At 37.1% G+C, this 72089-nt stretch overlaps 1 protein-coding gene across 1 annotated transcript; it reads right to left on the reverse strand.

Annotated features, from left to right (window-relative positions):
* Nucleotides 1-46860: 46860 nt before the first annotated feature.
* LOC123834492 (large ribosomal subunit protein eL33-like) lies at nucleotides 46861-47289 on the reverse strand. The gene has a single exon (XM_045863622.3). It carries the CDS (start codon nucleotides 47225-47227, stop codon nucleotides 46895-46897), a length of 333 nt encoding a protein of 110 aa, XP_045719578.1. The 5' UTR covers nucleotides 47228-47289; the 3' UTR covers nucleotides 46861-46894.
* Nucleotides 47290-72089: the final 24800 nt, after the last annotated feature.

Here is a 72089-nt window from a genome sequence, read left to right on the forward strand (position 1 = left end):
GTGATCCAAATGAACTCATGAAATGGAAAAACAAAATGGCCAGCTCTGTTCTCAGGAATCAGTCTACTCCACACAATACAAAATTGGAATTTACTCCCCAAGAATTTTGGATAATTGAAAAGTTTACTAGTGACACCTAATGATTAATGTGAGACACATGAAGTTAAGAGGTTCATTGTCTTTTTCTTGACTAGAAAGTATGCTCCATGAGGGTAGTAGCTATGTCTGATTTGCTCAATGATTTATCACTAGAACAGTGCCTGGTACTTAGTAGATAAGAGATAAATAACTGTTTAGTGAATCAGTCAGTGAAGGAACCAATTAAACAATCAATCAAATAAATAAATAACAAGATACGAGGAGAGATGCAAGTTTGAAATTGTACCAGAAAGAACATGTAAAAATGAAGAAAAAAAAAAAAAAGTAGAGACAAATTTAGAAACAATGAAAATTTAAAAAAGGAAAACCTAACAGAAAGAGAAGATTGGGCATCACTGAGAAAAAGAATTGGTAACCTGGTAGCTAAGCCTGAGGGAATGATGTTATATCACAGAGCAATGGACAGATGAAAACATAGAGGTGAGGATGAGAAGCAAAAGAATTGAAATTTTCAAATCACATAAAACAGATATTTTAGAGGAAGAACACAGAATGAAAGAGATACAATATCTAAATATACAATGTTTAAGTTTTTCCCAAATTGGTGAAAGATAAATATTTAGATTTAGAAAGTAGACTGAATCTTGAACAGTATAGTAAAATATATTCCATGATCTAGCCACACGGTAATGGGATTGCAAAATACTGAAAGAAAAAAGAGTAAATTTTAAAAGAAACCAGAGAGGGAGAAAATAAGCCCCAAATCATTATCTACAAAGAAAAGATAACTATAATGACCACAGATGTGTCAAAAGCAACAATAGAAGTAAAGAAACAAAAGATTTATAACTAAGATTTTCTAAGAATCAGGGAAATACAAATTAAAACAAGATGCCATTTCACACCCACACATGGGAAAATTAAAGTGTGACAATTTCAAGTTAAAAGCAGAATGGGGGCATCTGGGTGGCTCAGTTGCTTAACTAGCCAACTCCTGATTTTGGCTCAGATCATGATCTCAGGGTCCTGGGCTCGAGCCCCACATTGGGCTCCGCGCTCAGCAGGGAGTCTGCTGGAGGATTCTGTCTCTCCTTCTCTTTCTGCCCCTCCCACCCTCCTGCTCACTCTCTCTCTCTTTCAAATAAATAAATAAATAAATCTTTAAAAAAAAATAGAATGTGGAGAGGGGTGCCTGGATGGCTCAGTCGGTTAAACATCTGACACTTGATTTTGGCTCAGGTCAAGATCTCCGGTTGGGAGATCAAGGCCCCCTTAGGGCTCCATGCTTCTCTCTCGCGCGCTCTTTTTCACTCTGCCCCTCCCTCCTACTCACTCACATGCTCTCTCTCTGTAAAATAAATAAATGAATCTTAAAAAAAAACAGAATGTGGAGAAAAAATATAGAGTGAGGAGAAACTGAAATTATAAAAATATAAATTAACTGTATTAATAATTATATTACTCAGTAATTTGAGATTAACTTGACTTTACAACTCATCTAGGTATATACTGTATAGAAATTCATGTACATGTACACAAAGATTTGTGGACAAAAATCTTTTTGCATGACCACTGTATTAAGGAAAAGCTAGAAACAACCTAAATGTCCACTAACATGCAACAGGATAAATTAACATAAGGATATTCATACAATGGAATTACATGATACAGTTAAAATGCATGAACTAGAGCTATATGTATCAAAACAAAAATTCAGAAATATCATGTGTAGATATGTGCAGGATTAGATCATTTACATAAAGTATTAAAATACAGAAAAGACTACATATTTTTTGCAAATGTACACATAGTATGTAGTATATGCATACAGGAAGAGCCTACGAACATTCATAAGAATGACTCAGAATATTAGTTACCTGAAGAGGTAGAGAGGACAGAAGGAGGAGGGGACACACAGGAAATTTTCACTCTGCTTGTAAAGATTTTTGTGGAGGAAAAAATCTGAAGCAAGTATGACAAAATAGTAAGTCAGCAAAACAGGCTGGTGAAAGATTTACATGGTGGTTATATCACTTCCTATATTTTCTTAGTGCTTGAAAATGTTTATTACTTTTGCTTAAGGTCTTCATTATGACAATAATGTCACAACTATTTTAGGGAATTGTATGCATCAATTTTTTTTACCTTTTATTGCTTCTCTATTTGTAGTTCCTAGACTATGAAAAATGGGTTTTTTGTTTGTTTTTATCTGTTGGCTATGAAATTTCAATTAGATTAGATGCTTCTAGATAGTAAAAATTACTCTTTTATCACTTCACCAACTATGGCCCATTTTTTCTTCATTTTTTAGGAAGTGATGTAGTTTAATAAACACAAGTAAGTTAACTGACTAATTTTTGTGTTGGGTCAATCAATATATCATAGAGTCCAGAAACTCCAATGACTTGCAATGCTGGATTCCTCTTTGAAAGTATCTACTTTAAATAAGGATGTTTGGGGCAGAATACATAATAAGGGTAAGGGATCATTGAGTTACATGCCTAAAGGCAAGAGATTATTATGGCATGTGACAATTTAGAAGTTATTTGGTGCAAAGGTTTGATGGCTCAAACTTCATCTCTATGACACACAACATGCTTTTCATTTGGGTTGGATAAAGCTTAGCAGTGTCAGCAACAGGATCTTTGCCATATTTCTTGAAAAACAAAAGAAAAGAAACAGAAATATTTAAGAAAAAAAAGTGTTTGAGTTCCAAGCTCATAGATCTCAGATAGAAGGGGAATCTCTAGAACTGCTTCCAGAAGGATGACTCTTGAGACAAAGCAGGTGACAATAAAGCATTAATTAGCTTCATTACAATTGTGACAGTTAAAATGACCTTCCCAGGGAGACCTGTCATCTCTCCAGTACTGAGTCACATTACTTACTTATTGTTACCAATAATTTATAAACAAAACAGAACTCTTTTTCCACTATTTTATTTTCCTATTTTTCCTCTGCTTTCTCTCCAAATAATTTTCATTTCTTTTGTCTTTCTATCTCCTTAAAACAAGTTATGTAATTTATGTTATGTTATTACATAAGTTTTTATAGACATTGACATATTTATTCTAAAATCTATATGGGAATGTATATGCCCTTGATAAAGAAGAATAAAATGGGAGAAATCAGTCAACCTTATATATTAAGGCCTACTATAAAACTAAACTAATCAATAACAAGACGATATTGGCAGGAGGATAGACATACAGATCAATGAAACGAAATAGAGACTCTATAAATAGACACACAAATATGACCAACTGATTTTTTACAAATATGCACAAAACCTATTCAATGGAGGAAGGATAGTGTTTTAACAAATTATGCTGGAATAATTGGACTTACTTATATGCAAAAAAATGAATATTAACCTGAACTTTACACTTCATACAAAAATGAATTTAAATTAATCATGAACTTAAATATAAAATAAAGCTATAAAACTATTAGGAAAAAAAGAAAAAAATAGTCTTGAGACTCTAGGGCTAGCCAAAATGTTTTAAACTTGAAACCAAAGCACAATGAAATAAAAAAATGACAAATTAGATCTTATTAAAATTATTTTTGCTCTTAAAAAAAACATTTAAAAGCATGAAAAGACAAGCTACAGACTGAGAGATGATATTTGTAAACTATAACATCCAACAAAGGACTATTATATAGAAAACTCAAGATTCTCCATAAAAAAAAAAAAAAAAAAAAAAAGGCAATTCAAATAGAAAATAGGCAAGGGAAAGAGACACAAGTAGATATTTCACCAAAGAGGATATAAGATGGCAAATAAGCATGAGAAAAAAGGTTCAAGACCATTAGCCATTAGGAAAATGCAAATTCAAATTACAATGAGCTATCTATCACTAGATACCTCTCAAATGGCTCAGATGAAGAACAGAGACAAAACAAAATTCCTATGAAGATGCAGAGTAACTGGATCATCCATACAATTCTGGTGGGAATGTAAAATGGTACAGTCACCAAGGAAATCAGTATGTCTGTTTCTTACAGAACCAAATATGCAATTACCATATGACCTATCATATTCTTGGGCATTTATACTAGAGAAATGGAAATTTATGTTCACACATAAAGCTGTAATAGCCCCAAGCTGGAAAGATTCCATATTTCTTTCAGTGGGTGAATGGTTAAACTGTGGTACACCCATGCCCTTGTATATTACTCAGTTATAAAAAGAAACAAACTACTGGTACATGAAAAAAACTTGGATATATCACCAGGGAATTATGCTAAGCAAAGAAAGAGAAACCTATAGGCTTACATACTCTATGATTTCATTTATATTATAGTTTTGAAATGACTATTTGAAATGAAAATCTAGTAATGCAGACCGATTAAGTGATTGCCAAGGGTTAAGGATTGGGGTGAGTAACATAAGTAATCTTTGTGATGATAAACTGTTCTGTATCTTCACTGTGGTGATGGATACAAACATACATATGTGATAAAACTGCATAGAACCAAATACACAGAAGAACACAAATGCGTACGTACGTTGACCCTTGAACAATGTAGGGGTTAGAAGCACCAATCCCTCTGCAGTCAAAAATCTGCATATAACTTTTTACTCCCACAAAACTTAACTACTGATAGCATACTGTTGACCAACAGCCTTATCTAAAACATATACAGTTGATTAACATATTTTGTATATATTTTATATACTGTATTTGTATCAGAAAGAGAAAAGAAAATATTAAGAAAATCATAAGGATGAGAAAATACATTCACAGTACTATACTTACATTACCTGTACATGTATTTATTGAAAAATATCTGTGAGAGACGATGTACTCTGAAAAACAAACTGAGGGTTCTAGAGGGGAGGGGGGTGGGAGCATGGGTTAGCCTGGTGGTGGGTATTGAGGAGGGCACATTCTGCATGGAGCACTGGGTGTTATGCACAAAAAATGAATCATGGAACACTACATCTAAAACTAATGATGTAATGTATGGGGATTAACATAAGAATAAAAAAATAATAATAATAAAAAAAAAAAAGAAAAATACCTGTGTATAAGTGAACCCATGCAGTTCAAAGCCATATTATCCAAGGGTCAACTGTACAAGTAAAATTGGGGGAATCCTACAAAGACAGATGGATTTTATCAATACCAATATTCTGGTTGTGATATTGTACTATAGTTTTATAAGATGTTATTATTGAGGGAAACTGGATAAGGGTTACACAGAATCTCTCTGTATTTGTCCTCACAACTGCATGTGAATTTACAATGATCTCAAAAAAAGTTTTTTTAAAAAAGTGTCTAGTGGTGCCTGGGTGGCTTAGTCAGTTAAGAGACCAACTCTTGGGGCGCCTGGGTGGCTCAGTTGGTTAAGCGACTGCCTTCGGCTCAGGTCATGATCCTGGAGTCCCGGGATCGAGTCCCGCATCGGGCTCCCTGCTCAGCAGGGAGTCTGCTTCTCCCTCTGACCCTCCTCCCTCTCATGCTCTCTGTCTCTCATTCTGTCTCAAATAAATAAATAAAAAATCTTTAAAAAAAAAAAAGAGAGAGACCAACTCTTGATTTAGGCTCTGGTCATGATCTCAGGGTCATGAGATTGAGCCTGGAATCGGAGTGGGCTCTGTGCTCAGCGGGGAGTTTTCTGGAGATTCTTTCTCTCTCTCTCTCCCTCCCCCACCCCCGACACTCACAAGCTCTCTCTCTCTCTCTCAAATAAATAAATCTTAAATAAAATAAAATAAAATAAAATAAATGTCTAATGCCATAATAATAACAAAGTCATTTTTCTTTCATAATCAAGTTGCCAACTCTGGGGATAATATTATGATGACTACTTAAGATGTTTAGGAACACTTCTATGCCACTCACTTCTATGAGGTCAAATATAAAAACAGTAGAATTATTGTAAATGTTTTCAGTAAAAGAGCCAGAATCTGACTGTGTTGACAAGACTGAAATAAACTTGAGGCATAATACTGTGGTTCCTTTGAGAAGACAATCTATGCAAATCCAGGCGATAACATCTTCAAATTTAGGAGTGCTACCAGCAACTTTTGATACTAAAGGGAGGTGATGAAAGGGAAATTAGAATTGATGAAAGTTACCAGAGGCTGTCCAAAAGTCAAGACTATTTTATTAGTTATCAACTACTGAGACTTCTCCTTCCTCGTTTCCAATTCACGAAGGAATTAAAGTGGTTCCAAAGACAAAGTTGCTTTTGTGATTACCAAGGATCACTCCAAAGCTAGGGGTCATCTATCCTCAAAATGAGCAGATATCTTCCACAAGCAGCCAAGAATCGCATATTTGTGTGATTGCAGTCAACTTTCATGGAAAAGGATCTGAAGATCATTGTCCAAATAAATTCGGATGCTAATTGTGAGACTGACAAGGGCACTGGGTTTAGTTTGAATATCCAGTGTTGGCTTTCCCAGGTATGCTAAGGATAGTCCCACTGATTTCAAGGCATTCACAGGCATGCCAAAATGCCTGCTGTATAGTAATGTCTGGCTTCAATTATGATAACAAAGAGACATTTACATGTAATCACACATACGATTTCATGTCAGCGTCTCTAGGTCATATACAGTGGGTGGAGACTGGAATTCATAGTGAGCTTGGACTTACTCTTATAAAGTTATTTCACGACAGGGAGCTGCAGTTAATTTGTAATTGTTTCCTACATTTTATTTTATTTTTTATTTTATTTTTTTAAAGGTTTTATTTATTTATTTGAGAGAGAGAGACTGAGAGAGAGAGCACATGAGAGGGGGGAGGGTCGGGAGGGTCAGAGGGAGAAGCAGACTCCCTGCCGAGCAGGGAGCCCGATGCGGGACTCGATCCTGGGACTCCAGGATCATGACCTGAGCCGAAGGCAGTCGCTTAACCAACAGAACCTCCCAGGCGCCCTGTTTCCTACATTTTAAAAAAGAATTGTTCTTTGCTCTGATTTTATTTATAAATGAAACAGCTTATAGGTTCTTTTTTAAAAATTATTTATTTATTTTGGGAGGGGAGGGTTAGAGGGAGAGAATCTTCAAGCAGATTCCCCACAGAACGTGGATCCCAACATGGGGCTCAATCCTATAACCCATGAGATCATGACCAGAGCTGAAGCCAAGAGTGGGTCGCTTAACTGACTGAGCCACCCATGCACCCCTTATAGGTCCATTTCAAATAAAGAAAATGTCATCACTTTCTATTTTCTTACATGATCACTTAATAACTTTCCATCCAATAAGTCAGTGTACTCTTATTATAAAAACTGTATTTCTGCCTTTAGCATACACATTTCCAAATAATCAATTAATACTTGAATGTAATTTAATGAGAACTAAATAAGTGGAACCTTTATTTTAAAATATCTTTGCTATAGTCTGGGTATGCCACATGAACTATATTTTTTTTTCTTTGAAATCTGAAATCATGTAAATGCCTTTCTTTAAAATACCAGAGATTTTACTCTCCTGTAAAATTTGCATTGTTAGGAATATATAGCACAAAAAGAATCCAAATGCTATTAAGGTTTTTAAGCTGTCAACTGAATTCTGCACACTACACTTATTCTGTTCCCATTTGCTACCAAGGAAAAGTGCAAAGTCAAACATGTTCTTACAAAAAGCACTATGAGCTGCATGTAAATGAGCCCACTTTTCCTGAGGGTCTATCTTCAATTTGATAGTGCATTTAAGTGCTTGCTTTCACTTAGAATAGACTGAAATATACAAATAGAAATTGAGAGCAGTGAAAATGCCATTTATCCAAGATTTTCCCCAGGAATAAAAGAATCAAAACAGATTATGCCATCTCTTTACAGCAGCTACTTGATTAATTAAACAATTACTTTCTACCAAGAAATACAAATATTAAATGTAAAAACAAATCCTGCAGGCAGTAAATGACCAAAGGGAAATACTAAATTGGTAATTTTATTGAATAATTTCGCTGTTAAGTGATTCAATGTCCTGTCTTGTCTTTTCTTTTTTTTCTTTATTGGTCAAAATATGATACTGATAACTGCAGATGGGTTAGATTTATAGCTATGCTTACTTACCATAGATTTGCAATTTTCCAAATAGTAAGAGCTCTGTAGATATATAAGCCTACTAATTTGAACCCAAAAATTCCACTCATTTTTTCTTCTTCATTTCATAATTTGTAGACACATTCTAGGATTGTAATATTAGTTGTCATGGCCCATTTTATCAACATTACCCATATCATAGTTATTTCTGCAGTGGTTTTCCAACTGAAACCCATTTTGTATGAGAGTGACTTTGACAGACGTGGTTACATAATGGTTAAAACACACAATTTCTGTTGTCAAAACACACCTACGCTTAGATCCTAAGTCTCCCCCTAACTAGCTATGCCACAGAGAGTAAGTCATTAAACCACTCTGAGCTTGTTTCCTTTTCTATACAACAGGTATACTTTCATTTTATTTATTTATTTATTTTTATAAAAGATTTTATTTATTTATTTGAGAGAGAGAGGATGAGAGAGAGCACATGAGAGGGGGGAGGGTCAGAGGGAGAAGCAGACTCCCTGCTGAGCAGGGAGCCCGATGCGGGACTCGATCTAGGGACTCTAGGATCATGACCTGAGCCAAAGGCAGTCTCTTAACCAACTGAGCCACCCAGGCGCCCCTACTTTTACCTAACTCATTAGTGAATTAATATTTACAAATTTCTCAAAATAGTCCTTAAATTTAGAAAACATAATAGATGTTAGCTCTTTTTTATTTTAAAATTTTATTTATTTATTTGACAGAGAGACACAGCGAGAGAGGGAACACAAGGAGGGGGAGTGCGAGAGGGAGAAGCAGGCTCCACACGGAGCAGGGAGCCTGATGTGGGGCTCGATCCCAGGACCCTGGGATCATGACCTGAGCCGAAGGCAGACACTTAACGACTGAGCCACCCAGGCGCCCCAATGTTAGCTCTTCTTATTTTAATTTGCCTCAACTGTCTATGGCATTGAATAATCTCTGTAGAGCAACTCTGTCTATGATGGAAATAATTTTAAGTGATATTAAACAGAGCAGTTCAACTTAGTTTGTTTATCAGATTGTACATAGCTTGAAAAAATTCACTTGCCTCTTCTCTTTAGGAGAATATGTCCTCACCCCGTTGAATTTGGGTTAGGTCACTTGACATAGTTAGGCCAATGAACATGAACAGAAATGATTTAAACTACTTTCCCGCAGAAGCTAGAAGAGGGGTCAAAGTTACCACAAGCTCTCTTGATCTTTCCTTCAGACATGAGAACTGGCTTGTCCCCCATACAGGGACTCCTTCTGCCTGAGTCCTGAAGCTGAGCTGAGCAAAGCAGAGCCCGAGATAAGCAGCAATCAAAATGCAGCAGTCAGCACATAATTTATGTGAATGAAAAATAAATGTTTGCATTATAAGCCACTGAGATTGGGGGTTTATCTCTTATTTCGGGATAACTGACTACTACAGAAACATACCTAAAAGTAAGGGACATATCAAAACTCTAAACTGTGTGGCTTTGGCTTCGGGTGTCTGTATTGAGAAAACTGTTATTGGGGTCTGGAAAAATAGTAACTCGGAATATGCATGGCAAAACAACTTTGATAGCACATGATATATGTAAAATATCTGTGGCTTTAGGCAAGGAGTTTGCAATATTGCTAATATCTCTTGGTCCCTATTGGTTGCATTTCAGAAAGCCTGACAATAAAAAGGTATTCTTGGGGCGCCTGGGTAGTTCAGTCAGTTAAGTGTCTGCCTTCAGCTAAGGTCATGATTCCAGGGTCCCGGATTGAGCCCCTTGTCAAGCTCCCTGCTCAGCGGGGAGTCTGTTTCTCCCTTCCCCTCACCCCCACACATTCATATGCCCTCTTGCTTACTTTCTCTTTCAAATAAATAAATAAAATCTTTTAAAAAAGGGGAAAAAAAAGGAAATGGTATTCATCCATCCATCATTTTTGAGGAAGGAGTAAAAGGAAAGAAAAAGAATCTAGGTTATTTCAGAACCTGTTAAAAGATGCAAATATTCATCTTCTGAGCAATAAAGGCTAGTTTAGATTCAGTCTTTGGACAAAGACTAAATCAAGGGTGAAATCTTCAGGGCCTTTGTTAAAGCCTCTGATTGGATTAAGTGGCATCCAGGAAATTCTTTCAGATAGGTAGAATGGTTGAGCAAAAAGAGACAAAATATGTGGCCCTACAGAAGCAGAACAAATTCAAAGTACCTGTAATTACCTTTAAAAAGAAGAATGTTCCAGAGAGGCTGTGAATTGGCCATTGGTCGTGAAACTGACCGGAATCAGATAAATAAAACAAAGAGAGGCAGTAACTGCTTGAAATGTAAAATGATCTTCAGTTTCTAGATTTCCTTAGGCAAGAAGTAGCCTTGGACAATTGCTCATCCTGTAAAGAGAGCATATTCTACTACACCCTCTTATGATGTGGCCAAGGACAATCATATTAGAAACTGCTACAGGGTAGAACCAGGCCATATGGAAATCAATGGACTAGGAGCCTACTCCCAGCTGAGAGAATCAGGACCCACTCAAGAAATATCATACACTTCCACAGTAAATGGTCCCTACAAGTTTTCCTGGGGGGGATTTTCTACAATGGCCATGCCTCAGTGATTGCATCTTCCTTTCTTCCTCTACAAAAGGGAGTACTTGATGTAGTTAACCTCTCTGTTCCACCACTGGATATGATGCTGGAATAGGAGGAGGGAAATAACTTGTCTTTTTGGGTCATGGGATTCTAGATTGTGATACTAGATGTAGAGGATGTCATGAGATCCAAGAACTGGAGTTTGAGTTTGGAATTAGATGAAACTTCTGGGAATTTTTCTTTGGGAAAAGTGTGGGTGTGTTTGGAGTGCAGAAGGGAGAAAAGTGAATACTTGTGACTCAGAAGACGGATTACAATGGGCTTCAAATGTTCAGTACCGGGGCGCCTGGGTGGCTCAGTAGTTAAGCGTCTGCCTTCGGCTCGGGTCATGATCCCAGAGTCCTGGGATCGAGCCCCGCATCAGGCTCCCTGCTCAGCAGGAGGCCTGCTTCTCCCTCTCCCACTCCCCCTGCTTGTGTTCCCTCTCTCACTGTCTCTCTCTCTATCAAATAAATAAATAAAATCTTTAAAAAAAAAAAAATGTTCAGTACCTTCCTCCATGTGAGAGAAGAATGTCCTGATCCTACACATGTGTACTTGGACATGGGATTTGCTTTAGCCACTGAAATGTGAGTAGACATGATGTTTATCACATCAACACTTTAAAGTATGAGCCTGGGTTTTAAGAGAAAATACATGGAGCAGAGTTGCACAGTCTGGATCACCACCTCAGCCTGCGTGCAACATGAATACAAAATAAAATTTGCTCTTAAAAACCAGAGATTTAGAGTCATTTGCTACTACAGCAAAGTGAATATGGTTTACCTGAAAACACTTATTTTCAAATTTTGCTTTATTTTCACAGACCAAGGAAACCATAAAATGTTTGTTTCTTTCCCCACCAAAAAAAGTATAACCTTTCTTCCAAAGAAAGAATTTGTTATGCATCCATCAATATAGGGAAATGGGGAAAAACTGCCGGCCATCTTTACAAAGCTTAACTGTTGATCTATGCTTCTAGTCATAAAAGTTTTAGAAATTGTAGAGCCTAGTTGAAGAGCAATTTCAGTACCTATAACGAGTCTGGTATTTTAATAATATGTTAGGTCCTTTACATATATCTTTTCTAATCTTTACAGCAATGATAGAATATAAAGATGACTGTCCACATTTTACATATGAGAAAACAAATACTCACACAGGTAAGAACTGTCCCTGAAATCTGTGTTGAGAGTTTAGCTTAAGCAACTCCATTTTATTGCTACCTTGGCATCCATTTTGTTTGGCCAAGCAACTCGTGGGACCTTAAACTGACACCAGTCTGTCATGCAAGTACATGACCTAGGAAGTAGCCACAGAGCCACAAGCAAATGTTTGGCCCTGATATAACTCCCCAACAGCCCTTGTGATCAAGTCTCCACTACCATCCAATGCCTGCTTTCTCTATGTGCCTCTTAGTTAAGATATGAGGCTGACCAAAACCCTGCTCTTTTGGTTTGAACTGACCCATCTGGCCTTAGCTCAGGAACCCCAAAGCACTCTACCCACTGGACCCTAATAAAAACATGTGCACGAGGTTCTGCCTCTCTTTGTCTGTATTCTGACTTGACCTCCCCATGTGGCCCCTCAAGGCATGCTGTGTACTTCCTCCAGGACTTATGAGCAAACTTCTTTATTTCAAGGTCTCTTGTGGTCTGCCCCTGAACTGGCTTACCATGCAGCACCCTGTGCTCCACCTAACAAATGTGAATTTACCTAAGTGGTAACACAGAGCCAATAATCGGGAAAACCAGAAGTTCATCCTAGCCTTGTCTCATCTTAGTACAGCCAACGCTCTTTCCGTTAATCTAAAATAATTGACTATTACATTTTTCCATGTGCCATCGCATTGTGACAAAAATCACAGAAACGCTTCAAAGGTCCCATTTTGGCTTATTTATTTATATCTTGCATAACTGCAAAAGTAGTAAAGCTGGAGCAGTCGATGCAATATTGTCTCTCTTCATTACTGGTTGAGCCAATCAAAGTTATGTAAAGTGGAATTAGGGAAGTCATAAAATGGACCTTAAGAGAAATCTAGAAAGATTATTAGATCTGAAAAGTGCTCTCTAATATATGCCTGGTAGAATACTCATGAATTTACAAAAAATTTACACCCCTGAAAAAAATTCATCCAAAGCCTTCCCATTTTACTTACAATAAAATTGAAACTTCTCACATCACCTGGAGTCCTACACTATTTTGCTCTTTTCTCTCTTTCTGATGTCAAATTTTTCCATTCTGCCACATTTTTTTCCTGGGCTAGACACACTGAGATTGCTTGTTTGCTTGCTTGCTTTTCCTTCAAACCTACTGAATTCATTCTCCTCTTAGGGCCCTTGCACTTCTGCATGTAACACTTCCCCTCAAAACTCCACATTGCTCACTCAGTTAACATTAAGGTCTGAAAATTAATGTCACTGTCTCAGAAAGGCCTTTCCCAACAGCCTCCCAGCCATGATTTGTTATGTTATCCTTTCTTATCCTCTTTGTAGAATGCAAGTATTTGTCTACATGTATAGTGTTTTTTCCTCCATCAACTAGAATGGAAAGTTTATGAAGACCAGGTCCTTGTCTCACTGACTTTCGTATCTGCAGTGCATAAAACAGTGCTTGGCATATAAGAGACACTCAAATATCTGTGATGGAAATTTCTCCATCACAAATGCATCCTGTGTTAAATTTACAAATTCCCTAAGTGCAAATAATGAGGAAACAATTACTCATTCCCTAAACCTCTGAGTTTATTAATCTTGACATAGTATTCACAGCACCATTGGCTATAAATACACCTGCTGGGGGATAGAATGGTTCAAAATAATAGGGAAACTGCTGTCTATGTTAGTTTCTTTTTTTTTTTTAAGATTTTATTTATTTATTTGACAGAGAGAGAGAGACACAGCGAGAGAGGGAACACAAGCAGGAGGAGTGGGAGAGGGAGAAGCAGGCTTCCCGCTGAGCAGGGAGCCCGATGCAGGGCTGGATTCCAGGACCTCAGGATCATGACCTGAGCCGAAGGCAGACGCTGAACAACTGAGCCACTCAGGCGCCCCATATGTTAGTTTCTTCAGTTAGTTTCTTTCAAGATATATATTTAATGACTAACAATTTTATTAATTCTCAATTTCAGTTAGTATTCAATAAGTATTCCAAGAGATGAAAATATAGTAGCAACAGATTTTATTTTATTTAATCCATGCAAATAGAATGTTTTACCATACTATTTTAATATTCTTTTAATGGAAGATAAAGGCAGAAAAACTCTACTAAATGCCAAATTTATTAATATATATCTTTAACAAAAACTATTCAAATATCTCATCAAAACAGAAACAGACAACAAGTTAGGGGTAGAACAGGTAGTTAAAAACTACATGAAATTATATAATTTTCCTGAAACTACAAATTATATATGCAAAGAAATGCTGAAAATATTTTGTTTAATGTAAGATCTTATACGAAAATCTTTTAAAGTATGATGATACCATGATTCTATTAGGTTTAATCCATTAATCTCTATGGCTGGACAGAAGGAAATTTTTAGTGTTTCTTATATTTGACCTCTGAAAAAGGCCCAAGGTCATGGTTGAATGGGAAAAATTATGGTGAAATCAATCTTGACTTTCCCATCATACAGCATCAAATACATGCCTTCCCTATATATCATAGCTGCTCAATAAATACTTGTTCAATGAAGGGTAAGTGAATGACTAATGAATTATCTAAAAGCTCATTTCAGGAATTCATTTTACCCTCTTCGTCTGTGAAATTGTTGAACTAGACAGTTAACAAATAGCACAGAGGGTGTTTTTCCTCTCACAACAATGTTAAGAGTGGGAAAATAAATCCAAATGTAGTATCACTTACAGATTCAGGTTCAAAGTCTCTCCTATGAGTTTAATCTGACATTAAATAGGTCTTGATTCCATCATTCCATCTTTTCTCCCCAATGACTCCTGTGCATAAGTCTTTCTTTCTTTCTTTCTTTCTTTTTTTTCTGATTACTTTTTCAACTTGCAGTACACAAAACATATTTCTTTGGGGTTTAGGCCATCTGTAGAGACCCTTTCTCACTGCTAGTAACCAACAAAACTTCTGTTCTCTCCTTTTCATTCATTGAAGACTTCGGAACCAGCTCACAGCCTGCTAAATCCTTTCTACTATCTCTCATAGAGATTTCTATTTCCATGTATACAAAATCTGATAAACTCACCTTGATATTTCTGGACCTTATTAAATTCAGTGACCTCATCTGCCCTCTCCATCAATCACATCAATCCCCTGGGCCGCCTTCATGTAAGAAGCTGTTCTAATACAAAATCTGAAACTCTAGTAGCTGACTCCCTGGCTGCTATTCATTTGTCTTTCTGTTCTCCATCTGAGTTCCTCCACCCAAGCTTTGACCTCAAAGGGACCTTTAGTGTTTTGACCCCTCCATCTTATCCTCTTCTGTGATCCCCCTATAAGTCTATGATTCTCATGTTTATTTTAGCCCTTCTTCCATCCCTATTCAGTTTGAACCTCAATTTGATCATATAAACTATGAACCAAGCTATATATAAGCATGTCTATTGTTTGGGTGGTGGTGGTGGTGTTGGTTTAGTTTGATTTTTTATTCCTTCCTACATCATTTTAATTTTTCTTTCATCCTCTTAGAAAAACTACAACCAAGGTGACTAACACTGCTGAGAAATCACACAGCTTTGGAAATACGGACCTATATATATTCTTGGCCTCCAATTCAACCTCAGTGGGGCCCTAACAGGGTTTTTTAATTGTTAATCCAAGACATATTGTACCAATCTTATCTTCCTGGGTCTTTCTGCTTCTTTTGACTCTTCAAATTTTCTATTCTATGGACGTTTGATATTTTATTCTTCAGATTTTCTTTGTAGTCTCAGCACTTAGCATTAAATCTGGAAAAAGTAGAAGGTTTTAAAAATATTTATTGAACTATTTTATACTTCTAAACATTCCAGTATTTTATCTGGACAGTCTAACTTTTCTCTCTCAATGAATATCCTACACATTTTGGTAAATTTTGGACTGTTTGGCATGTTTTATCCCCCATCTTAACTCTTTTGTTCCCAAGGTTGAAGATGATTCCAGCCTGGCTAGTCATGGAGCCCACTGCTTTGGACACAATGTTTAGTTCAGAGACAGATACTTGAGCAAATCAAGGCCAATCTGAACTTTTTCCCTAGGCTTGAGATATGAAATAAGAGTGAGGCATTCTTTTCCATATGGGTTGCTAAGTTGGAGGAATGTCAATTTGTGCCTGATGGTAGTAGCTTATCACCACTAGCCACACAGAGGAAATCTGTTTGTAGAAGGAGATATGAAAGGCAGAAGCTGAGAAGTGATGAGAGTCCTGATGATCTTGTATGAACCCTAAAACCAGATGTGTCTGAAATTGTATCCTACTGTCGAACGTGTCTGCTATATAAGCCAATACAATTCCTTAAGCTGAGTCTGTTGCTGATACTTTAAAGTAAGAGTGACATCTAGAACATCATTCAAAGCATGCGTTGATCCCTAGCTCTTCTCTAAACTTACTAGCCCACAATACATAACATACTCTGGCTTCTCTCAATGTATTTTTTTTTCTTTTTGACATTCATACATAATAACTAAAGTTCTCTCTCTGTTTCTCTCTCTTCTTTCTTCCAAATACAACCCATAGTATATATTAAATACATATGTTTATACTTCACCTCAGTTGGGTTACATTCTTTTTAAAGACATGCTTTACTCTTTTGGCCTGTCCCAAAGAACTAGTTTATGTAGTTGTTGAAAAGTCAAAAGACTGTTTACTTCTATTCAGTTAGCAACATTTATTGAATATCTACTACGCTTACATCAGTGTTAGAGTTGCTAACGATCTGAGGTAGATTTTCTATGTTTAATGTTTTTATGTCCAACATCCCTTCCTTTGGGGAACCACAGCCCCTATTTCATCATTCAGAGTCAATCTGCCCAGAATACATGGTTAACCTGGAAGCAACCCTAGTGGAAGTGAACCTAGCCCAAAGGGTAGGCAAGTCATGACTTAGGGAATAGGCAATGACACGAAACGTCCTTCCAAACTATCAGAATGCCATCTTTTTGTCTGACTGGTATTCCTAGGTGTATGTTCATCACATAGAGGTACCTGTATGAAAGTGAACTCAGGTAGAGGCAGAGTCAAGTTAGGAAAATACAGAATCTTGTAATCTCTCAAACATTTTATTCTATCTATAGCAGAAACAGTTCATACACCTTGGTCTTCACCTTAAGTGAGGCAAAACTTGCTTATTTCTTCTACGCTTCTTTCTTAAAATAATTTGAATTGCATTTTGGCTTTTCCCTTCCAACTGAACAAGCCCTGATTAATATGCATGGATCTCAAAAGCTAGAGCCCTGCTCTCAAGGCAATTTTAGACCACAGGCAATGGAACAGAAGGTCATGCACAATGTACTGTAGTGGGCTATACAAAGCAGCACATAAAATGCATTGAGAGCCCAGAAGAAGAATTGATTATTTAGAATAGAGGGACTATAGATCTATGGATAAAAGTTAAAGTTTAAACATGAAGAAACACATGAAATATATAATTAATAGTTATTGAATTAATAAATGAAACCTGAAAACTTTATTTAAGAGCAAATTATCTGGTTTTCTTTCAAAATCATTAAACTGTTTTCATAGAGAGAAAAGAAATCCAGAGATAAACCTTCCATCATATAAGTGCTATTCACAATTTCACGTGAGCTTGTTTAGGCCAGTGTTGTAGGTGCTAAGGAAATGTGCTACAAAGATATCAAAGTCAAGTAAATATCTCTTCATGAGTTATTGTTTTAGGAGTGACCATTCTTGCCCGATAAAGTTCTTTTGGGAAAATAAAAGGCATAATGAATAGTTTATCTTGGATAACCTTACTATATTTCTAAGTTCAAGGAACACACAGCTTCATAAAATGCACATAAGCAGATTACCTCAAAGAACAAAGCTCTGGGCATAGAGTGGGTCAAGGAGTCTTCCCCAGTGAGTTTCTTTTGCCATTTTTTCTATCTTAAGAAATAAAAATGCTCCTGCAGAAAATACATAGTTCTTAGTACATTCAGTGACAGGGACAGTTGTAGCTGAGGTGGGAGACTATGCAAGCCTATCTATTCTCATAGGTCAAACCTAAACTAACCATCTTCCCCCTCCTAAATCTGCTCTTTCTTCCGTATTCTCAGAAATAGGCACCGTGGTGTAGTAGGCACTGGAGCTAGAATCCTGGAAGCTATTTTAAATCCTTCCATTTCCCTCCTTCCTCATGCCCATTTTCTAAGTGTGGTTTATCAATTTCAGCACATTATCTTGGAAGCAGCAGCATCTTCACTAACCATTTTTTTCCATTCTAGATCTATTGCCTTAATTCAGCCGTCATCATCTCTCTTCTTTGTCTAATTCTACCACTAGAGACAGAGGCTTGCAGGAGCAAACATGGATGTTTGTGAGCTAGACTAGAGGGTAAATGACAAAACAAACAAACAAAAAACAAAAAACAACAACAAAAACAAAAAAAAACCCAAAAGCATTTGTTTAGAAAGAAAACGCCTGGATCAAGTTGGAAAAACAAAACAGAACAAATTTTCCACATTACTGAAAGTCTTTTTCCTCAGTGATCTGCTTAAGACCTTCCAGTGGCTTTCTAATGGCATGCTCAGCATGACAGCCATACTAATGGCCATCAGCTGATCTTGATACTTTGGTGCCAGTGAAATAGAAAGAAGGCATCAGCAATGTCCAAGACGGTAAGTATATGAAACACTATCACAGTATGCAGCAGTTTCAGTTACAATCACTATGTTTAGAAGTCTATGGGAGAAACAACTGAATTCAACTGACCATAATCCTGCTTCTTTTCACTGGCCATGCAGGGTGTTTGTGTTAACACACTGCATCTCTTATTACCCCTACTACCTCCCCTCCTCTTCCCTCCCCTGTCCTGCCCTCCGATCTCCTCTCCTTTCCTTCCCATTTCTTTCTTTTCTTCCCTTCCCTTCTTTCTTCCTTTCATTCCCCCCCCTTCCCTCTTTCCTTTCCTTCCATACCCACTAGTAGATGCAAAACCTCTGCTACTTTTATGTCCTGAATCAAAGTTCTAATTTTCCTGTCTTTACCTAGGGTTCTACATAGTTTCTGTTATATCACTCAGGAAAGGACTGAAAGATGGGTTGGGAAGTGATATATATGTCCAACTACCACTTCCTACATGCAGCTCTTCAGATTGGGAGAATCATTATACATTCAGCAGTGGAAGCCACATGGGGACACTGAATAAGCCAAATGGCTTTGTCCACAGATCTCTTTAGCCTCTCTTCTCCATCAGTTGAAAGAGGGTACTCATCCACAGGGCACGGCAGGATGATGACTTTGGCACCTATATCCAAAAGAATCATAAAAGTTTGAGTACCTCCCCTGCTGGAAGTTCTCCAACATATTTGGATGGGTGATTATGGCCTTTGTTGCCCTTTTGGGACAGGGAGATCTTGGTCTCACTCCAACGGTCTTCCTCTTTAAAGCAGCTAAAGTTGGATTAGAGAGCAAAGGAGGGAGAAAGGAGTCTTGCTAGCAAGCAAGTGCTATTGTCTGAATGTTTGTGTGCTTCCCAAGTTCCTATGTTGAAAGCCTAATGACCAATGTGAAGGTATTAGGAGATACGAGAAGTTACTGGGAGGTATTTTATTTTATTTTATTTTGGGGGGGGAGGGTTCCTTTTTTTAATTTAAATTCAATTAATTAACATATAGTGTATTATTAGTTTCAGAGGTAGAGTTCAGTGATTCATCAGTTGCATAAAACACCCAGTGCTCATTACATCATATGCCCTCCTTAATGCCCATCACCCAGCTACACCATCCCCCCACCCCCTCCACTCCAGCAACCCTCAGTTTTTTTCCTACGCTTAAGAATCTCTTATGGTTTGTCTCCCTCTCTGATTTCATCTTGTTTTATTTTTCCTGGGTTTGTTTCTTTTACTAACCAGAATCATGCTGTATGTATTGTTCTTTCATATGCTTGTTGGAGATGTTCTCAGTCTAGCACACTCCTTTTATCCATTCTACATTCCAAAGAATTAGTGTCACTATTTGGGCAGCTTCATTCTGCTGTTATAATTATGCCTACTTTTGCGCACAAACTTGAGCACATGGGCTGGAATTTGAGTGCCAGTTTGAGCCCTTGGCAATCTGAGGTGAAGGCATTTTGACTTGGCATTGAGCAGGTGGCAGGCTGTGCATGCTGACTCGGGCAGGAGGGCAGCTGGACTGTGAATTTGGGACACACCGACTGATGACATCATGTGTGGCAGGGATGTGGCTGGTTTTGCTTTTAACTTTTGTTTTCTGGGAAACTCTCTCTCTCCTTCTATTCTAAATGAAAGCCTTGCTAGATAGAATATTCTTGGCTGTAGATTTTTTCTTTTAGCACCTGGAACTTATCATGCCACTCTCTTCTGCACTGCAGAGTTTCTGCTGAAAAACCCGCTGATAGCCATATGGGGTTTCCCTTGTATGTCACTGCTTTCCTTTCTCTTGCTGCTTTTAAAATTCTCTCTTTATCAATACTTTTGGCCATCTTATTTACTTTATGTCTTGGTGCAGACCTCTTTGGGTTGGTTTTGTTGGGGGCTCTCTGTGCCTCCTGGATCTGGATTTCTCTTTCCTTCCCCAGATTCAGGATGTTTTTAGCTATTATTTCTTCAGACAAATCTCCTGTCCCCTTTTCTCACTCTTCTCCTTCTGGGATCCCTATCATGCAACTGTTATGCTTGACAGTGTCACTGAGTTCCCTGGGTCTGTTCTCACTTTGCGTATTTTTCCCCCCTCTCATCTGCTCAGCTTGATTACTTTCCATTACTCTGTCTTCCAGGTGGCTGACCTGTTCTTCTACTTCCTCTTGTTTGCTATTTATTCCAGGTGGAATATCTCTAACTGGTTCTTTTTTACATCTCCTATCTCTTCGTGGAGGATCTCAAAGAGGCCCTGAACTCTTTTCTCAATTCTAGAGAGTATCTTTATGAGCATTACTTTAAATTCTCTATAAGACATATTACTTACCTCCATTTTGTTTAGGTCTCTTGCTCTGATTTTGTTCTGCTCTTTCATTAGGGACATATTCCTCTGTCTCCTCATTTGTCTATTGTTGTGTCTGTTTCTATGTGTTAGGAAAGTCAGCTATATCTCCTGTACTTGAAAGTAGTGGCTTTATGAAGAAGAGGTCCAGTAGTACCCTGCAATGCAGTATCTCCTTTTCACCAGAAAATGGTGCTTCAGGGGTCTCTCCTATGTGTGTTGCTACAGGGGTATCCTACCATCATGGCAGAGCTGTGTTTGCCTTCAGTCCAGCCTGAGATGGCTCTCTGCCTGTGGTGGGCAGAGTCTGGTGCCCGTGATGTTAGTGGGCCGGTCCGGGGCTGCCTTGGGATTGAGTTGAGTCAGACCAGGCATTTGCCAGAGATGTAGTAGCACCAAATGCAGGCAGCTGTGCCTGTGTTGTCCCCTGAGAAGCTTTGGTTGGTGGGTGGGGCCTGCAGTCAGACCAGCTGCCTGCCCCAGCCCACTGCTGGGGTCACAATCAGACTGGTGTGTGGTTATCTTCCCCTCTCCCTGGAGCAGGACTCACTTTGGAGTGATGCTGACTCTTGTCTGAGCTGCGGGCACACTGCCAGGCTTGTGGCACCGCTTTGACGGGATCTTGCCAAGAGGGATCGGAGGGGGTGGATCTGCTTCGCTGTGGCCTCTTGTCTACCTTGGGCTGCGGAGTCTGTTCTGCCAGCTTTCCGGTTGCTTTCTGGGTTATTTATGCCAACGTGGGTGCTCTCTAGGTGGCCACGTGGCAAGAAGCGAGACCAGGGTCCTCCTACTCCGTCATTTTCCCAGAAGTCCACTGGGAGGTATTTTAAATCTTGGAGGTGGAACCTCATGAATGGTGCTCTTTTAAGAGATCCCACAGAGCTGCCTCACCCCTCCCACTGTGTGAAGACACATCAAAAAGTCCGCAACCAAAAGAGGCCCTCATCTAGCCACACTGGCACCTGATCTCATACCTCCAGCCTCCAGAACTGTGCAAAATAAATTTCTGTTGATATAAGTCTGTGGTATTTTATTATCTCAGCCCAAATGGACTAAGACAGCAAGGAACATTTACTCATAGTTTCAAGCTAAGCTGGGACAGCTTGTGGCTCAATCTAAAAAACTTCCCATACTATCTGTCCACCCAAAGCCCAGGGTCATTGTTATTGCCACCCTTTGTGTCAGCCCTGGGTACTCTGACTCAACAGGCACAGCCACAGTACTTTCTGTTGGAGCTGCAACGTTTGCCCCTTTTGGCCAACTCAAGCTTGACTCATACTTTTTCTTAGGGAGTCCACCCTAATTGAGGGTATTTGCTGCCACATCATCACGATAACATCTCTTCGATCTCACCCGATTTTCATGTAAAATCTAGTGAGATTTTCCATGGTGGCAATGCTGACCACAAGAATTTATCTAGATATATTTGGGTCATTTCTCATCCTCTAGTGAGTGGCTTTCAGGAACACTACAGACCCAACTCTTCCGGTAGTCTCAGAAAACTGGACAGAATGTCATTTATGGATGAAACACCATCTGTCTCAGGAAAATATCTCTAAGAAGGCCGAAGCTCCCCTCGAGTATGCAGGAACCACTGCAGAAAACCTTGAAACATTTTTTCAGATAGAGAGGTCAGGGAAGGCTTGGCTAAGGAGATGATATTTTAGAAGGATCTGATTAAAGTATAAAAGTGAGCCACGTAGGTATTTGGGGGAATTGTTCAGTAAAGAGACAAGTTCAAGGACCCTGAGGGAAGAGCCTGATGGGTATATCAGGGGAACAGTAAAGAAACCTGCAAGACTGGAGTGGGGTGAAGGTGGTAGGAAGTTGTTATTTCCAATAGTGTTTAAAGGAAGAACTATTAAAATATAATAATCCTATACTTCATGATTATACTTCAATATTCATCCATCAAAATAGTCTTAATACTGTATGTTTCCCCATACTTCCCCACATACATCCCCTCACATTTATTTACATGTTCTGCCCTCTCTGCTTCTTGTTGTTGCTGTTGGTCTTGGTCTTCACTCATCTCTCTTCTAAATTACATTGGTAGGGTATTATGCTTTATTAAGTTGAATACTTATGGAGCATTTGGCCCCATGTTCGCTCACAGAGTGCTAAATACATTTCATTCTAATAGTGAAGCCAGAAGGAAAATGCCCACTTCCTTTTGAGAATGTGGAAGAAAACGTCAGGTAAAGCAAGGGTTAACCATGTATGTGAAATCGAGGATGATTATATTGGCCTCTGAGTAAACAAAGAAAAGGAGACAGCTCTGCTCCCTTATTGTAATCGCAAATTTATTTTTTATAGTTTCTACAGTTTCTATTTTCCTTTAAACTGCCTTAATCTGTCTTCCTGCTGTGACCTATTTCCAGTAATGCATATTCAGTATAAAAATAGTAGATCAAATCATATCCAAATTCAAGCTACTCCTTGTTGAGCAGAAACGTGTACTTTTATATAACACTGAAATCAATTCCCCTCATACTAATTATTTAATTTCCAAAATACACTGACAGTCTTCTGCCATTAAGTGTTCACATTTAAAACTTGTTTTGTAATGTTTTAATAGTTCTTTCTTTAAACAACACAGTGAGGAAATATAGTTACCATTTTATAGATCAAGAATTAGGCTGTCAGAAAGTTGAAATATTGATCTAAGACCTTACAATGAGGTTATGCTTATGCTTATAACCAGAGTGTCATTTGATTTAACTTATCTTTCAGTTCAAATGTGTTGATTGAATGAAAAATTAATCAGTCAAACTGACATGTGATCAAACTGACCAGCTGTTAGGATTGATCATTCCAGACTGGCGTTTCTCAAACTGTGGCCCACAAACTGTCTTGCACTGGAATCTCCATAATGCTAAATAGAAGTATACATTCTGCTTCTAATCCCAAATCTGGGATATAAGAATTTCTCAGGCTAGGGCATGTTAAATAAGTATTCCAGATGATTCTCATGCATGGTACAGTTGGAAAACTAGCTGTGGTAGGCAATGTTATTAAAGTGCAATCAAGGTGCTTCCTGAACTTCACATTTCGGGGAAGTAACATTATAATGAGACCTGAGGTCTAGCATCCAGATAGGTGGAGATCCTTGATGCTAACTAAGCCATGGGGGACTGGAGTGGAACTTGCTAAAGGTTTAATATTTCTAGACGTTCTTTCAGACATTAAATGCAGCCCTGCATGCATTTACCTGAAGTCTGAAAATTTTCTCTATTTTGATTTTACATATGTAAAAAGTCATCCCCAAGTAGCCAAACAGTGGTGAACATATATGTATGAGGAAAAATAAAAACATTCTATTGTTTGTGATTCAACTATTAAATAACACTACAAAATGTAAAAATCAAAAATGATTTCAACAACCTTCCTTTTAACTCAGATAAGTGATTAATACCAATTAGAATTCTACTGATGGAAAAATTGCTCCCCTTTCCATTCACCATAAAACCCCCTTTGTTTACTCATTTATTCACTCATTCAGTAAATCTTTACTGACTACCCACTTAGTACCTAAAGTGTCTGATGCAGACCTCTATGCATTCTCAGAATCTCCTGTCCATCACTTTTCTTTTCAGCAGATGAGCTAGATCTTTAAACAAGGATGATAGCAGGAATTGTAATTCTATCTACCTCTTGCCATAAATTTAAACACAGTTATTTCTGTTTTTAAAATGGGAATTTGTTTGTGGGCCCCTGGGTGGCTCAGTTAGTTAAGTGTCTGACTCTTGATTTTGACTCAGGTCATGATCTCAGAGTTGTGAGATCAAGCCCTGCGTTGGGCTCCACACTGGGCATGGAGTCTGCTTTAGATTCTCTCTCTCCCTCTGCCTCCCTCTCTCTCTCTCTCTCTTCCTCTCCCACTCTAAATAATAATAATAATAATAATAATAATAATAATAATAATAAATAATAATAAATAATAAAAATAAAATAAAAAATAAAAATGGGAATTTGTTTCAAATTCATGATTGATACATTAAGAAACAATTTAAGCACAACTCAAATTTGATACTGGTTTAGCCATGCTTTCATCCATGGGAAACACTAGGTAAACAAAGCTTAACTAAATTGAACTAAGCTGTCCAGAAATAAATAAAATGTACCCACAAACATCTACCAGCTCAGTCCCCAGTGTGTTATAAGCCATACCCATCCACACCTGGTATTGCTACTTTCTGGCCAATTTTAGCTAATCCTTCTTCCACGACTTCCTAGTAACTCACAAACTACAATCCGTCCAACACCTACTTCCAAAAGCAAATCTCTGTTTTTTCAAGTGAAATGTCATCTTTGTTGTAGTATTTATATATTACCTACCCATTTAAGGAATGTATAAAACTGTGCTAGCATTTCATAAACATGGCATTAATTTAAAACACACACGCACACACACACACACACATCAATTGTGTGTGTGTCACTGATGAAGGTTTTGAATGTGGTCCTCCTAATCCCACTTTTTCCATAACTCCTGTCATTTTGATTGCATGCTTTTGCATATCCTGGTGGGTGTCTACTTGGTTAAGCCACAGTATCCAGATATTTGTCAAACACCAGTCCGGATGTTGCTGTAAAGGTATATTTTATACGAGAATAATATTTAAATCTCAAGACTTTTAGTAAAGAAAACCACCCTCCATAATGTGAGTGGGCGTCAATGAGTGGAAGGCCTTAGAAGAAAACAGACTGATTCTCGGAGGAAGAAGGAATTTAGCCTCCAGACCGTCTTCGGATTCAAATTGCAATGCCAACTCTTCCCTGGCTCTCCAGCCTACTGACCTGCCCTGCAAATTATGGACTTGCCAGCTTCCATAATTATGTAAGCCAATTATTTAAAGTCTCTCTCTCTCTTTCTCTCATTTTCTCATTAGATGGATGAAAGACAGAAAGATTCTACTGGTTCTGTTTTTCTGGAGAATCCGGACAAAACAGCTAATGATTTTTAGGAACATATATGTCATATTACAGTGACGAGACTATACCTCTGAACTCATTCTTAACTGTTTTTCAGCCATTCCAAAGAACAAGGAACTTCTTCTGTATAAGACAAATTTGTTGACTTCTGTTCTATACTCCATTTCTTCCTATTGCCCCTGGAATCTTGCTATTTTACTTTTTTCTTTTTTCTTATCCTGTCCCTTCTTTCCTTGCTAGTTCCTTTCCTTCATCATGTATATTCAGATCACAAGGGCCAGAACTTGGAGAGGAATGGACAAGTGTCAGGATAGTTTTATGCTAGATCATAGGAGCATAATGTCTCAAAATAGGACCTTAATAATGAGATTGAAAAAATCTTAAAAACATGTTGAAGAATCAACAGAATTTGGCAATCAGTAGATGGCTATATTGGGGTCAGGGCAAAAATCAGTCTGTTTTTTCTTCCATCTGTTTTTTCTTCCTAATCATCTCAATAAATAGTAGTGATAGTTTTATGGAAAAAAGGGAGGATTCATTTTGGACATAATTTTAAGTTTTTTGTACAGTCTTCAAATGTCATCATGAATTTGCTTTCAACTAACTCCATTCCTCATCAATTCTCCAAACTACTCTTGACATTTCTTCTAATGACTCCTTCTTTGGGCGGTGTTTCTCTGTCCCAACTGTTAGTTGGACTTGTTTACAGAATAATTACTAGCTCATCTTTAGGTTGCAAATCAAGTGTCACGTCTCAGTGAAACAACTCCTGACTCTGATGTAATTTTTCTTATACCAGGTATGTTGTAATTGTTAACCTGTTTTTCCTATAGTCTCCTTGAGAAGGAAAATCATGTATGGCTAGCAACTGACACAGTGGTTGGCACATATTAGTTACTTAATGAAATTAAGTGCATTTTTGAGCCAGCTAATATGATTGTGTTCTGCCTTTACCTCCCCACTAAATCTGAATTCCAGAATGAAACTCCAGCTTGGAAGGTAGGGACCTATTGACTACAGTTTTAAAAAATTCTTTAGCTCTAGATCCTAATGATCTGTCCTCTGAACACTCAGAAAATTATAAACCGAAAGGTGGTAAGAGTCAGTTTCTTCCAAACAATAGGATGAAAAAGTCCGCTTTCTTGATACATTCAACACTCCCACTTCACCAACAACTTCTCCAGTGTGGACAAGGATGCCATCTGGGCACAATGTGCAGCACAGCAGAACCTGGTAATGCCAACAATCTTTTCATGGATGTTTAACACAGTCCACTGGGGTTTGTGGAATAGGCAAATTAGAAAATTACTGTAACATTTAGTTGCATTAATTTCCTTGGGGCTGAGTCAGTGGCATATATAGCAAAATGAATTTTCTATGTGACACAATCAAAAGCCACAACGAACTGAATAAATTAAATTTCACATAATTTACCCTGGATATTAAAACTTCTTAAATTGATTACTACCTTCCTCAGCCATAGTATATTCCTATAATTTGAATAATAAATACTGCTTAGTTACCAAATTCACACACATAAAAAAATGTTTTATTTCTAGCCAAGTGAATGTTCTTAAAGAAGAGGTGCATGTAACTGGGTGTTACACACAAACAATGAATCATGGAACACTACATCAAAAACTAATGATGTAATGTATGGTGATTAACATAACATAATAAAATTTAAAAAAAGAAAGGAAGAAAGAAAATGCTGTGATAACCCCACCATGAGATGGAGAGAGGCAACATGGGTGTCAGGCTTCACTGGATGTCCAATCATCTCCTCTCCCTGAAAAGAGAAGAGGATATGGATGTTTTTAAGAGAAGACTGGAAAAGGCCAGAAGCAAAAAGGAAGGAGCTAGCAGAGCTAAGGGGTGTGTGTGTGTGTGTGTATTGGGAGGGGTAGTGTACAGAAAAGACCTCTTCTCCCAAGTGGAGATGTGGCAGAGAAGAAAGAAGAGACACGTCTAATGGGACTTTTCAGAAAGTCACAGGTACTGTGAAGCAAAACTGAAAGTAACGTGATGTGCTTTAAGTTATTAATTTGTTATGGAAGCTGGTAGAGGGATTGGTGAGGTGCAGGAAAAATGATAGCCACATGTATGGGCAAGGGACTGATATCTGGATAAGGAATGGAGATAGTATAATTTATTATGTAATATCAAATCACACAAGCCCATCTAGAAAAGTCTATCAGGTGGATTACATTTATTTCTTCCATCATCTCTCCCAGGTTGTAATTTAAATATCTTAGCAAACTAACACACTATTGCCTAGTATGTCCCTTTCCTACCATCCAAGAACTCCCAAAGGTGTTCCGCTTCTTCTCTCCAATAAGAACTTCATTCTAAGTGAAAAGTCCATTCTTTGTTTCCATCATGAACCTAAATTTTTATGATTTTTATGAAATACTCTGAGTTTAAATTCTATCCTTTCTTAAAAGTTAAGTTTATGGTTTACCATCTCCATGAGTCCATAATGGATTTATTTCCTTTCTGATTCTTTATCACTTATCACTTGCTACCCATTGATTTGGGATTTTTCTCATGTTCTATACATTTCCTGTCTGCAAAACTGGACCATATTGTCTGACGGGACTAATGTCATCTTATCTACAGGACTTACCATAGAACTCACTCACTGAATGGCTACCATAAATATATATCTTAAAATGCTCATATGTTGAATTTCATATTTAAACATTTCATATTTAAAGAATGTCATAAAGAAACCATATCTTCAGACTGCTAAAGCATTATGATTGCTCTCACAGAGGAAAATTTCTGAATTTAATAATAGTTTGTATTTTGCTCCACACAATTCCTGTTATGTATTCAGGTTCTGAAAAAAATGATAAAGGGATAGTTAATAATAACTATATATTGAGTGCTTACTATGGTGCCAGAGATTGTTCTTAAATCTTTGTATAATTATTATACTTAATCCTTATAACAATCAGTGAGATAGGTATTATTATTTACTGAAATTTACTGTTGAATGTACTATGGACTAAAATAGTATAAATAACATACATAAGGACCTAGAGCTGGTAGTAGTAAAGTTGGGAATTAAATTCAGGACTGTTTGACTCTAGGTTTAAACCACTACTGCGGATCCCAATTCATGCTTAAATTAAACTACACTTCTTGAAGAGCTTGTGTTGAGTCACTCTTCAAATAATTTTTTTAGATTAATTCATCCTAATAAAATAAGAGGCTGAAGTTAGCTTTGCTTTGTGAGTTAATTTAATGAAGCAATAGCCTCTTGAAAATCCTCTAGGATTTTAAATAAACTCTAGGTCAAAAGCAGACAAATTAGCATAACATTCATATTAATGCCTCTCAAAGTGTGTTACACAAGAAGTCAATGCTTTGAAATCTATGCAACACCAGATATATTATTTTCAAAGGGGCTTTAGTTACTCATTATGGTGATGGATGACTATGATGAAAATATCAACATACATCCAACTTTTTTCTTCAATGTTTCCCCCATAAATATAACATAGTGATATAGAACGAAGATTATTTAATGAGACAAGCAAAGGGATTATTTGCAATGGGTGCAAGTAAATTTGATTTTCAAATCATACTATATGACATTCCTCGTGATATCACCTACCGATTTTATTTGACCTTGCCATTGTTAGAATTAAGAAATGTCTGAACAGACAACAACCAGCTCAATAGTTTTCAATAAATTGACTGTACCTCATTATAAAATGAATGTATACACCCAAGAGAGAACAATTTTTTTTTCAAGAACAGAGTTTTTTTAATCCATACAACTAATGGCTTAGATTTAGCAGGCCCCCAGTACACTGCCTAGCAGATGTACACAATTTGTGATCTCCAAAGCTGTGGTCCAGCTGACCTGAATGAACATCGTGCATAAGTGGATTGAACTCGAACGTGCTCAAGAGGGCAGGTTGAACTATCCACCCTTGCAGTTAGTAAAGTTGTGCATATTTTATATTTTACATGAATAAATATTTCTAAGTAATACCTAGCAGTATTCAGTTCAAAGAGAGATTAAACAAGAGCCAGAATGTGGTAGAACGAGCATTTGCCTCTGGCTTCAGGGTACATCCTTGTGCACACACTGTGACACTGCCTGTCTTGAGTAGATTGAGCCAGTCACTGCTTGCAGGGTTAGACCATCCCACGTGCTCAAGTCATCCAGCCCTCTGTTCATCAGAGTCAGTATTCTGCCTTTCTGGACTTCAATTGTCAGCAAATACTATGTTCAAGCTCCTCTTTCTACACAGCAAATATTCTAGATCCTAGAATGTGAAAAAAAGTAAATCATCTCTCCATGAGATTCTTTTTTTTTTTTTTAAAGATTTTATTTATTTATTTGAGACAGAGAGAATGAGAGACAGAGAGCACGAGAGGGAGGAGGGTCAGAGGGAGAAGCAGACCCCCTGCTGAGCAGGGAGCCTGATGCGGGACTCGATCCCGGAACTCCAGGATCATGACCTGAGCCGAAGGCAGTCGCTTAACCAACTGAGCCACCCAGGCGCCCTCTCCATGAGATTCTTGATCACAACCTTCATCAAGTTGGAAACTGGTCAGAGATTTCCTCACAGCTCCCAGTTAATCTGGAGTAATCAGAATTGTAAGAGGTGGTTGAGATGAGAGCTATCTCATGCTTGGACTGCAGTTGTATGATCTTGAAGAACTTACCTTTTCTTCCTTGGCCTCAGCCATATGTAAAGCATTTGGTCCAATATCTGACACAAGTGACAGCTTCTGTTTCTAAAAGAATCTCTGTGCTAACAAGGCTGACCCAGGACCAAATTAAGATTAACCCTGAGTCCTTATCATCTTCAAGTGTTTGATACTTTGACGATGGTTTAAAATTTTATTTATTTTTCTTATAAAAAGAAGAACAAGGTAAGAAATGATTCCCTGCAGAAATACGATTCTATAATATTGATTTTTTGAACAAAGGAATTGATGAAAGGAATGCTTGCTCTTGTAGGCACAAAAACTATAATTTAAATCTGAGAAATGTACAAGTTTAGTTGAAGAGCCACTGCCAGGCACACTTCTCTTTGGCATATTGAATCCACATTAAAATGGGCTTTATCTCTATAAACAGGAAGCAGTTGTTTACCCAGGTTTTCCACAGCATATATATTCACAAAATGCCCCAGAAATAGAAACAGTTTCTTCCTTGTGGAAGGAAATGTTAAATATAGTTACTAAGATGAGTGCTGGATCAATACATCAATATAGTTCAGGTTTCCTGATTTCCAGAAAGATGTGAAGCCTGAAGCAAACTAATACATAATTGAAGTTATAAAAAGAATCCATCGTTACTTAGGGGCATTTTCCTCAAGAAATATTGTTTCCTCTCCCACCAATTATGCCTACTTTGTAGTTCTGAAAAGTAGTTTTTGCCAGAGTACCCTGGCAATCAATTTCTCTCTAAAGACCCTTCCTCACCTTTCATTCCTATTAGTAAGTGTGATGGTTAATTTTATGTGTCAGCTTGACTGGGCCACAGAGTGCCCAGATATTTGTTCAAACGTTTTTCTGGGTATGTCCCTGAGGTGGGTTTTGATGAGATTAACATTTAGATTAGGAGCCTGAGAAAGCAGATGGGCCCTCCCAGCTGCCCTCCCCATATGGGTGGTCCTCATCCAATCAGTTGAAGGCCTGACTAGAACAGTAAGGCTGACCCTCCTACAAGTAAAAGGGAATTCCTCCTGCCTAACTACTAAGCTGACACATCAATCTTCTGCTTTTGGACTTGAAATATCAGCTCTTCTCAGCTCTCAAGTCTGTTATTTTTCTTTTTTTAATATTTTATTTTTATTTATTTGAGAGCGAGAGAGAGAGAGAGAGCACAAGCAGGGGGGAGGGGCAGAGGGAGAGGGAAAAGCAGGGAGCCGGAAGGATGCGGGGCTTAATCCTAGGACCCTGGGATCATGACCTGAGCCCAAAGCAGATGCTTACACGGCTAAACCACCCAGGAGCCCCATAAGCCTGTTATCTTTCAGAGTGGAGCAATACCATTAGATCTCTTGGTTCTCAAGATTTGGATTCAGACACACCATTGGCTCTTTTGGGTCTCCCACTTGCCAACTGCAGATTTTGGGACTTCTCAGCTTCCACAATGAAATGAACTAATTCCTTATAACATATATTTATATCTTACTGTATATATTTCCTTATATAATAAATAAAAATTAATTCAATAGTATAATTATTATAATTTATACTTATATATTTTATCCTTTTAAAATATATATACCTTGTTGGTTCTATTTCTTTAGAGAATGCTGACTGGTAGGTTATAGATGCATTTAAATAAATGAACCACATAGAAGAATTTTCTTTTATCTAGTAATTTGAGGTGAAACAGCTTCCTGTTTCCAAATGTGAGCTTAATTCATTTGGATTTTATGTGATAATGAGATTTTTATTTGGGAAAGAACATTATAGCTAAGAAAACATTGCAGATTACCTCTACGTAAAGATTTTATTGAACATTTAGCTTCTTTTTGGCATCCTACTTCCACCAGATTTTCTCTCTTTCTCCTACCAAATTCAATGGCCTTTAGGACGTGCAAAAACAGTTTTTGCTAATAACTCAAGGAAAACATAGAGTTTTGCTCTAATATACTTCAGAGCTTTTGGACTATTGATTGTCTATTAATTATCTGCCCTACCTATATGATTGTAGATTGATAACTATAGGTTAATACATAGTTATGGAGCCTTATACTAGGAAATGGGAAAATAAAGGGAAATAAGAGTCTATATATGACATATACATACACACGCATACATAACATCTAACATATATATTCAGATTTTTACATCTTAAAGAAGCTCTATTACAAGGAGTTGGCACACATGATTATTGTGGCTGAGAACTCCCACCACCTGTGCCTGCAGCTAGAGAAATAGGAAAGCTAATGGTATAAGTCACTATGAGTCTGCAAACCTGAGAACCAGGGGAACTGATGGTATAAATGCCAGTCTGAGGGCAGAAGATAAAATGAGATATCCCAGGTCAAGAGCTAGGCAGAAAAAAAGGAGGTGAATTCCCATTTCCTCTGCCTTTTGTTTTATTCAGTCTGTCAGTGGATTGGATGATACCCAGCCACATTAGGGAGGACAATCTACTGAGTCCACTGATATCAAATGCTAATCTCATCTGGAAACATACTCACAAACACACCCAGAAATAATGTTTAAACTGGATACCCTATGGCCAGTCTAGTTGACATATATAAGTAACCAGCACAGGGACTTTAGTAATTTATTCCATAGTCTCTCTCCTTTTTTCCTGTTTCTATTAATTCATTTGCTTTCTTTATTGTGATAAGGGTAGTAAACGAGTTTACCGGCTTCCAAATTCACAATAAGTAGAGAGAATCCTTCTTGGTACTCCCCTAAAGAAAGGCTGATTTAGATGGGCTAAGGAAGAGAGTCAAGACTCTGTTCCTGAATTGAGCTTGGCACCTGCCATATGAAGAATATGCCTGCAATGACCTGAGACAAATGCATGCACCTAATAAGGCCAGTGGCAGCATTAGCCTCTCTGAGCAGCTTCTTTATCAGTAGAAATGGACAAGTGGAAAAGAAAACCTAGAGAGGAGGCTCTAAGCTGAATTTGTCTTTAAACCATAAAGATTTATATTTCCTTTCTTCTTTTATCACCTTGCTTTTGTTTCCTGACTCTTGGCTCTTTATATTGTTTTGGTACCTGTTACAAAATTTATGTGTTACTTCTAAAAGCGTTAAGAGTAAGATTGTAGGTTTTAAAGGATGAATGTGAGCTGCATGGTAGAGTGGTTAAGTGCAAAGTCTTTCTAGTCAAATGGACATGTATTTGAAAGATGATTCTACCTTTTTACGGGCAAATTTCTTAACTTCTTTATACCTAGGTTTCTAAACCTCAAATAGAAATAAAAACAATCCTGGCCTCTTAGGATCATGCCAAGAATTATATTCACTGATATAAAAAAGAGATGTGGGTAGCTATAGACCAATGAGTCTCAGATGGTAGGAGGGGTGGGATATGATCCCTAAGAAAGGGTTCAGAAGATGGGGAGAGGGAAAGGGAGCCTTACGTAACTTTAAATTGTCTCTCCTGCCTTTGAAATGTCATACCTTAGACTCCGATTTCTACCTTACAACAAGACAAAGATAGGGTATCAGATAAACGCCATAACTAAATGAGATGGATTTAGTCACTTTCTGGGTAAAATTGAAAGTAAATTTAGAGAACAAAATTAATTCAATCCTTGAAAACATGGGTAAACAATTTTTTTAAAGATTCACCAAATACATTATCCTAAAAACAATCTCAGAGGCAAATTAGCATAAACAAAACCACAATTTTTTTTTTCTCAAAAAAACCCTATTTTGATTAAGGGCAATAATAATAAAAGATATCTTCATCAAGTTCAACAATATACAGGAGGCCTAAAATCAACCACTAAAATGAGTGAAAAGAAACAGTGCTGAATAAAGGCTTACACTTTCTCTATTTATATCAGAGAGAATCCTACAATGGAGGAATTAAATGGTGTCAGGGAGCCAGAATTCCTGTCCCCTTCAAGGGTCCTTCTAGCTGAACAAAGAATCATACTGTCATGAGACAGGCTAACAGGTGAAAATCAAATTTAATGGTGTATGTACAGGGACTCCACATAGATACGGAAACTCCAAAGATGGGCAAAATGAGGCACATAATGCTGTCCTGAACTAAGAAGGGGGTAGGGATCTGGGACTTCAGAGGAAAGGAATGTACTTCACAGGGCAGTAAGAAGAGTAGATGTTTGGTAATTAGATGTGTGCCTGCCATACAGATAGGTCACTTAGATAAAATTGATCTCTGCTAATAACCCTTATTCTGGGAAAGACTCCCCCCTCCCATTTAGATTCCTCTATATAGTTAAGGGTAGGGCAAAAGTTTCTCTTGAGACCACAGGGTCTCGACTGACTTCAGCTCAGAATTATTTTCATGCCAAAGTGGCCCAACTTGGGGTGGCCTGCCTTCAGCTCCTACATTGGAAATCCAGGGAGAAGCTCAGAAGGAATAGAAAGAATTTTACTCCTATCTAAAATCTACTCCCAGCATGTCATGGAGAAGAGATAATTCACTTGTTGTCTGATTGATAGTTTGTTAATACCAATTTAAAATTTGGCAGCTCTGGCTTGGGAATGGAGGTTTTTGGTGTTGTGGGGGGTGGGAGGAAATCCTGTTAGAAGAAAGCTTTTCTTCTCTGAGCGGACTGCACTGAATTTTCTAGATGTTGTATTGCAATTACAGAGCGAGTTTTAGACCACAGGGTCTCTGCTACCACAATTGGGTGGGATGGGGAAAATCTAGGGTAGCATTCTAAAGAGAAGCTATGGAAAAGAGTAAAAGGAAGACATGTGGCATATGGCAAATGAAGTCCCCGAACTAAAACCAGACAGGATAGACATATGCAAAGACAAAAGCTAAAAAAAAAAAAAAAAAAAAAGACAAATGTTATTTTAAAAGTTTGCATAATTGGCTTTTCCAGGTATAATTATTATGTAAGTGTAACCAAAATAATCTATCATGATGAATAAACAAGTGTTGGTGAGGATGTGGAGAAAAAGGAAACCTTGCGCCCTGCTAATGGGAATGCAAACTGGTACAGCTACTGTGGAAGACAGTATGGAGGTTCCTCAAAAAGTTAAAAATAGAACTAGCCTACAATCTAGTCATCACACTACTGGGTATTTACCCAAAGAATACGAAAACGCTAATCCGAAGGGATATATGCACCCCTATGTTTACTGCAGCTTTATTTACAATAGCCAAACTATGGAAGCAGCTCAAGTGTCCACTGATGGATGAATGGGTAAAGAAATGGTGTGTATATATACAATGGAATATTATTCAGCTATCAGAAAGAATGAAATCTTGCTATTTGCAACAATACGGATGGAGCTAAAAGTATAATGCTAAGCGAAATAAGCCAGTCAGAGAAAAACAAATACCATGATTTCACTCATATTTAGAATTAAAAAAAACAAAACTAACTAACAAAGGAAACAAGAAGAGAGAGAGAGATAAACCAAAAAACAGTCTTTCTTTTTTTTTTTAAGATTTTATTTATTTATTTGAGAAAGAGAGAGAGAGTGAGAGAGAGAGCGCAAGAGAGGGTAGGGTTAGAGGGAGAAGCAGACTCCCCGCCGAGCATGGGGCCCGATGTGGGACTCGATCCCAGGACTCCGGGATCATGACCTGAGCTGAAGGCAGTCGCTTAACCAACTGAGCCACCCAGGCACCCCAGTCTTTCTTTTTTTAAAAAATGTATTTGAGAGAGAGAGAGAGCAAGCACGAGCTGGGGGGGGGGGGGGGTGGAAAGGGGAAGAGTGAGAGGGAGAAGATATGGGGCTCTATCTCAGGACCCTGGGATTATGACCTGAGCTGAAGGCAAGGTTTAATTGACTGCACCACCCAGATGCCCCCAAAAAACAGACCTTTAACTATACAGAATAAACAGACGGGAAGGGAGGGGGGGAATGGGTGACAGAAGTAAAGGGGATTAAGAGTACACCTATCTTGGGACGCGTGGGTGGTGCAGTCAGTTAAGCATCTTGGTTTCGGCTAAGGTCCTAACCTCAGGGTTGTAAGATCAAGTCCCAAGTCCCGAGTGGGGCTCCACTCTCAGGGCAGAGTCTGCTTGAAGATTATCTCTCTCTCTCTCCCTTTCTCTCAAAATAAATGAATAAAATCTTAAAAAAAAAAAGAGTACATTTATTTGGATGAGCACTGAGTAATATATGGAACTACTGAATCACTATATTGTACACCTGAAACTAATATAACACTGTATGTTAATTATACTGGGATTAAAATGAAATAATTAAAAACAAAACAAACAATACAAGTAACCTATCACGAAAATTACTTTCCTTTCTTCACTCATGCTATACATCCACGTAGACTGATGTTCTGGCTGTTTAATCCTGGGAGGTAGAAAACCAGTTGTGTGCGTGGATACAAATACCCTTCTACACAAACTGAACCTTCACTGGAAAAAATGCCCACTACTGGATTTCAGGTGTACTCTTCCCTGTGAAAGAAATTAATTAGCAAATAAGAGCAAGACTTACATGATTGAAGATCCTGGTGACCTTTTAAATCCCGACAATTTGCTCTTGTCTGGGTATTTCCAATGGCACGATTGCTATTAGTAACCTAGTAGAGTCATGTTTTATACTTTGTTCCTAGACTCTATCTGACATATTTCTCTTTAATTTCTAACCGAGAGAAGGCCCATAAAGAATGTCGTGAGAAAGGCAGCTCTCCTCTGAGACGTGGTATTATAGGAAAAGGTCTGTTTTCGGGTCAGCCACTCAGGTGGAATTACTCTCCAAGGGCACTGCCGTTTCTCTGAGGGAAGGTACATCTTCCCAGCTGCCCTTCATGGGACTAATGAGATACACAGGTCTGCAATGCCAGCCACCTTGTGGACTCACCACCTAGTTTATCAAGGAGAAGTTGACTCTGGGAGCAACTACAAAAAGGAACTATTCTGATTTAGATGGTGTAGAAATGCAGGCGAGGGCTTCTCCCTCCTGTCTCATTTGATCGTTTTTCATGCTTTACCTCTGCTTCTAGGGGCTGATTCGTCTTTTTCCCTCCACATGCTATGCTTTAAGTGTTTCCAGTTCTAACTGGAACTTGTCTTTGAACTAAAAAGATTTACTTCTTTCTTGGTTCTTTTTTTCTTTTCCCCCTCATTTCTGTTTATTGTCTCCCTGCCTCTTACAGCTTTTCTCTTGATAATGGGAATGCTGCATCTCTTTTCATCGGTGCTCACCTCCTGCCTAGGAACCACTTTATCAGGAAATGTGTGGCAGAGTAGAAAGGGCGGGGATTTGACTGACAGGGATCCCACGGTGTGACCTTGGCACATTAATGGACTCCTTTACACAACAGGTGTCTTCTCTTTAAAATGCAGTGTTAGGTTCAATTATCTCAGTGATGACCCCAGCTCTAATTTCCCTTGATCCCACACATTCCCGCAGTACTCAGTCGACTGTGCAAGCTCGGTACTTGTGTATTAGTTTTCTATTACTGCTGTAACAAATCACCACAAATGCAATGGCCTAAAACAAGACAGATGGATTATCTTACAGTACCATACAGAAGTCCAACATGATGTCACTGGGCTAAAACAAGGTGCCAAGCAGGGCCTTTCCTGAGACTTTAGGGGAGGATCTGTAGCCTTGCATTTTCCAGCTTTTGAGGGAAACTCCATCCCTTGGTTCCTGCTCCTTTCCTCCAATCCAAAATCAGAAAAGAGCAGGTTAAGTCCTCCACTCTTTGTGTCCCTCTGAGCAACTGTAGCCAGAAAAGGTTCTCTACTTCCCAGAACTCATGTGATCAGATGGGGCAAGTCTGGATAATTCAGGATAATCTGATGTCAATGTCTGTAAATTTAATCACTTCTGTAATATCCCTTTTGCCACATAAGGTAGTTGATTGACAGGATGTGGACATCTTGGGGGACCATTATTCTGCCTACCACTTGTTACGGACTAACACAAGCATTTTATGTCTGGGAGCACCAGACCGACACAAAGTCATCAAATATTTCTGCCCCTTTTCTTGCTTTTCTTGTTTTAGACAGTTGGGAGTGACCCAACTCAGCCTCAAACTGTTAATATCTGGGATATACACTTCTGAAGCCATCACCGCACTATCTTTTAGATTAGATCTTCCAAGAACCCCCATTCCTTCCTGGAACTGTTGTGAATCCCTACTTGGACTCATAGCTCATGGCTAAATGTATTCCATCGATTGCCTCCTTCTGACTACCTTGTCAACATCGCCGTTTAGCTTTCCATTATTGGTTTCTTCTCCTTCAATTTTTTTGGTCACTTTAAGCAGCTGCTGCTCTCTGGTGACCTACTGTATACCCCTAATGAAGACAAATCTTGACACCTGAATTTTGGCTTCCTGCTCTGGTTTCTAAACTCTTGCTTAAAAAAGGCAGTTCTTATCTTGCCCTCTAAACTCTCTCTCTTGAGAGTCCTGCATGAGCCATGCAGGCACTTATTTAATACCCCCCCCCCCAGTTGTCATTAACTACAGGGCTAACTTCATGGATGATCGACCACTGCAGTCACACAGGGCTCTGCACTAAGAAGAGGACCCTGTGCTAGACATTTAATGCTGTGTGGTTACCATCTTGAAATTCTTCATAACTCCACCTTTGAATTTATGATCTGTTTAGTAAAATCTGATGGAACAACTGAAGCATGCACTGGTGGCTTAGAGCCTCGATTCAATGTCATCTTGATTTCTGCTGCTTCTCTACCTCTCTGAGATGGGTTCTCTGCCACCTGTTTCCCCATCCCTGCCCAGTGACTTGTGCCATCTTTCTCCCTTGGCAGAGCCTGGAAGTGGATAAAGAGAGAGCCAAACTCAGTGCCCCATTGCAGGATGGAGCCCTGGACACCTTTGAGGATCTGGGTTGCCCAGCCACTAATCCTGCCCAAGGAAGCATGTGCCCAGTCACTAATCCTGCCCAAGGAAACATGACATTAATTAGCAAATAAAAAATAACCATGACAGCTACAGAAAGAGATTGCAAAAAGAAAGAAAGAAAAAGAAATTTTCCCTGCTTTTTGGCCATTCCATATATTTTTATTTTGTATTGTGCCCTACAAATTATGTAGTTGGCACTGGTACTTCAAGATTTCTCAACTTCAGCACTTTTGACATTTTGAGCCAGATAATGATTAGCTGTGAGTTATGATCTTCTGAGTTGTAGGGTGTTTAGAAGCATCCTTACCCCCACTAGAGGCCAATAGCACCTCCACTCAATGTGGCAACCAAAAATGTCTCTAGACATTTCCAAATGCTCCCTGAAAGAGGGGTGTGGGGTCCACCACAGTTGAAAATCACTGGTTTGGTTGCTAGAAATTAAATTCTTATTCTTGAGCTTCTGTTTGATAAAGGCATTGATATCTGTGCCCTAAATTTTAAATCAAACTACTCTTACTGTTTAATATCAAGTAAGATTGCAGGTTCTAAAATCCACCCTGGATTTTTAACCTGGTTTTAACCTTGATTAGGAGTATTACTGTGGGCAAGTTATATAATCTCTTACAGCCTAGTTTTCTGACCATAATTAAAATAATAATAACAGTATCTACAGCAAAAGGTTGTTGTGAGAATTAAATGACATGATGTATGTAAAATTCTCAGCACAGTGTCTTGGATTGGCACATACTGAGTGCCAACACCAATAAATGGTATTAATATTATCATAGCCAAATCCATCACTCCAAAAAACTACAATGTTGGTTCCTTGGAAGTAAACTTTTTCTATTACTGATTTTCATTCACCTGTTCATTTTTTAGCATAATGACCAGTAGTTTTGCTCTCAGAAAATATCAGTTTTCTTTGCCTATTGTTTTACAGTAATATCAGAGTCTTTCCTAGAGGTCACAGGGTCCTGATCCCAGAAGCCAACGTAGTTGCAACATTCCTTTCCTGCAGGGGAACCCAAATGCCATCTCTTTCCCTTTTATTCCACTGAAACCTCCTCCAAAATTTCTGTTTACAGCATGAGAACTGACTGAAATTCTCCTGTCATTTTCAGAGCAGAAACTGGTTGAGTCCAGTTTAGGAGGGGTCTTTCCAGTTCATCCAGCAGACTCTTCTGGTTGTTGCATGGACTCACTTGAATGCCCCCACCCCCAAGAAAGGGCTCTTTCATTAGATAACAATTCAAAACATACAGAAGCAAATGGCTATTATTAAAAAAAGAAATACTGATTTCCTCAAATGAATAATAAATAATTCCAAATAAAGATCATGATGACAGAGACACCTTGGTGGCTCAGTCGGTTAAGCGTCTGCCTTCAGCTCAGGTCATGATCCCAGGGATCATGGGTCCTGGGATTGAGTCCCACGTCGGGCTCCTTGCTCGGTGAGGAGGAGCCTGCTTCTCCCTCTGCCTGCCACTCCCCTGCTTGTGCTCTCTCGCTGTGACAAATAAATAAATAAAATCTAAAAAAAAAAGATCATGATGACAAAGCATATGCGATGACTTCAGAAAGAACCTGTGAGGATGCATCACAAGAAAAATCCTTTTACAAATTACAACATTCACAGATGTGCAGAAAGTCAAAACTAACAGTGACTTAAAGTAACACTTCTCAAACACAGCTGTAGTAACTGAGCATTCCTATAAAAGTGAGTATTTGGATTAGATAGCATTGTCTTTACACACACACGCACGCACACGCGTGCACTGTAATCTGGAATCATTGAATAAAGCACCATTATTTAGAGCAATAAAAGCTTCGATTCCTTTTTTTTCCTTTTTTAGTCAAATACTAAGCTAGAACTTATTCAGGCCAATCAAAGACTGGAAGTTACTCTGACTGAGTCAGTCATTTAAGGGAATACCTTAAATCAATTGCTTATTCTCAAGTTCTTTGCACATTTTTTCAACAAATTGAAGTTTTTAAACAAAATCCTTAATGAAGCAAACAGATCTGGCTAATCACTAAATCTACCGAATGGTTTACTATTATATTCATAGAAAGAGCAGGGTTTTGTTCACTATGTTGGCAGTTTGATTCAGCTAAAGTTTGTATGTCCACAGCTCTCTGCACATGTCTCATTAACACACTTACCAGTTTGTATTCTAATTATGTGATCAATGTCCATCTGCCACACTAGACTGCCATCCCTTTATGCCAAAGTACCTGGCATATAGGTTAGGCCTCAAAACATATTCACTAATTTATGAATTATCTATGCTTCAACAATTTAAAACTGGTTGATTTTTAATATACAAATGTAAACAGTAGAAGAAAAAGACGAAAATCTCAAAAGGCTGTACATAAGATGCATACCTGTTATTCTGAAAATTGCTTATAAATTCTTGAGATGAGGACATATGGTTCAGATTATTTAAAAAAGCACTAATATTGAACACAGACTTTTTTTTTTTAAGGAGCAAACGGGGAAATTTCATCATGACCCCCAAAACATGCTATTTACCTGATGTCAAAGAATGAGCCTAAATCTTTAAAATTAAAATGTAAAATTAGAAACCTCTCCTTATTAGAAAAAAATTTTACTAATCTTTGTTGTATTTTGGGTAAGAACTTTTTCAAAACAGATGATGTTCCCTTCATAACCTAAAATGTTTCATGCATATTCATTTAGATTCCTAAGAGGATCTCATAATCTCATCCAAAAAAGATTTAATGATCCTTAATGGTTTCCAATGACACTTTGTCTTTGTCCCTTTCTCAACTGTGCAGATGACTTTAAGCATACAAATGTTTCTGCTCATGTTTTGACCTCTAACGTCTGTTGTATGATCACAGGGTTGAAAAGAAATCATTCTTCCTACAACTGTCCTGAATTTTATATTCTTCTTTTACACATGGTAAAAAAAAAAAAAAAAAAAAAGAATGTACCTGGGTTTCCTTTATATATTTGCACCAGACTTTTAGAATAAAAAAAAAAAAAGGCAAAATAAAACAGGGGCACTTGTTGAGTCATAGAGGACAAGAAGGTACTGATTATGAAGAACCCTCTAAGCCTTTATAAGGATTTGGTGCCTGTTCCTAAAAACAATGGGAAATCATGGAAAAGTCATTCGAAATGAATAAAAACAAATCTGGGTTCACATACAACTTCACTTGCACACAGTTCCCTCAGCTCTACAACAGACATAATAAGTGACTACTTCATTAGATTATGATGAGAATAAAGCGATTTAATAAATCGCTTTATTATAAATAAATGATTTAGTACAGTACCTGACACCTAATTGAAACACAGTTATAATACATCCAGTTCAACAGTTTATTTAGAAGTGCATATTATATAAAAATGAACCATTGATGGTTGAAGAGGATCTGGAGTGGGAAGAGGGCAATGATTTCATTCTCCCTCCTGTTTCATTTCATTGCAATACAGAGTCCATCCTGGTCTGGTTTTAAGATGAAAACAAGCTCTCTCTTTCCAAGGCCCATATCCTCTGCTGTTGGATGGTGGTTAGGGAGAGGGAAGATAGCTGTCAGTTTGCATTCCTGGGCATCTGTCTGTATTGGGATGGCATTCCTGGTCTCACACTGGCTCTGTTTTCATCTACCTCTGGTGGGCTCTACATATATGGTGGCCTCATGTAGACTGTGGGTGGCTTTTTGGGGACGCTTCATCTTCATTTCAATCCCATCGCAAATTGGTTATTCACTCAGAGAATGGCAACCACATCTCTGTGTGACCCTACAATAGTCTGTCTACCCTCAAGCCTTCCATGGATATTACATTGCTTTGTTCTCTGCCACCAAGAGAGTTCAAAAGCTTTTGCCTCCTTCTTTATCCACTATGCTCCTTCCTGTAGAAACATGTCAGCTGTTAAGATCTTTTTAAGAAACCCCATGTGGGAAAGGCATTCTTTTCTCCCCAAGCACTCTGCACCAAGTTACAAACAATAGAGGAAAAATTTCCCTGTAACCCTCCCGGCTGTGAGATCTTTGGATGAGATGTATGGATCATATTCTAAATTCACACACACACACACACACACACACACACATTTAACTCCAAGGAAAGCTATCAAACTTGCTCAAGAACTTCTTCATCCTGTTCCTACATGCTGTAATTTGAGTGGGCTTGCAGACTGCAAGGTCCAGCCTGGGGCCAAGAGTCACTAAACACTCTTAGTGATTCTCTCTGAGCATAACTTCCCCTGACTAGTGAAAGTGTAGCGGTCAGAGAGGTTAGATACTTTCATCTGAACAGTTTGCTCCCCTCAAAGCAGATGCTCCTAGGCTATGGTTCTTCTCCCTGCATCCCCACTCCCCCGGTGCCTCCTTATCTAACATAGGAGCGTTGGATGGTAAGAAGAGCAGGGCCAGTTCTGCTTTATTTTGATGAAAATATGGAGGATTCCTCCCCATCATTTTGGAAGGAACTGGGCCACTTCTTCAACTGGAAATAGAATAATCTAGGGTGTGGAGCAAAGATAAAGAAGCTATCATTTATACTCTGGAATAGAACAGAAAGGAGTAGGTTGAAATGTTTTGAGCTAAAGCAGTGGCTCACATCAGAATTAGGGTGAAAAACAAATAACTAAAGGGGAGCTGGGGAGCATACTGCCTTAATAATCTGTACCCAGTTACTTGTGTGGGCTGTCAATACCTATTTTCTCCAAGGCTGCCCCATTTTGTGTACAATATAACAAAGCCATTTTAGAGTTAAGGAATATCACCAAAGTCATATGCAACATTTTATTCCCTTTTGCATCATGAAGACATGGATTTCATGTCACAGACGGGACCTTCTTCATCACTTCATTGGCTTTGTTTGGGGAATCCTGCTGGTTACTCATTTAATCGTTGGCATGGCTCCCGCTGAATGCTAGCTAGTGCGGTGGCAATGGTAGCATCTTACAAGTTTTTCTGCTAGAATTGCTTTGTTGTTAGGAATGGAAGCGAAATGAAAGCGGATATATTTTTAAAAATATACTTATATAATCGCATTCCAATTTCCCTTTTTTTCTTCATCCTTATTTGGGGCTTTTATTATTTAACTTACTAATATCTCCACTTGGTGATTTGAAACTGTCACTGGCAAACCATGTATTTACAGTTGCAGGCATTCAGGGAAAGTTACATTTTGTATTATCCTTAGGCATTATAAATTCCTGAGTGTTATGCAAAGCATTACTAGAATGATTTGCACAACAGGGGGTTCAGTTTTTAATAAAAGTGACTCTTATTTTTAATTATAGCAATTAAGATCTTCTTATTGGCAGGAAGACTACTGCTTTGCAGTCTTGAGGTTGTGCTTCTGTGATTCCACTGGGCGTAGAATATATCCTACTCTTTGGGCTGTGGTTATTCCCATCCCAAGATTATTGAACATAGATAAGTAATATACAGAAGGCACAATTCTTCAAAAATATGTCTGCGGAACTGTTTTTATCTAGATGGGCTCAGATTCTTATCATATTATAGGAGAAGGAAAGAGAAGGCAGCAATGCATAAGGAATGAGTATGTATCTCTGTGGAAGATACTTGGTTGAAAATATTTTGTCACTATAACATATTGTGAATGGATATTACACTTCAGCTTGGGAACATGCTTGAACAATATGTTTTAAACAAATGACACGTTCATTTTCTCACCCTCTATATGTGATCCTCTTAAAGGAGAAAACTCATACAGAAATTAACACTGCCAAAATGCCAAGTCTGTGACAGTTCTATTTCTGTGGGAGACCTAATTAAACCTGAAATTTTCCAATATTTTTACCGACATCATTTATGTTGTAATTAACACTTTTTACTGGTAAAGATGGTTGTTTTCAGATGAAGTGTTTCATCTTATTGTGGTTAAAACTACAAAACTGAAAGAATAAAACCATAATTACGAAAATTTCCTAGCCACAAGTTTGCACATGAGCCTGCTCTACACCTGAGCAACAACAAAAGGTAATTAAATGCAGATGAGGATGAGATTGCAGAATCGCAGAGCACTGCCTGGTGTTTCCATCTTTCTCGTATATTTTAACAATATTTGCAATTTGGCAAGCTATTTCGATGATGGCATTATTATAAACCTATAAAAATGTGTATTTTGAGCAGATGGCACGGCAAACTACAACAGTGTAGATGATGAAGAATCAGAAAACTATATATAAATATTATGATGACACCTGGAAGTCTGTACAATTTATATAAAGTAGCATAACATTTGGGAACATATGAATCCATAGTCTGATACACACACACACACACACACACATCCTCTTAGATAAAAGTGTTAGGCTAGACTAGATAATATTACAAGGACCCAATAGGTAAATAATCAAAAGTATTTCTTAATATTGCAATATTTGCAGTATGTATTTCTAAATTTCCATATTTCACCCAAATCTGTTTAAATAAAAAATATAATAAAGAATAAGAGCTCCACTTTTGGTAGTTTTCTTTTAAGTGGAACAAGGTTGGAATAAATGAAAAAAAAAAACCTGATGGTTCCACCTTATCGGTCATCATAAAAAATGAGGAGAAAAAAAGACATAGCTGTTAAAGAATGATCTGATCGGTTGTATTGATGGGCAGAGAAAAAAGTGCGGAGAACCGTACCTCAAGTTGGCACAGCCCACTGAAAGCAAATTTGCTGTGAATGATGATAATTTGTACTGAAAGAAATTAGTGCCAATTTGATTAGGAATTGCCCTTCTGTTCAGATTTCAGTGGCTAATGTATCCTGTCGTGGTTACAGCTTTATCGAGGATATAGGAGTGAAACAAAAATGATTCAGAGAGGAAAGAATGATTATAGGGCACATTCTACCCTGATTTGTTTTTTTTTTTTTTTTCTGGCCACAAAAAGGAACACAAAAGAGATGATATTTATTTTATCTTTCAGGAAGAACTATACATTTTCTCTACCTGCAGGGCATTATGATAATTTATCCTAAGCTTGAATGATGCATGAAATGAAAAGATTTCTAGCTCCTTTTTCCTCTTCATCTTATAAGTAAGAATAAGTGATCTTCCATTTTTTAAATAAGTAATTTTTATACAGAACATACTCTGATTTGTAAAGTGCTTTCACAATTTTTATTTTACTTAATTTTCACAACAATTAAAACAAAGTCACAGGAACATTAACAGAATCTGGGTCCTCATGACAAGTATACTTTTCCTTATGTCCCTCATAGGGGAACTGAACCACCATGGCAGCTCTAATTGGCTCTCCTTCCATCAGTAAATCTGCACAGTTCTTCTAAACTTCTGCAGAGATTCTATAAATAGATCATACTCAGTATTTTCTTAACCATTACATGTCTGAGGTATTAAGAAAGTGTCAGCTCTCCCTTCATTATTATTAGATGACAAAGTTCACATCCCTTCTCCCTTGAGTTTTCAAGTATAATTTGTGCATATTCCATCGAAACCTATCAATCTTCAATTTGTGATATAAATCAACTTAGAAATTAATTAATCATCACCTTTGTAAAAAATATTGTACAAGATGGGCAAAGCTAAGATAATAGGGAAGACGAAATAAAGAATATCTTTTTTTTTTTTACAAGAGAACAAATCTACACCTTTATTTACTTTTCATTAAATTTAAATCCTTGAGGGGTACAGCATCACACGGATTCTGTGGCCACTGGCTTTAGCAGGAAGGTTGCTTCGGAATTTGGCACGAACTATGCCACTGTTTCCATGAGCACGAGTTACTTTTCCCCAGATTACTCTGGTTTTGTTTGGTTTGCCTCCAGGAGTCACTGTGTTGTTCTTCGCTTTGTACACATAAGCACATCTCTTGCCTAGATAGAATTCCGTTTCATCTCGAGCATAAACACCTTCAATTTTAAGAAGAGCTGTGTGCTCTCTCTGGTTCTGGAGACCCCGCTTATAGCCAGCAAAAATGGCCTTGGACCACAGCCTTCCAGACATTATTTGGCATTAGAGGAGTCCTGTTCCCAGCAGGCCTCCACAGACTCCAAGATGGCGGAAAAAGAAAGCAAATAAAGAATATCTTAACCTGATCATTTATAAGACTCACTTTCTCCATTTAAGTCTCTCAAATACCATCTTTCCAGAGAAGACTTCATTCCCTACTCTAAATAACTTAGAGCCACACACAGAACAACTTACACACCATACCATATACTCATCCCTGTTTTATTTTCCTTTAGAGCAATTATCACAACCCATGTTTTATTAGTACTTGTTTGCTTATTTTGTCTCTAATAGAATGTTATCTTGATAGGGTCAACCATGTTGCCATAGATCTAAATAATGCCTGGCACATGTTACTTACAATAACTAACACTTAAAGAGTTCTTGATACCTCATTCATTTTGCAATGAAATAGATACTACTAGCTTCTCCATTTCAGATATGAGAAACCTGAGCACAGAGTGGTTAAGTACTTTGTCTAAGATCATGCAACTAGACCTGGTAGAGCTGCAATCTGAACCCAATAAGTGTGGCCCCAGAGTCTATGCTTTAACCACAGTGTTGGAGATCCTTAAGTTATATGTTTGGATTAATAAATTAATAAAATTTTATTATTAATTAATTCTTGAGAAGAAAATAGACTTTATTGAAAATGTGTCTGACTACCTATCACCCATGGCCTTAGCCCAAAATCAATTAATTTGGAACCTAAAAAGAGATGGGCATTTATTCAGGTCTTTCGTTTAAAATTCCCCTAAGCCACCCGGTCAAGAAACTTTATCGTTGGGGTGAGTGTGTGTGTGTGTGTGTGTGTGTGTTCCTGTACAGACTTACCTAATCTTTTATAAAATGAGACCTGCTATTAGCCAACTTGCTAATTAGGGTCATGTTTACCCTGACAGAAAAACAAAGCATCTACTTGATTATTTAGAATTATTACTTCCCATGGTAAGATTCCAAGCACTTGAATTTCAGAACTGAGCCAATTATCTTCTAGGTCTCAGCCAGCATTCCACTCCTAGTCAGGGCAGAAACTGAGAGCTTGCCTTAAGTTACTAGGTTTTCTTTAGCTGACATGATCAGTTGTCACAATAGACCTACTGTTAGCATCCAAAGACTTGGCAATGAGTTCTTCCCCTTTGCCTGGAGTTCATAGTTTAGTAATAGCAGGTATATGATATACGTTCTAACTTATGCAGGTTTAAAATAAAAAACACATTGTTGTAAGTATTTGTAAAAAATGTGATGACTACCTTTGTCTCCTCTAACTAGGTGCAGTTTTAAAATGTACTCAGGTTTTTTTTTTTTTTTATCTATGAGTCTAAGCTTTTAGGTGAATCTCATTTCCAAAAGTTGCTTATCTTTTGTTGGTCTGCCTGATCTTTCTGAAGCTGGAGTCTGTGTGGTGCACTTTTGTAGGCTTCAGCTCTGATCTGCTCTGCAGCCTGGAACAAGATGAAAAATGAACTGCAAAATCTCTGAGAGTCAGGGCTACCTGCAGTTTTATTTACTCGATTTATAGCTCTAACCCAAAGGAAGGTCTTAAGGATTGCAGTAATAAATAACATTCATTTTTAATAAAAATAAATAGAACATGCCAGTCCCTTCCAAAGTCTTACCCTGCACATAATCTCAGTAACATGAATTCCTGATGTTGGTATTTTACTATTTGGAGTGTTCAGTCTATGGAAGCTCTGATACATTTAAAAAGTAAAAATGTTTTAATATTTACTATGGGATTATTTATTTTAGAACAAAGTGCCCACTGCCCATGTCCTTAGGTAAAGGGAAAATGATGCATTTATTTTCGGTATGAATAAATCATATGGACTTAATTTGTACTATATTTTAGCAGTAATGATATGACTCCATTTTAAGCTATATACAAAGCAGAAATACATTTGCCAAGTCATAAGCATACTCTTCACATCTGAACCAGTTCTTTAATGTAATACTTAATAAAAAGGCTGAATAGCATCTGGTTTAGTGCATGACATTTCATAGGATCCAAACATACATCTCTGAATTGGCTGAAAACACAAAATATACAGACACTTTTTTTGAATGATAGTTGATTTCCTGTCACTGAGGGAACACTTAATCTAGAGTGAACTTTTTCTAGTGCATTCCTCCCTTAACTTATACAAACAACATCTATTAGTAGTAATGCAAACATACACAACACACTCCAAAAAAGAATGGGAAAAAGTACTAAAAGAGTAAAAAAAATCAAAAATATTTTAAATATCTTTAAGTTGTTTGTTTTAATTAAACACAGCACTTGCTCAGTTAAAGTAAGTAAGTACTGAGTGTAATCCATTCCTGGTCTTATCCCAGGTTTAATGAATAGGGTACCACTGAGATCAAAGAAATCCAAATTCCCCTCTCAAAACAAAGCCACATCCATTGTCCTGACACCAGTAAATGGTGTCATAAAGGTAATGGGTATGGATTCAGAAATCTCATCTTCAGTAATAAAAGCCTAGACCAGAAACACAGAAGCTTCCAACTACCACCTTAGTGCAAGTAAAATAACTATAGTCCCTGGAATCTCCTCCATAAGAAATTATTAAACTTTCACTTTTGGGGAGAGCTACTTGTGATTTTCTGTTTTCCCATAGTAATTAGTAGGTAACACTAAGTATTAACATCTAACATATTTGAGCCTTTACTACATGCTAGGCACTGTTCTAAGAGACACATATTAGCTTTGGTCCTCACAAAAACCTTATGAGAACATGAGAAGAGGGATTAAGAAAAAATCACCAGCTCCTGTCCAATGTTCAGTATCCTTCCTTGCATCACTTGACCCCATGCTTTCCTCCTCTGGCTTTGTTAATATACTCCTGAAGCCCACATATTGGTTCCTGGCCAGAGGTAAACACACAATCACCTTTTCTGGGGATGCAGCACCTCACCGTAGTTTTGACATCATGTCCCCAAATGTAACTGATTTGTTAACAGGACCTGAGGGCTCTGTGAGTTGGAGAACTGGGAGAGAGAGAGAGAGAGAGAGAGAGAGAGAGAGAGAAAGGGAGGGAATACCCTTCCATTTTACATCAGATGTGCTCTATCTAATCCCACTTAATTCCAAAGCTAGATGACCAGCTGCCTCCATCCAAGTCCTTTTCTCCTTTGCCTGGCACACCCAGACTAACTTTTTCCTGGCCCTGAACTCAGCTAAATCTGTTTCCTCTCAGGCCTGACCCCATCCCCAGGCATCTGCCCTAATAAGAGAGAAGTCAGAGTGTTGCCTGAGAGATAAAACTGAGAGAAAGAAATGAAGAAAGTTACCAGTGAGCCCCCTCTAAAGAGCAGAGCAGCTCTTAAGTGAAGGCAAAAGAAGCCAGAGTTGAAGAGTGATCACCCATCAAATCAAAGACCATCCCTGCTGCTCTACCCACAGCCCCAGCCACAACTCTGGCCCCAGCTGGGTCAGCCAATGTGACTGCCATTGGCTCAAAGGTGGCTGAAGAGAAGACTCCTGGTGAGGAAGAATCCTGATGGCTGGAAGCTGAGGAAGCCAGAGAGAAGGAAGAGGAACTGCAGAGGCAAGCAGAAGAGAGAGAACAAAGCAGCAGGAGATGGAATACATTCAGAAACATAAAGAAGCTCATGTTCCTGAAGAAGAGAAAATTGCAAGGAACAAGAGAGGCATTTCCAGAGAGAAGAACAAGAGCACATGGAGATAAAGAAAAAAAAACCTGACATAATATGAAAAGAACTAGAATTAAAGCTATAGATTAGAAAGCTGCTGACCCAGGAAATGAAGGTATAACTTGGTAAATATTTGTCCAATGAGAAATAACTATTATATTGATGAACAATAAAACAGGAAATGATTATCTAGTGCTATATATACAATTACCAAAAACTTAGTAACTTAAAACAATGTAATATTATCTCCTCCAGTTCCAGGATCTTACTGTTGGTGATACCATGGATATATTTGTCCTCAGATTTCTTTTATCTTGTAGAAGCTACTGTATCAACCATTTGTGCGTGTGTGTGTGTTCTCATCACCAAAGCTATAATACAGGAAGCATTGGTTTTGTCATTTGAAAGGGTAATACACCCTCCACAGAAATGATAACTTGCCACTTATTATGAAATCTGACCTCTGTGGTATAGGAGTGAAACTTCTGAAGATCAATGTGATATCTTGGAGTGGGGAGAACACCATTTAAAACTAAAGTTGATGAAGGTCACTCTGTCTTATAATTCTCTCCTGTACTATTTCCAGTTACTGGTGGAGAAATTAAGAAATGAAAGATCAACATTTTTATTTCTTCTCTGAGAAACAGTGAGCCATGAGGAGATCTTTTAGTTTAGCAGAGCAAAACAATGAATCTATGGCTATATACGGTGGTATAGTTAAAGAACTTTGCACAATTAAATTGAGATAGATCTCAGAGAAGAAGGTTGGGAGATTTAAGGATGACGCCAAATACTTGGGCAGAATCAAAACAAAGGTGATCTACCATATCTGCATTCATGCAAAGAGTGATAACAGCCTGGAGGATAAGAAGGAAATAAAATGGAGTGGATTGGAAGTCACAACCTGGAGTCAAAGGGGTCCTTGTGACCAGGAACCTCCAGAAATCACATATATTTAGGGAGCGCCTTCGTACAGTCCTAGGACAGTGGGTCCAGCTCATTTTACTTACGTTTCATAGGATAAGATGACTTCAAGTGATATCTAGGTTACCATTCTATGTTATAAGCTTCTTGACGAGTTACTTCACTCTAGAAAATTTTAACTAAGTTGGGATATCGTTGCCTTATTGAGAATCATATTTTAGACATTCTGTGCTACTTTCTGGTTTACATGTGCTTTTTTTTTTTTTTTTTTTGTCACTATCCTACATGTCAAAACTTCAAGTATTTATGTGGCCAAAACCACTTAATGAAGATAGCTCCTCAACTGGACTTCAACTCATATGTTCTGTATCCTGTGTCTCATTGCAATGGCTAGTGAGTAAACTGAAGAATTTTCTGGAATATGATTAGTATAAATGCAACTATCTAATAGATACTATATCTAATATAGACTTTGATAAATGTTATCCACCGATGGACAGCATGATGCCTTATTAAAAATATATGAAGGAAATGAATCCCAAATTAGTTCACATTATACCATATTTTTCAATGTTCATTATTCAGCAGATATTTTAAAAAATAAACATTAAATATGAATTTCAACAGATTTGGTGTTGGCATCTGTACTTCCTACAAGAGGGAATAAAACTATCAGGGAACTCAAATAAAACACGTAGAAAATCACAAACTAATACATTTATTAAAAAGATGTGGAATGGTCAAAAGAGAAAGATTTTTAAATTATCCAATAGTCAACATTATGAAATAGAAAACATGACAGCTGTTATATTACTTTCCTCAATACTTTTTGCTACATAACTCACCCTCATATTATTATGATTCTTTTCAAACTGATACAATGTACATGTATTTACCCTTACTATTAAGTTAAAGAACCTTAGTCAAGTCTGAAAGGATGAACTTGGTGGTTGTGAAGTTAAAAAAAAAAAAGAGAAAGAAAATTAATTTTTTTTTAAAGATTTTATTTATTTATTCATGAGAGACAGAGAGACAGAGGCAGAGGGAGAAGCAGGCTCCCCACGGAGCAGGGAGCCCGATGCGGGACTCGATCCCAGGACCCTGGGATCATGACCTGAGCCGAAGGCAGATGCTTAACCGACTGAGCCACCCAGGCATCCCAGAAAATTAATTTTTAAAACAAATAGCTTGCTGTATTTTCTTGATCTAATTTCTCTTAAGGCTGACACCTCATATAACATCACAGTTGGGTTAGTGAGCCATCATCATCTCCTAGTTTACAAAGTTGAGAATTAAACATGAAATGCTGCTCTAACTTCTCAATGAATAGCCCTACTCTCCATGACTAAATTAAGCACATGAGATAATGCATCAACACTTTCAGGTCATGGTTTTGTTTAATGTATATAAAACATCAGTGTAGCAGGTGGTACCCTGGGGTTTCTCCATTTCTCTGCAGCACATGTATTAATACCAGTGTATATGCAAAGGGGCCAAGGAAAACTGTCACATAAATATTTATTTAGGAGAACTTAATTTTTTTTTTGAAGGCGATAAAAATGAAGCCTTATAGTGATAAAGGGGGAAAAACATTAAGTCAACTAAGTCAATATTTGAAGAGGGAGGGTGAATACCAACTGCCAATTTGCTAATCAGCTCTCATCAATGTCCAAGATGACTGTCTTTCATTGAGAATGCATTTCAGTCTCTGTTTATTAAATTTCAGATGGTTTACTAAAACTGCCAACAAGAGGACTAATTGATGCCAATTATAGGGTCTTTCTCAGAGGAACTGGAATGAGTCCACATGTTCATTTCACACACATGACTCATCTGCCCTCAATTTAATAGTGATGATTAGCCACCTTGATACCATTATAGATAAAAATACAATCCCTGATTTGTCTTACACAATATCTGAAGTTAAATCAAGATATCTTATTACTGGTACTGATACAACAGATTTCCCAGAATCTGGATTTATTTTTCTGTCTTTTCTAATATTACCATCTCTGTAGAAATGCTAATTCAATTTCATAAGAAAGAAGTATCTAGTTTTAAGATATTATTGAAATGCTGCTCTTGAAAAGGTCTTTTTTTAGAAAATGCAAAAATAACACAAGCTGTGCTACTGTAGCACATGTCTGAACTGACAATGCAAGAAACACAGTTTTAGTCTAATTCTGAATGGTAGTTGCTACTCATGCTGCTGCTTTTTTAATGTAAATAACTGATCATATCCCCAGAAGTTAATGTCCTGCTTCCCCCAAGTCCTATTGAAATACTCCTATTTAAAAGCTCCATCTCTACAGCATCACAATATTTTTTATTCTTATAGGTAAAGAATAGAATTCTTAGATTGCAAAAAGAAAGTCTCTCCTTCACATATTCTTAATAAAAACTGGTGGATTATGCCTTAAAATGAAGTAGGAGAACAGAGGATAAAATCTTTCATTTATTGTATTCCACTGTACGCCAGGCATTGCACTAAGTATTTTATATGCATTGTCTAATTTAATCCTCAGAGCAACTTTATGTTGTAGATGTGATGATCTCTTCTCACGGATGAGGAAATGGAAACTAATTCTCTGGTGGCACCATTATGCACGGGAGAATATAGCACAGAAATGAAAGGAGGCCTGGAGGGGCTGACTTATAGCAACTACAGAGTTTTAATCGTGGATGACTTTGCTTTTAGTATAAAGGTTTTTCTATGAGTTCAAGTAATTACATACATGCTTAAGCAAATGTAATAAGTAAATTAGGCTTTTTTTTTAATATTTGTAGAAATTATATCTATTTATTCTGGTTTTACATACAAGTATACAATTTGGGTATGAAGGATTGGTGGAGTTTCTCAGCTAAGTAAAATTATATTTTTAAAATTTATTTTCCCAACATCACCCATGTGCCTTTTTGATAACACAACATACATAACCAAAGTCTGGTAAAAAAAAAAAAAAAATTAGCCAGAGTTTTAATTTCCAAACATTTAGAAAGGGAGATGATCCTGGGGATCAAAAATGCTGCCTGAACAGCAAGGAGACTATCAAAAGTCACTGCCAAACACGTGCCTGCAGATTACAACCACTGCTCTTTCTATGTTAAAGTCATTTACACCCTTTTATTTTCATGGGATTTAAAATAAATTTGGAACACTGAAATGCTTTTTCTCTCCAGGATAACATTTATATTTCATGCTACAGAATAAACTCTTCCTGATAACAACATTATATGAACTCTCCTATGACCCAGACTATCAGAATCTGAAACTTGTGTATTAGATTTAAATCATTGTTTTAAAAGGTACATTAAAGAGTTAATGGCTAACATTTTTTCTTAAAAATAACTCTCTTCATATGATCATTGTGTACTAATAAATTCCCTAACAGATATTAACCCTTTACATGTCCCTAATATAGGTGTTTTTTGTGGTTTTTTTTAAGTTTTTAATCGAAAGTGTTGGAGATATCCTTGCAGAGCTCTATAGCTCTGTTAGTGAGAGTCAGGAAAATTTCAGTTTATATCTTTCTACATGCCTTAACTTTTTAAAGTAGTTCAAAACTCTTAATAATAAAGAGGCATACCCAGAGCATCCACCTGGTTTCTAAAAGAAAAATAGTAGATAAGCAAAATGAGCAAAAATAGCCAAAGTACCTAAGAAAGATAACTGCCCACCTTACCTGGTCCTGAGACACTGCAAATCAAATTGAGTTAAAAGAGATAAACTACACTTTTGAAAACTTAAATAGCCATTGCTTTATTTGGGAATTCACCTGATGCATCAGTTTTATAATTTAAATCTATCACAACAGCAACAAATTAAAAATCAACAAAATGCTCAGAAATACATATCTGAGCTTAACTCTAACTTGATTCACTTCCTTCATAGAACCCTTCATTTCACTTTCTCTGTTCTTCACTTGCCCTTGGCAGGTAGTGGTTCCCTTTTGTGCCTATCTTTCTATTAATTTCCACCTTAACTGGAAGAAATTCCTTTGGCCTAAGCACCCTGGCATAAGTGGACCAAATGAAAAGGGTGCAGAAATACAAAAGGATTTACTTAGCAAGGGCCTATTGAAATCTGATAAACTTTTCTAAGAATTTCAGAATATTCTTTCATTAATTAAGATCAAACATGGATGCATTTGCACAGGGATTTCAAAGCTATGTAAATTAAAGCTATGAAAAATTTTGACGTCTCCATAGATAAGGAAAATAATGTTGTGGTATAGAACAGGGAGGGTTTTCTTTTTAGGTATTGTTTTGTTTTGTTTTGTTTTTAAAAATTTTTGTTTTAATGCCATCGTATCACCTTGGGCAAATGAATCAAGTGAATAAATGTACAAATAATTGAATGAAGGTTACATTCAGCATGGGAAAAGAGTTTAATTATAGGAAAGGCTTTTTAAAATATCAAACACTGTATCAGAGCTGAATGGAATTATTTTCTCCTAAGCTTAGTTTTTGAAAAACAATATGTATCAGACATTGAACACTGTATCCTAAAAAAAATTTTTTTAATGTACAAAATGTCTGTAATGAAAGGGGCCTTAACACACTGGAGATCTTGTTTTTAACTATGTAATTTATACACTGGGAATCTGACATAAAGAAAAAGATTTCAGTGTTGTAGTAGAACATCATTCTGAATGTCAAAAATCCTCAGAGGACTTGGTAACAAGAACCATTCAGTACAAAATATTCCATGTACTATGATATACAGAGAACTGTTCACTAATGAGGAGAAAATAGTAAAAAATAAATGTAGGTGTTAAAATACTTGCTGGGATTGCCAGGGGGATAAAGGGAAACTCGGATCCATACGTTATAAAAACGAATTAGAAGATGCTTGTCTAAAGGACATTTCTATCAGAATCAAAATATCCACCTATGCTAGAATTGCTGTCTTGCACCTAGGTAGTTCACAGAAAGCTTCAATGTTAAACAACCTGAACATGAGATCAACATTTATGCCAAAAAGTATGTAAGTTCTGAAATAATCATTCTTAGCTGGCAAAATCAATAAAGAACATTATTTCTCTCAAGAAAATATAGTGATTATATAATATACTCTATGATTTGTAAACTATTAGTAATTTAAATGTCATAAATAAGAATGAATCAAGTCAATTAAGTGATTATTGACCATATTTATCATAAAATGTACAGATTAGTTCTAGGAAATATTTCCATCATCAATACTTCGCATACCTAAATCTTACTTCTAATTTATAAATATATTTAATATATATTTGTATATAAATTTATAAGTAGAACACATTTTTCCCAATATTTCTATGAAGCCTCACATCCTCTGCCCATAAAAAGCCATTAAAATATGTTATGTACTTGATATATTTGCTAATGCTTTATATAGAAAAAAACTGCAGAGAGAAGAAAGTTCAACATCAAAGGGGGACATTTTTGATTAGATGAAAATAAAGGTTTATGTATGGAATGATGTAACTTTAGAATAAAAATTTAGTGGTTATGATACAATACAAGAGAAACAATAGAAAGTTAATGCTGATCAATTCTTATTAGCCTCTTTGCATCACTGTAGTAACATAAAATATATTGAGTTCATTTGACATTGATATTTTACACACATGCATAATGGTACCTACAATTGAATACCTACCACAGAATATAGAGGCACAAGGGTAAGTACTGTAAAAATGCTTTAATCCTCACAATATAATATATCTACTGGTAAGCCCATTTTAGAGAAACAGAAACCAAGTTGCAGAAACAATAAAACAACACAACGTCAGTTAATTAGAAAGCAATTAAGTGGGAATTTTAACCAGTGTTTTTTTTTTTTTTTAAGATTTTATTTATTTATTTGACAGAGAGACAGTGAGAGAAGGAACACAAGCAGGGGGAGTGGGAGAGGGAGAAGCAGGCTTCCCGCTGAGCAGGGAGCCTGATGCAGGGCTCAATCCTAGGACCCTGGGATCATGACCCGAGCCAAAGGCAGACGCTCAACGACTGAGCCACCCAGGCACCCCTAACCAGTGTTCTCTGACACCAAACCCCCTGTTCTTTTCACACCATGTTGCTTCTCCAATTACTTATTCTGCAACATTCATGATTTGTCTCATGCGAATCAGACATTGTGTTAGGTACTAGGTACTATGCTAGCTGCTAGGAGTGAAGGAGACGTACTTTATGCCTAAGAGTATGCATTTTGCCGGCAGGCAAACTTGAATTTAAATTCAGGTTCTGCTGCTTGCCCAACCACTCCAGACAATGGACTGGTCATGTAAGTTTTGAGAGTCTTGGTTCCTCTATAAAATGGAAATGACAGTTGGATCTCCTTCATAGCATTGGTATGTGGATTGTCATGAGGATGATGTACTTAGCATAGTTCCTGGACATGTTATATGCACACAAAATGGTATGTGTTATTACTGGATTATTATTGGGTTATTTGGAAGATTAAACAAGTTGGCATTATGAAATTCTTGGCACATCAAAAAATGTTAGTTTTCATCTTTCCCATTCTACTAGAGAAAGACATAATACATAATTTTTGGATCAAATGATTTTGATTTTCTATAACACTAAAACCCAGAGATGATTAACAAGAAATTATAGACATAACTTATTAAAGACATAATTATTATTGACCAAACTGCTTATGAATTCAGTCTGGGTTTTGTAGATTATATGAAAATGAATGAATAGAAAATCATCTAGGACTTCTTGCTCATGAAAAGAAAAAAAAAAGGTCTTACTTTTTTCGTCTCACATGTTAAGACCAGAAAGATTGAATTTACCTTATTTGGATTCAATGAACAATATTTATTGAATGTGTATATGATTCTTTTTTTTAAAAAAGATATCTGTGTATGGGTATGTTTTCAAATTAGGCTAATTCAAGAAGAATACATACAAGAGGAAGAGAAGACAAGAAAGATAGGATAGGCAAAAGAAACATTTTGGCCTTGAAAAATTTGTTTATATCTTAACAATAAAATCAATAAAGTTGTTTAAACTTAATCCAGATGCTTGTGGCCCTGGAGTGATGGGATGTCTCTTGCAAAGGTGTTAGAAAAACTGTGTCTGAATCTGCCTTTGCCACTAAATCAATGGAACAAATCTTGTTTCTGTGGGACCCTGTGTGTATAATAATAATGTCTAGCATATATTGAATACTTAGCATAAGTCAACTTCTTTTATATTTATTAAATTATTTAATAATCCAGTGTGATGAGTATTATTATTAATTACAGATTAGGGATCATTGGCACTGGGAAAAAAATTTTAATGTCCTGAGTCCAAAGCTACTTTGTACTGGAGTCTGGATTAAAACCCAGATGGTCTAGTACCAGAGATTCACTTTCAAACAATACACTATGTAAAATGATAGAGTGTAGTGGACCCAAGGATCTCCCTTCCAGCACTAACATTTCTGGTGTCTATGGGGATATGAAAAGTGATTTAACATAAAGTTGACTGTCTAAAAATGTTGGATTTTTTTTTTACCTTACAATCAAGAATTTTCACAATATTAATTCTGTTTTTAGGGTGTAATAAGTGATAAAATCTTTAATTCTTAAGAACAATTCTCACAGGATATTTTTACTTTCATAGAGCAACTCCCATATTCTTCTCCTACTCTTTTGACAGAATTGTATAGGAAAATGGTTTCTCTTCCTGTAGAGCTTTCCTTCCTTAATGTCAATATGAGTTTTTGTTATAGATTTAAAACATTTTATTATATTTTTTATTTGTCAATTATTTATCAGCATCTGGTAATTGTGCAAGACTGAGATAAGAATATAGTCCCCAGTAGTATGATTTAATATCATCTGAAAGACAATATTAACTCAAGATATACTCGGTTATTGGGTATATCATATATATATATATATATATATATATGTATTCACACACACACACACACACACTCTCTCTCTCTCTCTCTCTCTCTACTGGTGAATGAACCAATCCAGAATTTCAGATGCCAAAGTCTATTTGCCACCCTATTGGAAGTTTCAGCCTTACTCCCAAGAGTTGAGAAGGGGGGAGATGGAGGGTGTCACTTTAATCTTCATTCATTTTCACTTTTATTCGGTTAATTCATAATGTGAGTGAAACCTGTATTTTAAAAAGAAAGGAACAGGGTAGCCTATTCACTCTCTCTAGGTGTATGCAAACCACTTGAAACCAATTAGGTGTCAACAGAATTGTTAATTATCCTGGGGTCACCACCTTTTGTGAAGCCTTTCAGAGTAAAAGGGAGGTGTGGCTTAGCTCACAGCGGGTTCAAACAGCCCTCTAATTGACACATTTTATACTCAGCAGTTGGGTTGGCTAGAGAGGTTCACATTAACTTTCCTTCCACAGAAGAAAATGGACTACTACATTTACTATTCATTTCTTTATGAAGCAAATACCTATTGATTCTCTGGTTTGAGCTCCACAGCTTGGCAATCCCATGGTAAATAAGGGCAGGCATTGCCTCATGAAGCTTACATTCTCTTTTTATGAGAAAATGCCATCACTTCCCAATTTACAAGTAATTAATTAAGCAGAACTAATCGTAGAATATATCAGAAGCTTCTAAGTCCAAAGGCTTTTGAAGCCTAGGTTGCTTTGTTTCTTATTTCTGAACACCAAGAAGGAGGTGGTCCACCTTCACTTAGGCTAAAGAATTAACAAACTCCTCATCAGGACAGCCCATACCACTAATAAGACACCAGCTTTTCCCATCTACATCCCCAAATTCCCCTTTGAAGGAGCCACCAAATACCCACCTATTACCACTATCCCAAAATGGAATGTGGATTTCACAGGAACCTACACTTTTGCATAGAATCAGTTAAGAATTATTCTTGAATATACTTTAAGTACCCTTAGGAATTTTAATATGCTGTGTAGAAAATATCTTAAATCAGGAGCCAAAAGCTCTGGGTTCTGATTCTTGCTCTTGTGCTTAACAGCTAACAAATAACAGGCAAGCTTTAACCTTCTCTAACTTTCATTTCCCTCATCTGTAAAATAGGGATAATACTATCTCTTGTTTACTTAACGGTGTTAATATAAGGCTTAAATATATATATGAAATTAATTTGAAAATTAAACAATAGTACATAAATATAAGGCATTTAAAAATAACTATGCTTTCATTCTTAAAAACTGGAAATAACAATGCTTATAATCTTCCCAGCATAATTGGTCAGCTAACACAGCAGTTTTCAAAGTGTGGTCCAGGAACCCTTACTGGCTCTCCATCCCCTGTAGGGGACCATCCGGTTAAAACGATTTTGATAACAATACTACTAAGAGTTGTTTATCTTATTCACTCATTCACTCATGAGTGTATAGTAGATTTTCCTAGAAGCTATCTGACACATGATATCATAACAGATTAAGTGCAGAGATGATAATCCAGACAGTGTCTTTTTTAAGCCAGATATTAAAGAACTTCTCCAAAATATTAAAAATTCCATTCTTCTCAGGAATTATTTTTTTTTGTTTTGGAAAATTATTCAAAATTATTCAAAGTAATAAAAACATGTAATGCGTTTATTATTTATATTTATATTAACATGTAATAAGTTTATTATTTTTTAATAAAATACTATTTTTTAAATTTCTCAATTTAAATTTCTAAGAGAGTCATTATTGATAAATATAACCTACATATATACAAGCTCCATGGGGTCCTGTACATTTTTTAAGAGTCAAAATGGTCATGAGGCAGAGAAGTTAGAAGACTGCCTAGCTAAAATAATATATGAAAAGGAGCTTTGTAACTGTGAAGCATCACATACATAAAAAATTGTTGACATAATCGCTGCATTAGAATTAAGTAGGACATTTGTGAATTGACCTGTATAATTTACTAGCTCTTTCCTACTTTGTGTTCCAAACAACCTATTTCAGTACAAAAGTTTCTAATATACCTGTTCTTACATAGGAGTCTGCTGACATGTTTATGTGTGTTTAAAAAATAATGTGACGACCTTAAATAATGGCAGAAGAGTATAAATGAAAATCATGTCTCCATAACTAACCCAATGCTACTACCTTATTTAGGATATTAAGACTACCAGTATCCCAACACTTTCTCTCTGGGGAAAATGCCGTAATTGTGGCAGGTAAATTCCTGCCAGACACTGAAAGAAGCTAAAGGTTGAAGAATGGAGGTATTTAACCTCTGCCCCTCTTGCTCTGAAAGCTTGGAAATATTGGGCCAGCAAACTGGGTACTCATACCTAGGGTTTTGAATCCTAAAACAATAAAGCAAAGTCACAAGGAGACAGAAAACTCATAGCAGTGATGGCAGGGTTGAGAATCCAGCTATGTGCCAGTGTCTGCCCTGTATTAGTGGTGTGAGCTGTGGTGGTGTTGAGTGTTCAGTAATAGTAGCTTTATTTTTTTTAAGATTTTTTAATTTATTCATTTGAGAGAGAGGGTGTGTGTGTGTGCCAGCAAGAGCCTGAGCAGGAGGGAGGGTCAGAGGGGGAGAGAGAAGCAGACTCCCCACTGAGCAGGGTGCCCAATGCGGGGCTCAATCCCAGGAACCCAGGATCATGACCTGAGCTGAAGGCAGACACTTAACCAACTGAGCCACCCAGGTGCCCCCAGAAATAGTAGCTTTAATGTCAAAAGACATGATCTTGGCTCTGTCCTCATTAGCCTAGCCTCCTTTGGTTCAAGTCCAAATGCTGAGACTGATTCTATAGCATTCCTGTAGATGCTGCAAAGTTACTTTATACCCAACTAGTTAACTTCTTTCCTGCTTATTTAGCCAGTATTGTTTTCTTGTGGTTTGCCACCCAGAACCCTACAAATTCTGGCTACTCAGATAGATTTGGGCATTTCATTTTCGTCTATGTACAAGCTGTGTAAACAGGAAAATTATTTCACATACTACTACTACTAAGTAGTAGTAATTGTCTCTCTGGTCTCAGTTCAGTCATGTATGTTGGGAATTCTGTTGTGAGGATCAAGTGAAATAATGCGTAAAAACTTGGCACAATGTCTGCGTGCTGGCAATGGATTTGAGATATGGTCATTAAAAAGCCCACTTCAGAAATAAATTGACTCTAAGATTCATGTGGGTGAATACAGACAACAGGGCTTCATACTTGCATTGTTTTAAGATTTCCTTTCCTGAGGGTAATATGTAGAGTTTAATAAAAAATAACCAATGGCTTTTCAACTAGATTTCTGATTCCTTTAAATCCACTTCTGTTGACATATCAAATAATCATTTCTTCTTTCTGATTAGAACTCATTCTAATATTGTTTCTCTAAGCAGTGCTATTGGTACTTTGGGTAAGACAAGTCTTTTTTGTACAGGATCATCCCTCCCAAGCATAGCAGGAATTTATCATCACTGACATTTGCCCACTAAATGCCAGTATATCTCTAAACTTATGACAACCCAAAAGTCTGTAGGGGACGGTTCTGTACCCAGTAGAGAATGACTGTAAGTCTCGCTGCTCCACAGTATAGTCAGTGTGATCTATTTTAAAATATTTTTAAGTAATTAGGTATGGATAAAAGAACATACTTAATATAATAATATTCCCAGACTGAAAATTAGTATGTTGAAGAACCAAATACTGAAACTCATAATGACCTTAGCAAATTAAAGAGGCTGAGAAATAAAAAAGGGATTCAATATACTATATACATGTTTAAAACCACTGAAGAAAAACATATTCATAAACGGTGAGAGACTCTGAGAACATACAGCCCAGTTGTTCTCTGAGTCGATGTGCCTCTGAATTGTCTGAGCTTAATATAAATATAGATGCTAAACTCCATTCCAGAATTACTGAATTGGAATCCCAGTAATGATGTCAGTACATGTATATTTGTGCATCAAAGCATATTGTTTGTAAACGTACATTGCTTTAAAATTAGTGGATTTTACAGGTTTTACTCATTCAACATAAATAATAACAGGTTCTAAACACAATTCATTAGCACCTACTATATGACTAGCACTATACTATGTACCAGGGATAAACAGATAAATAAGATATAGCACTGAAATCCAAAGGCTCACTAATTAAATAATTGATATACAGTAAGTGATAAGAGTTTCAAAAGCTGAAAAAAAGGGAAGGGATTTAGTAAAGACAAAACAATGACAGGAAGTACTTCCCAAATGACTGGATAAAGTTTGATGAGAGTCAAATAAGAATTAACATAGCAGAACATGGAAGAGTTCTGCTCTTTATACAAAACAATTCTGTGGTATACATAAGGAACAACAGACTGAGGAATTATAAAGAATAGTATCTCTACTGGTCAGGAGATTAGAGGTTAAAATAAATGAATGTACTATTCATTTAGTTGTTTTGACCAAATTAACTGATGACTTAACTGAAAAAAAAAAAAAAAGATTTAAATTCAAATGCATCTTAACTTAAAAATGCAAGCAAATACAGCAGAAACAATATTTATTACAACAGATAGGGGCTCAGTTAGGAAAGCAATATTGGATTTCCTTAGAAAATTATTGCTTATTCACCTAGTGAACTATACTGCAGTCTTCCTTCCTTCCTTCCTTCCACCCTCCCTCCTTCCCTTCCTACTGTCCATCCATTTGTTCTTTTATCTTCCCCTTTCCAAGTCAGCTTCTAGTACCATATTATAAAATAGAAAGCTAATTACACATCCAAGTTAGAAAGGAATCGGCATTGCAAGAGATTGAAATTTTACTTAAAAAGCAAGGCAAGATAGATATATGGTATATAATTATATTTTTAACTATAGTTTGTCCCCTGATGTGCAAAAACTGCTCCCTTCATAAGTGCCAAATCACCACTACTTCAGACTTATTTTCACAAGTTATAAACACTCTGTTTTGCATGCTGTTGTCAATCTAAGAAACATGTAGGTGAATTATATTTATATTTTTTGTGAAATTTTATAATAGACAAAATTTCATAGTTTTTTTTTTCCCCAATGTATTATTTTTTACAAAGGATAGGAAGAATGGTGCCACGCTGAAGTGGGAGAGCAAGGTTCTTGTCTCAGAGAGTCGAAGAATGAATCTCATGGACAAAGGAGAGTAAGTAAAGCAATAGATTTATTAAGCAAGGATACAGAAAAAGCTCTCAGGAGTGAGAAGGGTCCCAACAGGGTTGCCACTGAGGGCCTTTAGGGTTGGTCTTTTATAGAAAGCTAACCGGGGCACTTAGATCCTTTTAACATCTCTATTGATACCACCACTGAGCAAGGACTAGTGATAACATCTTCAATGGCTTACTTCCTTTTTAGGGTCTGGTTATTCTTTCTTGGTCACAGGTGATTATCATAAAAAAAGACGCCCACCCCACCTGCCTAGGGCAAGGTGGTCCAGTTTGTTCCCTTATCTCTGGTTTCCCCCGGCACCACCACATTTTCGGGATTTCTGTGAGCCTGAGCTCAGAGCCCCCTATCTCTCTCTCCCTACCTAGCCCCGCCTGTCCCTTACTCAATGGGACATAGCATATAGCATCACACATTTATGTTGGGACCCCATACCTTATGGGGGATACAATAAAAGTAATGGAGACATTCCTCCAGAAAAATGCATGTAATAACAGAAATTGGAAATGACATGAGAGGTTCACAAATGACTTGGTGTTAGGAAGCATCACACTTTTTGGAAAGAACATGGGCGGTGGATTCCTCTAGGGATGAATTCCAGAACTATCTGCCTGACCCTATGGTCAGACAAGTTACTTGTTCTCTCTTTGTTTCAGTTCTCTTATCTGTTAAACTGGAATAGTAATTACATCAACCTGATGAGACTGTGAGGATTAAATGAGATAATAGAGATGAAGCACTTAGAGCAATGCTAGGCATAGAGTAAGATCTCAGCATATTACGCATCATATGTTAGCTGCCATCATCATTAACTTCGTCATAATAAATTATAACTTTATCTATAAAATGGGGCTAAAATCATCATTATTTTATACAGTTGTGAAAAAGTAAATGAGACAAAGTTTGTAAAATCTCTAGTTGTTCATAGTAAGTACTCAGTTGATATCAGGTATTATCATTATTAAGCGTTTTGCTACTATTTTCTATTTGCTGTCTTGTTCTTTGTTCCTATTTTTTATCTTTCACTTTTCCCTGCCTTTTGTAAAAGGTTTTAATTTACCACTTTTAAATGATTCCATTTTCTCTCCTTTCTCAGCATATTAAACTTCCTTTTTTATTTCATTGATTGCCCTAAAATTTGCAATATATACTTACAACTCATGTAAATCCACTTTTAAATAACACTATACTGCTTCACAAATAGTGTGAGGACCTTACAATAACAAAACAATCTTAATTCCACCTTCTTGTCCCTGGTATCATTGCTGTTATTCATTTCACTTATAACTAAATGTGTGTCTATAATGAAATACTGTTGTTATTATTTTGAACAAACTGTTACGTTAGATCAATTAACAATAAGAAAAACTGAAGTTTTTTTTTTTTAAAGTTTACTTATTTATTTATTGCAGTAATCCCTACATCCAACATGGAGCTCAAACTCATGACCCCAAGATCAAGAGTTGCATGCTCTTCCAACTGAGTCAGCCAGGCGCCTCAGGAAAAATTGAAGTTTTTATTTTACCTTCACTGATTCCTTTTCCAATGCTCTTCCTTAATTTACCTAGACCTGTATTTTTGACCTGTATCATTTCCTTCTCACTGAAGAGCTGTAACATTTCTTACAAGGGAGGTCTACTGGTAACAAATTCCCTCAATTTTTCTTTGTCTCACCATGTCTTTATTTTTCCTTTACTTTTGAAGGGTAATTTTATAATACACAGAATGCTAGATGAGTGGATCTTTTTCTTTCACATCTTTAAATATTTTATTCCATTCTCTTTCTGTTTGCATGGTTTCTGAGGGGAAGTCTGATGTAATTCTTGTCTTTGTTCCTTTATAGGTAAAGCGTTTTTCTTCTTTAGCTTCTTTCAATGTTTTTTCCTGAAGTTTGAATTTTTCTGAAGTTTGAATATAATATGCCTAAGTGTAGTTTTTTGTTTATGTTTTGTTGTTGTTTTCATTTATCTTTCTTGATGTTCTCTGAATGATTTGGTGTCTGACATTAGTTTGGAGAAATTTTCAGTCTTGCTACTTCAAACACTTCTTCTGTCTTTTTTTCCCCCTCTTTCTTCTCCCTCTGGCATCTCCATTAAGCATATGTATTAGTCAGAATTCCCCTGAGAAGCAGAGCCAATAGATATATTAGGAGGAATTGACTCATGAAATTGTGGCGGTTGAGAAGTTCCACAATCTACCCTCTGTAAGCTGGAGACCCAGGAGGTCAATGTTGTAGTTCAGTCTGAATCTGAAGGGCTGAGAACTAGGAGAGCCGATGATTCAAGTCTCACTCCACAGATAAGAGATGACCAATGTTGCAGAAGCAGTCAGGCACAGAGGGTAAATTCTCCTTTCCTCCACCTTTTTGGTCTATTTAGGCCCTCAGTGATTGGATGCTGCCTGCCCACACTGGAGAGGGCCATAATCTGCTTCACTTCGTTCAGATGTCAATCTCATCCAGAAACACTCACAGACATACTCAGAAACAATGCTTAGCCAAATATCTGGACACCAGTCAAGTTGACACATAAATCCAGTCAAGTGGACACATAAAATTCTCCATCCTGGTGTATATTATACCTTTGCAGTTGTCCCATGGTTCTTGGCTATTCTTTCTTGGTGTTTTTTTTTTTTGTTTTTTTTTGTTTTTTGTTTTTTGTCTCTTTTTCTCTTTCCTTTTGGAAGCCTCTATTGACATATCATGAAGCCCAGAGATTCTTTCCTCAGCTGTATCCAGTCTACTTATGAGTCCATCATAGGCCTTCATTTTTGTTAGTGTTTTTTTATCTCTAGTATTTCTTTTGTTATTCTTTCTTTGAATTTTCAAATCTCTGCTTACTTTGCTCATATGTTTTTGCATGGTGTCTACTTTATCCATTAGAGCCCTTACCATCATTATAGAGCCCTAACATTAATTACAGATTTTTGAAATTTCTGGTCTGATAATTCCAACATTCCTGCCATATTTGAGTCTGATTCTGATCTGATACTTTCTCTATCTCTCCAAACTATTTTTTGTTTGTTTTTTATTTTGGGTTTTGTTTTGTTTTGCCTTTTTATTCCCTGTTTTTCTTATTAGCCAGATATGATATACTAGGTAAAAGGAACTACTGTAAGTAGATTTTAAGTAATGTGGTGGTGAAGGGGGGTAGGGGAAGTATTTTGTAGTCTTATAATTAGGTCCCAGGCCATTAGTCAGCCTGTGCCTCTGTACTTCTCCATTTTTCCTCTCCTTAGGTGGAATAGGATGGCTCGAGGGGGCTGGTGTTGGGTATTTTCCCTTTCCTCAGGGCAGTTAAGTTCTGATAAAACCCCAATAGTTTAGACTCTGGCAAAGCAGTTTCTCTTGAGTGCAAGCCTTTTTAAGAAGAACAGAAAGCTATGACATATCTCAAATTGGTTGTTTATCCCCTCCTCCTGCTAGAAGCAAAAGAGAATTTTTCTCCAATATTCACTCTGAGAACCTGGTAGGGCTCTTGGAGGCAAAATTCATAAAACTGTGTGGACCCCTAATGATGAAGTCCCCTTGGAGTTTTTACCTCTAGACTTGTGTACACAGAGCCCCTGCAATTTGTCAACTACAGCTCAAGTGGTTTTTTGTTTGTTTGTTTTGTTTTTGTTTTTGTTTTACTCTAACTCTAGTTCCCACAGAGGCTTCTGCTCTGGTAAATTGTGATTCTATCTGCCTGTCTGTCTCTCCAACTCTCCATAGGGCAGTTTGCCCTATGACATCACTTATCTGATGGATCCAAGAAGAGTTGTTCATTCTTCAGTTTGTTTAGCTTTTGACTTGTTAGGACAGAGTGATGACTTCCAAGTTCCTTATGTGCTCAACTGGAAACCCCCTATGGTTTTTACTGTGATTTTACTCTCAAACATTGCTACTTGTATGTTATCCCTGCATTTTCTCCAGAAAGACCCAGAACTGCCATCTCCATTTCTAGAATTGGCAAAACACTTCTTTTTTTCTAAACATGCTCTCTTTTTCACTATATTGAATACCATAAGAATACTATTACTAATGGAAAATGCTACAAATATGGCCCATTTTCCCCCAAAGAGTTATCAAAGTGAAAAAAAATCTGTGTACTTAAAAACCATTTCTTCTTATTCATAGGCACAGAAAAATTTCCATCTCATTAAATGCTATACCTATCTACACATAGGCACCATGATAAAGTTAATTCCCCTCTCAGCTATTTTTGAAAGCAGTTTGTTAAGCAGAGGAAAACTAAACTGTGAAATTAAAATCTCTGGAGGTACATAGGGTTTAATACAAATAATATAGAATATTAGTGTATTTAAATTTTACTAGTTGATGAGAGTAATTTCATAGTCACTTCAGCAAAGCAGTCTTGTCTCTTATTTTTTGTCCATTTTGTGTGTTTGTAGCTTAACTGTCCTACACATAGACATCATCTTAATCTCTATTTTAAAATATTCAGACACCTGCAACAACACACAGTCATAAAGCTCTTTTATATCAAGTTATTCATCCCTCAGCTTGTTTTCATTATAGGTCTATTGGAAGATTTCCACCCTCAGCCCTATTCTCCTAGCAGTTAATTAATTATTCTTGCTATTGAAATACACTATATGGTCTCTATGAATTAGGGGATGTCAAATATTGTAGTTTGCTTAGAGTAGCTAGGATTCAATTGTGTTTTTTTTTAATTCCTACTATTTCATACTTGCTGTGATTTAGAAAAACTGCTGATGCATCAATTAATGCAAATTGTATAAAGGCTTCTATAATTTAGGCTTAAAATGCCAGATCCAGCCATGGAGCTTTGTATTTTCATGAGCTGCAACTTAAAATACGGGGTTCAATTTTCATTTACCTAATGTTCCCCAGTAATAAAGACGTGTCTATTAAGGACATCTGTTACAATTTGGTAACCTCTAATTTTAATGGGAAATAATAGAGTTCATGTCTGTAAGATTAGAGGTTATGGACTAGGTCTTTACACTGGTTTGGCGTCCTGGATATAATGTTCTGCCAGCCAACCTAATATATTCACAAAGGGCCCAAAGTCTTGGTTGTGCAGCCCAAAAAAAGAAAAAGAAAAAGAAAAAAAAAAAAACTTTTTCTATCTTGTCACTTTCCTCATTGCCTTGTCGAAAATCTGTCACCACCTGCTAGAAAATAATATTTTATTTCTCTTTTTTAAAAGCACATGAAGAGACAAGAAACCAGTGAATAATTACACAGTAAAATGTACTCTGCCAACTGACTCTGAGGGGGAGAGAAAGAGGGTGGGGGAGGCGGAGAGGAGATGAGTCTCTAAAGCTCTGCCTATTCCCTATGGCCTCCCACCATGTTTAGGTTTCAGATAGTTTTCTCTAGGTGGGTAATGGGGGTGAGGAAGGGGCAAAACCTTTCCCTTCTTTTCCAGCTCACTCTTGAACTGACAACATACAGATAGTAAAGAGAATGCATCTGAGAACACAATTATACCTGCCAACTTCAGCAACTGTAACAATGAAATCCTCTTTTTCTCTTTATTCAAGCCAAACTTCACCGTTCCTTTTGAATCCAAGTCCTTAATGGCATTCATGACTCTCACGGGTATTTATTTTAGCTGAATATCTTGCATTTGCCATGCCAAGAACAATCCCAAGTAAAAAAGATTCCTGTCACTTTATTCAGGCTTCAACAAAAAGCAACCAAGCCAGTAAATCACTAAATGGAACTACCAACTTCCTTTGACATGCATGAATAATGCCTTAGCAGTCGGCTCACCGGGAAGATTAGAATGGAGTAAATACAACCCTGTGAAAGTATGCCTACCCAAGCTGAGCCCAGAACTCTATCAAAGTCAATTTCTCCCGTTTGACATCGGAGTATTTTGAAATGTTCTAACAGGAAGCAACAGAATGCAATTTCTTTCCAGCTTGCTTTCAGCAGAAAGGAGAAGTATGATAACCAAACTCACCAGGTTTTAAATATCACTGAAAGTCTGACATTAACTTGAAGCCTCTTTGATGCAGAGAGAAAAAGATGAAGGCAAACACTGAGTGTTGAACACTGAAATAGGCAACAACTGAACAAGTCATGTTTCACACAAATGCATTCTTCTTCTTTTGTTGTATAAAGTTGTAAATGTCCTTGATCCAGTACTGGAGCATAAAATGAGAAGGTAAGTTGTCCATGCAGATTACCCTAAGTAAGAGAGTGACGAGACAATAGGATTTTCAATATGGAGAAAAGTTGGTGAATGTATTTTATTTTATTTTTATTTTTTATTTTTTTAAAGATTTTATTTATTTGACAGAGACAGACAGCGAGAGAGGGAACACAAGCAGGGGGAGTGGGAGAGGGAGAAGCAGGCTTCCTGCCGAGCAGGGAGCCCGATGCGGGGCTCGATCCCAGGACCCTGGGATCATGGCCTGAGCCGAAGGCAGGCGCTTAACGACTGAGCCACCCAGGCGCCCCAAGTGAATGTATTTTATAATGGTCAGTCCTCTAATAACAGTCCTTACCTACGACTTCGTTCTTCAAAACCATTAGAAAATCCCATGTACACACCACTCTATGTGCTTTACATCCCTTTGGAAGGAAATAGAATGTCATTAAATATGTTCTTCCTACTTTTAGTGATACTGTGCTTTCAGTTACCCTTTCTCACTAAATATAATAAACTGAGTTAAGTTATTACAAGTTGTCACTAAATGTACAAATGACCACCTTTCATATTTCTAAATGAATATCCTAGTTTGTGTTTGTTTTCCTCAAAAATATTTTTATCTTAAAAAAATTCTATCTTAAGTTGATTACTCCCACCAAAATGACAAAAAAACCTTTCAGATTCTAGAGAAGAAATAAGACAATTTTTTTTTTTAAGGCCTAGCTAATTACATACACTTCTCTTGGATTTCAAGTAGATTAAATCATCTTAACCTTCAAACAACCCTATGTGTTTTCCTGAGTTTATTTCAAATGATTTAATAGTAATAATAACTAGAGTTTTCATATTTTACTAATTAAGATTTTTATCTTGGATGTTTGGAAGACTTGACCTATTTTTTTATTGGTAATAATGTAGAACTTAAAAATTAAAAATAAATAAGAAAGGGTGTCCTTTTTTTCAGGCTCATGTGGCTCTTTTGGTGATTTATAGATTAATCAATCATCAATGGGATTAAAGGCCATTTACACTAAACAAATTGCTTATGGCTGCAGCAAATTGTGTTTTGAGATTTAGTG

The sequence above is a fragment of the Mirounga angustirostris genome, unplaced genomic scaffold (assembly GCF_029215605.1).
Source record: "Mirounga angustirostris isolate CCGP_5_RB_7025 unplaced genomic scaffold, mMirAng1.0.hap1 SCAF_1, whole genome shotgun sequence".
NCBI classification, from domain to species: Eukaryota; Metazoa; Chordata; class Mammalia; order Carnivora; family Phocidae; genus Mirounga; species Mirounga angustirostris.

Bases quoted from the DNA above. Each gene is read 5' to 3' on its own strand.
- LOC123834492 (XM_045863622.3), bottom strand. From the start codon at position 47,227: ATGTCTGGAAGGCTGTGGTCCAAGGCCATTTTTGCTGGCTATAAGCGG.